Source organism: Eulemur rufifrons, chromosome 27, assembly GCF_041146395.1.
Source record: "Eulemur rufifrons isolate Redbay chromosome 27, OSU_ERuf_1, whole genome shotgun sequence".
Lineage (NCBI taxonomy): Eukaryota > Metazoa > Chordata > Mammalia > Primates > Lemuridae > Eulemur > Eulemur rufifrons.
This window is the reverse complement of record NC_091009.1, coordinates 7,664,881-7,736,969: the sequence shown is the minus strand read 5'-3', so window position 1 is coordinate 7,736,969 and position 72,089 is coordinate 7,664,881. Positions and strand designations below refer to the sequence as shown.

The following is a 72,089-nucleotide window of genomic DNA, read 5'->3' as shown; positions in this document are numbered from 1 at the left end:
TCAGTGTTGATTATAAGACTAGAGCAGGGTGAGAAAAAGAAACTAGATTCTTATCTTGCTCAGTTGCATTTACTGAGATCATTGAATTTCACTGAATTGCGGGTATTTGATCTTATTAAAACCCATCATATTTCTTCATTATATAATAGCAAATAAAATCCTAAGCAAGTCTAAAATGTTTAATCTTTTCATTTATAAATGATACAAAGTTCACACTAGCACTCTACATACATAGAGAAAAATCTTTCCAAACTCACCTTTGTTGAAGCTTTTTCAAGTAAACTCTGCAATCTAGCTGAAACACTGTTGGTAGTCCCACCTATGAGCCTTGAAGACCCTGGAGGCTGCAGGAGCCAAAAAAGACCCAGTAGTGAGGAGCCATAAAAGATCCAGGTACTCTTAATTCTCTGACCACAGAGTGGTTATGCTAATTCAACAAAGTTGTCCAGAGCCCCTTTTAAAGTTTGCAAAGCTTTGTGTTTACAGATAGGATCCATTCTTCCACCATCTTTGAACATGTATGAGGTGCCTACTTGTTGACCACCAGTTTCTCCACTGCAGCCTTTTGAACTTTCCAAGGGTGCTGAGTGCAAATGCAGAAAGAGGCAAAGAATAGATACATGTTGATTTTTCAGTAAATGCAGCAGCACTTTGCCCCCTTTCCCAAACTTGCAGAGTTAATCACTCCTTCTGTGTTCCTTCCTCGGCACATTCTTCTCTCATGGCACTTGGCACATACATCTGTCTGCCCTGCTATACTGTGAACCCTTTAGGACAGAGATTCATTCGTCTTTGTAGTTGTGGTACCTTATGTCTGATACATTGTAGGAATGCAATTAAAGTTTGTTGAATCAAGATATTTTGTTTCAGTGGGTCAAAATATCTGTTCACATCAAGGACTCTTCCAGTATAGATATATTTTTATTTTTAAGATACAATCTTATTATTGTCCCTTGTCCTATAATTATTAATATCCACAACAAAATTTTGACAATATACTAAAGGCTCAATCAACATCAGGTTTGATCAACATTAAGGTTGAAAATGTCATTCAGCAAAGCACTCCCCACCAGTACTCAGGTAGTTGGAGTAACTAGAACCAAAATAAAATCAGCTCTGCAGAAATGAAAAATTCCCTCATTTTTCCCATCAAAATTGATAGCCACAACCTGAAATGTTTTACCGAACCAAACTGAGTGGTATCTTAAAATATAACACTGGGATTTCTAGGGCAAGGAAACTATTCCGTTGATACTATAATAGTGGATACTTGTCATTATTCATTTGTCAAAACCCATAGAATGTACAGCACCAAGAGTGAACTCTAATGTAAACTATGAATTTTAGATGATAATGATGTGTCACCATAAGGTCATCAATTGTAACAAATACATCGCACTGATGAGGGATAGTGATGGTGGTGGAGGTTGGGGCAGGGTGAGAGGTGGAAAGTAGGTGAGAACTCTCTGTACTTTCCACTCAACTTTGCTATACGCCTAAAACAAAAAATAAAGTATATTTTGTTTTTTTTTTTTTAAAAAACACACTAAGACTACATGAAATATTACTTTTCTTAGGACTCCAATCTAGGTACTTAAGCACAATTTCACACAGGAAAAATAAAACCCAGATTGTTGTGAAAGCCACTGTTTCTTCTATTGGCTTTTTTGATGACCTCTGCAATTTCAGCCAAAGTCATTGATTCAATAAAGTTGCTACGTGACAGTTTGTCTTCTCTTAGTGAATGTTACAAAGAGAGGCCAGACAATGACATTCTGTGTGGGATTGATGGGAACTTTCAATGCCCTGCCATGGGCTCATCAGTCCTTGCTGCCATGCCTTGACTGAATTTCCCTTGCTCTGGCATACACGGAATTCGCATGGGCTAGCAGCAGCCTCTGGCTACATTGTTGTTCCACTTGGATGCTTCAACATCCGACTGTGATATAGGAATTCCAGAAGGACCCCCTTTCAGGAATTTATTTCTCTATCTGAGCTTGAAAGCATGCAATTGTAAATGCTTGAGCTTGAACATCTATATTAGGGTAGCAAAATGGGGAGGTTGGGAGGTTTAAAGCAATTTGTTAATACAAAAGAGGTAAAATTTATTTTTATCTCAGATTAGAGTTTCCTAATGTGGTGTCAAGAGAACATTATTTCAGAAAACTATTTCCCTATCTAAAGGTTTGGTTCTTTAACAAGTTAGGAACCCAACACTTTCCAGACTTACTTGATACATAACCTGCTGCTGCTGCTGTTCTTATGCTTATTAACATCCAAAGGAACTATTGTTGCAGAAACATACTTTGGAAATTGACAATATATTTGGGTGATAATAATAGTAGGCCGTTAAAAATAACCTTTTAATCTTTTTTCTCTAACATAACTTACTCAGAATCGCCTAAAGGAGTGAGAAGTTACTAAATAAACAAACATGAGCAATGCTGAAGATTTTAACAGGAAAATAAGTATGGACTGAACCACAGGAAGTGCACACATAAATATCTTCCTGTCATCAGTCTGTGTGCCCCATCAGTTTTGTTTGGGTCACTTCCAAAGTGGTGAGCTCATATCACTAGTTCTTTTTTTTTTTTTTTAAAGCATCATGTTATCTTTCTAACATAAGAAATTATGCTTATTACGTACAATATGATAAGCTCATTATCTTGACATTTATGACTGTGTGAAAGTGAATTTTGTAATATTGTAAATACGTTTCCTTCAAATATTCTTCATCTTGATGATAGAACCAGGACAGAAAAATTAATACTCTCTTCTCTTTTGTCAGCTTTATCTAACACCATCAGAAGCATCTCTAAGTAAAGGCTGTTGTCCTTTTGGGGGAAAAATCCAAAAGATGCTTCAGTTAAACTAGGCACTCTATAAATAAGCCATACTACATAAACTCTGTAAGAGCTTATATCACACTAAAGACCTCTACCCCAATAAGTGATCAGCCCTTTAGTTCCTTGGGTGTTTTGAAAACTTTAATCTTAATTAAACTAGACTACATCTCTCCAGAGATACTGACAACATTTGGAAGATCCTCACCTAAGGAGTATACATTATTGGTCTATCCAAATATACTTTTATTTTACCTTAAGCAGTTTTTCCTCTGATACTGTGTGATTTTAGTATCAATATACTTATATATTATGTCATATTTGTGTGTCAATTATGCTTTTATTTATGTATAGATTTATTTTGATTTAACTTTATTCTTTTCTTAAGCAGTAATATGCAGAAATTAATGTGATTATTAATTATGTTTCTAATAAATATTAAAACTATATTAAAAGCCATGTACCCCTTAAAATGATCATGTGTGTCACCAGTAGGATGTTTTGCACACACCTTGGAAAATACTAACATGGAAATTTCCTGCCATGGAAATAAAGGATGCAAGTCAGAGCAGGAAAACATGCAGGTAACCTCTCCTAATTCTCCTTCCTACCAGATAGCTGCAAAAATAATCAAACAAAAAATAATTGTTTACTTTGCACTGCTTCCTGGAAAAAAAAAAAAAAAAAAAAGAACTCTCTTAAGATACCGTCATCTGACGAATTCTATAGTCCAGAACTATCCAAAGCATTAAGGGGAATAGAACTCTAATGTTGAGCTTCTGTGTGACACAATAAACACATCAAATGAAACATTTTGCTTGAATGTGCAGTTTTTAAGAAGAAACAAGCATGCTCTGGAACCAAGGACTGATGCTGACGACGCTTTCCCAAGGCTCTGTGTGTGCCTCTGAATGTTTAATTCTCCTTTCTAATCAAGTGACCTGTTCTCATCTGGTTAAGTTTCAACCACAAGACATCACTGTATGTTTTTTTTTTTCTCTCTCTCTCTCAAGATACACGTCACAACACACCAAGAAAAGGGGAACTTCCAGTGTCTGTGGTAATATCACTTGATAAACAGACTCCTTTGAACAGCAAGCGCCTGTCTGCCCTCACTATATAAAGCAGCAGAGACGTCGACTAGCTGGCATTCGCGGGGAGAGGACCACGCGAGCAGCAGCCATCTCCGCGCCAGAGTCAGACGAAATGCCAGGAATGTTCTTCTCTGCTAACCCAAAAGAATTGAAAGGAACGGGACATCCACTTCTAGATGACAAAACGCAGAAAAGGAGGCCAAAGACTTTGTAAGTTCATTCAGTGTCTCACTTTGTGAATTTTAACCAGGTTATCTTTAATGGCAAAAGGATTTAGGAAGAATGCAAGAGAACATGAGCATTTAGTTTAGCCAGATCAGAACAAGTACCTACTGTGAGTTATAAGTAATATTCAATTGTGTTAAAATATAAACCATGATACAGCATTAAATTAGGTGGAAATTTTTTCTAGACATTCACTTATAAAAATGGGCTCTATCTTAATATAGCAAAATGTTGCATCAACTCTTTTTATTATTGTCTTATTCCTTAGAAAAGTCTATTCCATGCTCTTTTCTTCTTACAAATGAAATGAATTCTACTGAAGAAAAATGAATATTCATTTTTGTGTCTTTTGTAGTGGAATGGACGTGAAAGCATACCTGAGATCTATGATCCCACATCTGGAATCTGGAATGAAATCTTCCAAATCCAGGGACATGTACGTACAGTAATACCTTGAACTAGCCTCATCATTTACAAGAGTAGCCTATGCATTTAGCTCTATATCCTAGCAAGAGATTAATACTGCACATAATAGACTTCATTTCTTTTAAGTAATATGCCAAATATGATTAGACTCCATTAGCACAAATGTAAGTTAAATACAAATGTGTATACACATATATTTGCTATTTTTTCACACTGTCTGATTTTATGAATTTGGATTCTTTTCAAACTTTATCAACAGATTTTTTTCACAACTGTGGTAACTCTAAGGGAAATTTGTTTTTGTAGATACATTTGAATAAATTTATTATAATTATAGTGTTAGTCTGTGAAGTTATCAAAATGTAGCAGCCATTCTTATTTCATTTGTGCTTACACAAAAAGTATGTCACTAATTTACGTACATTTTCTCCCTGCAGACTTTCTGCTGATGAAGTGATGCAGTGGTCTCAGTCACTGGAAAAACTTCTTGCCAACCAAAGTGAGCACAGATTAATTATTGAAGGTTTCTGGGTCAGCTCAATGCCCTGATAGATTGAATGGCTTTATTAAAATATCATATTCTAGGTAGGATAGTGCACAAAAGTTGTATTCTAGTTTTTCTGTGGTCACTGATGACTTCAGCATAGTATGTGTGCCCCTTTGTAATATAACATTGGCCTAGCACTCAATTCTACTGCTTTTAGACAAGTTTAAAGGTTTTAAAAGTAAGCCAAATATCAGTATTTCAACACGTGAAATGTCATTTTGAAAGCTGCCTGAAAGATGCATTTTTGTACAGTTGGATTGTAAGAGTAGGATTTATTCATTTAATTAATTATCATTCATACATTCATTAACTCCCTCGTGCATCTCATATTTATGTGGTAGGCATTTTAGAGGAACTGAGGATTCAAAATCAAAGACATGACCCCTTCCTACCTTAAAGGCCATTGAGATACACAAGTAAATAATTGCAGTACATATAACATGATACATGTCGTAACATAGATATGGTAAAAGAATTTTTAAACACAAAAAGTCTTGTGAGGATTTCCTGATGAGAGAAGGTAAGGAGTGGAATCGGCTTGCCTCCCCATTGTCATGGGCATTGCAATTCTACTGGGAGGAGGACCCTGTCCAGAGTGTGGATAAGCAGCTTGGTCTCTGCCTAGAGGGTGAGATTCTCTGGAATAGAGAACCTCTTCTCCCCACAAACACTTTAAAAACCCTTGCTTGAGAATAAAGTAGCTCAACCTAGTTCTTCCATCTTACTATCTGACTTAATTTATAATTCAATCAAAGAAAAAAATGGCATAGAAATTGCCCCTATAAAAGTCTCAGCAAACATTAGCAAATATAATCAGTACATCAGGCACATAGGTAATATATAGGCCTAATATTTTCTAGCTAATATGAATTAGATGGAGAAATTATATTTGTTAGTTATTAACATGATGTTAATGCACTTTTCCAATGATTGCTTCCCTAAAATACTCCATCTTCTGGCTAAGAGTTAGCATATATAAGAAAAGAGATTGTTCCATAGCTACCACTACGCAGCTACGTCACTGTGGACAAGTTTGGCCCCAGATTCTTTTTCTATAAATGAAAGAAAGTCTAAGGCCTCCCCATCTCTAAAAATATAACAAAGCTATTTCAGCAGTATCCATCTCTTATTTTTGTAATAAAAGAATGCAGTTATATTTTTCTTATAAATTTCTTCTTCGATTTTTTCATTTATTGGCTCAAGTACCTTAATTATTTCAATCTACCCTTTTATTTTTAGCTGGTCAAGATGTCTTTGGAAATTTTCTAAAGTCAGAGTTCAGTGAGGAGAATATTGAGTTCTGGCTGGCTTGTGAAGACTATAAAAAAACAGAGTCTGATCTCCTGCACTGCAAAGCAGAGAAGATATACAAAGCATTTGTGCATTCAGACGCTGCTAAACAAGTGAGTATTATGTTCATGTCATCAATTTCTGTGTAAAAGAACTTAGACACAGAAATAACAGTCAACATACACAACCAGATGAAATCCTTTTTGGATATTATGATTTTACTTCTATATATTTAAGTCTATAAATATAGTTTAGTGCAACTAAAATCTACTTTTCTATATTTGTGAAGATTTCAGCACAGTACAATGAAAAGATTGATTTTGCAAAAGTAGCTAATATGATAGGGGCAGGGGAAGGAGTATGGGTGTTACTGGCCAGAATTGCATGTCAGGGAGTCCGTAATGAACTACCTCATCTTAGATAAGGATAAAATGAAGATTAGTGTAACATATACAACTACAGCAGCAAAAAAAAATATTTCCAGTTAGCAGTAGTACCACCTTCTAGATAAATAGTCTGGGTACAAGCAGAAAATAGCCACACAAAGAGGCTTCTCCTCCTGTAACTCTTAAATGCCCACATCACTCTTTGCAATATATGTAGTATCTAGTTTGAATATTTAAATTGTTCATGTTTGCCTCTTTTGCATCTCCCAACTATGCTATGAGCCTTGCAGAAGACCTTTTTGTGATAGTTCTTTCTATCTCTTCCACTCCTAGAATAGGGCAGATTTAGAAAAAGCATTCGAAAGATATTGCAACCGATTTAAATGAGGGCTTAAAACCACTTTTAGGTGGTTCAAAAGACATAGCAATGTCATAAAATTTGCAGTAAATAAGAAATGCATATCAACTAATGAGGATTTCTTTTTAGATCAATATTGACTTCCATACTCGAGAATCTACAGCCAAGAAGATTAAAGCAGCAACTCCTACATGTTTTGATGAAGCCCAAAAAGTCATATATACTCTTATGGAAAAGGACTCTTATCCCAGGTTCCTCAAATCAGATATTTACTTAAATCTTCTAAATGACCTTCAGGCTAATAGCCTAAAGTGACCTGTTCCTGGCTGGAGAGACTCGAAAGATGGTATCAAGTACAGAAGGAGTGTGACAGTTTGGCTCCCTGGGTGGACACATGGCCTTTTTGGGTGACGTGAGGGGCCCAGGGAAGAGCAAATGGCTGTGAATGGATTAACACGGCAGTTGTCCGGGCGTAGAGTTGAAGAAGCGCGTGCGAGACAAAGACTGACAGACTGGAGGGAGGCACTGTGGCGCTGTCACACAGAACAGGGACTCTGTGTTAGAGAACCCTCGGGACCGAGAGGCCGGGTTACTCTAGTTACACGGAAACTGTCAATAAAAGTCATGAAACTTATTTCAACAAGCTATAAGCTTCAAGGTCAACTGACATTTATGCTGCATATTATTGTACAGTTTGCATTGAGCTGCTGAACTTAGATAACTAGTTGAAAAGGACGTATTTTTGAAATCACCATTTATTGACAAAGATGTTAGGTGCTGTTTTGTTTGTTTTTGACTTGGAAGAAAACAGTGCATTTAACTTAAGCTATTGCTCTTAAAACCATAAAGTTAGAATATATTTGTAAATTAAATTATTGTACTAAAATGTGAGTTTTGTATTAAAAATATGTAGAAGCAATTTCTGTGTACATTTCCTTGCTATTTTAAAAACTGGCATTTATTCCTCAGATTAAAAAAAAAATCAAGGAAAGACCTTCTTTCTACCACCTCTTCAAGTTCTAAAGCTATTATTAAATGAATACTGTGCTTTATGTATTAGATTGGACAGAATTCACCAGTTTTCTCTCTGCTATCACAATGCATAAAAATCAAACAAATATGATTTTATGTAGTCGAGCTTGGATTCAATGAGAAATTGAAGAAGTCTTTAAAAAAAAGCAATAGAAAAGTTATTTCAAGAAGTAATCTAATTAACAATTTATACTTTATTGTGATTTAAAGTTTATAAATTCAGATGTATTTTCTCATTTAACGTTCATAGCAATCCTAGGAAAGCTGAGACTCAGAAAGATTAAGTCATTAGCTTCCAAATTTAGCTAACTATCGATATTGCCTAGAATGTTAAAATGGACACACGTTCCCCTATTTCAGGATCCCCTACCAGAATGACTGAATTAGAATCTCCAAGGGGAAGGATATAGGAATCTATATTTAAAAGGGAAGATGATCTAATGACCCAGGGTTGGGGACCTGGGGATTAAGGTGCAGTCACACGGCCAGGAATTGCTCACAAGTCCTCTGACTACACAATCCATGCTCCTACCTCTATGCAACAGTGCCACCCACTGACCAGAAGACTTAAAGTCAGCAACAGTCCCAAGTGTCACCTAAATAGGAAAATAAGATCCCTCTGTAGGGATAACCTATAGAGAGCCAAAAAATAATCAAGATGTGCATATTCCTGTAGATCCTGTGCGGCTGTGTCGCCCCATGCTCCTGTGCTCCATGTCTTATTCAATAATCAGTATCCACACACCATGATGAACCACTATGGATAATCTCACTGCGAGCTGGCCCAGCCATCAGGCACAGAACAATGGTAACGGGCAATATGTGGATCAGGTGCAAACAGCATTGTTCTTGAGTTTCTATGGGACAGAGTCCAAACGGGCTTTATCTTATGCTTTATTCCACGCTTTACAAAGTCATATTATAAGAGAAACTAAGGAAAGGAGTCCAGTTTCTTCTTCTTCTTCATCATCACCATCATCATCATCAGATATCTGTCTTCACTCATTCCATCACCAAATTCTCTCAATCCTTTTTCTACAATTAGTGTCAATTAATTACAACTGAAGCTGGTACATCGCTTGCTCATTTTATTACCCCTGTCCTACTGCAGGCGTTTGTGGCTTCCCAATACATGTGACATGTTCTCCCTTTTTCCAGCCTCTTTTCTTTAATCCATCCTCTGAACAGTTGTAGACATCATTTTCTGAAACACGGATTCGGCCATGTCATTTACAAGACTTATAAAATGAAGTTCAAACGTCTCCTTCTGGAGTTCAAAACCCTTCCGGTATGACTGACATAGCTCCCATTGCTCCCCTCTGGGTATTCTTCCTACTTTGAAGCCACACTGGATTATCCACCTTTTCTTTTCTTTTTTTTCCTTTTCTTTTTTTTTTTTTTTTGAGACAGAGTCTCGCTTTGTTGCCTGGGCTAGAGTGAGTGCCATGGCATCAGCCTAGCTCACAGCAACCTCAAACTCCTGGGCTTAAGCGATCCTCCTGCCTCAGCCTCCTGAGTAGCTGGGACTACAGGCATGCGTCACCATGCCCGGCTAATTTTTTCTATATATATTTTTAGTTGGCCAGATCATTTCTTTCTATTTTTAGTAGAGACGGGGTCTCGCTCTTACTCAGGCTGGTCTCGAACTCCTGACCTTGAGTGATCCACCCTCCTCGGCCTCCCAGAGTGCTAGGATTACAGGCGTGAGCCACCGCCACCGTGCCCGGCCAATTCACCTTTTCTTAAACAATCCAAGACCTTCACTATTTCCAGGGTTTTGGTTAATATCTACTCGCCATCTAAAACGCCTACCTCTTTCCAGTTTCCAAAGTCCAGGTAATTCTTCAAGGCCAGATAGAATAAAATAATTTTTCCACAAAGACTTTTTGTCACCTTACACCGTTACGCAGTTATTTTCAATGTCTAATGGAGATGAGCTACAGTGCCTATAAACACAGGACTATTTTCAGTACCACTGTCAGGCTAAACAGAGTCCAGGCCCTTGAGACTGTGAGGGGTGAGCCGGCCACTGCCCAACACACACACACACACACACACACCCCAGTTATACAATGAATACTACTGGTCTTTGTCTTGATAAAATGCCACATTAAAGACCCACCCAATTTTGATCAGATGGTCAAAACAAACGTATAAAATACTGCCTCATTTTGAAAAAAAAAAAAAAAAATGTCATCCTGGCTGTTTAGATTCAAGATAATATAAAATACTTGAAAAGATAATTTTCTTCTTCTTGGCATTTTTTGTTATTCTGTCATTGTTTGATAAGACCATTCACAGAAATATGATTCGTGTTAGTGACATTTACTATTTAAAGAAATCATTCCAGCTGCTCAGTCTGAGATTTTCACCTTATAGGCTAAGCTCGGTCGTGCTACCAAAGCTGCGACAGTAAACGACACACACAGTTCAAAACTCGTGCACTGGTGGGGGCCGGGGCGGGCAAGGTGGGGAACCGGAGGCACCTGCACAGGCCACTGTCACAGAGAGGACTGGAGGGGGCAAGTGGATCTCCGCTCCAGGTCTATCATCTAAGAGCCAGCACTGTGAGTCAACAGAGAGGCGAAAGGAGGCACCAAAGCGAAGGAGAAGGCAGCGAGGCGACCTGCTCTGCGGGTGGAGGCTCGCGGGGGAGAGAGCACACGTGCAGGGAAGGCACAGAGGCCAGAACACCGGGCTCCGCAGTCCCCTCACGATCACTGCTGTCCGAGCTGCGGGAGGACCCTCGGCTGCAGGAAGCCGCAGGACTGACGTAGGCTGGAGGCTGTGCAGCCGCGTTGCTTCTGGGAGAGGGCACAGCGGGGCGAAGCCTGGGCGCTGTGGCTGGCACCATTTTAAACCCTAGACCCAGAAAGCTGCCTCGACCCAGGGGTCAGATCCATTGCTGCTGCCTCCCCATCGCCCCTGCCAGTCTTGGGCAGTCCTGAGCGTCCTGCGGGCAGGAGCGCACACCCTCTCTGCTGCTGCGGGACCCGGGCTGGACAATGGCTGCAGCCTGAGGATCCGAACCAGACACCTCTCAAGCCGGAGCAGGCTGACAGTCACCGCTGCCAGAGGGAGTGGGCAGAGTTGCCCTCAAGCCAGCGCACAAGTGACAAACGCAGCCGCGGGAGGATCTGAATGGGGCAGCTCTCAAGCCGGAGCGGGCTGACAATCTCCACCGCCTACAGGTGTGCTCAGGGCCACGGTCAAGCCACAGGGGCCGACCAGCACCTGCCCACAGATCCACCCCGAACGCTCTCAAACCCACGCCAGCTGACAGTCACTGCTGCCTGCAGGCATGGGTAGAACTGCGCTCAAGCTGAAATCGGAATGAGAACTCTGGCAACATGAAATGACAAGTTGTTTTGACACCCTCAAAGGATCACAACAGGGCTCCAGCCACGAACCACAACCTAAAGGAAATTGTCAAAATGTCAGAGATGGAATTCAGAATATGGATGGTGAATAAGACGAATGGGATTGAAGAGAAAGTTGAAAACCAAAACAAAGAAGCCAAAAAATGTTTTAGGACATGAATGAAAAAATTAAAAACTTTCTAAAGAGATAGACAACATAAACTTAAATAAATGGAAGAGTCATTTGGGGAATTTCAAAATACAGCAAGCAGAAAGCTTCAACACCAGGCTAGACCAAGCAAAAGAATTTCAGAGCTTGAAGACAAGGCTTTCGAACTAACCCGGTCAATCAAAGATGCAGAAAAAAGAATAAAGAAGAATGAACACTCACTCAGAGAAGTATAGGACTATTCAAAGCAAGCCAATATAAAAATTATAGGTATCTCTGAGGGAGAAGAAGAAAAAGCAAAAAGCATGGAAAACCTATCTGAGGGAATTATTGAGATACAAGTTACAAGATGGTCATCAAACACAAGGAAGATTCATAGCAAATAGGACATCTCCAAAACACATAGTCATCAACCTGGCCAAAGTCAAAATGAAGGAGAAAATTCTACAAACTACAACACAAAAGCAACAGCTAATTTAAAAAGGAAAACCCATCAGGCTAACAGCAGTCTTCTCAGTGGAGACATTACAAGCCAGAAGAGATTGGGGCCCCATTTTTAGTCGTCTTAAACAGAACAACTGCCAGTCAAGAATTTTGTATCCTGTAAAACTAAGTTTCATAAATGATGGAGAAATAAATATTTTTCCAGACAAGCAAACACTAAGGGAATTTGAAACTAGGCCTGCCCTACACGAAATACCCCAAATTGCATTATATCATGGAACAGCACAATAAATACTCACCAGTGTAAAAAACCCCTGAAAGTTAAAGCTCACAGCTCTAATAAAACAATAGCACAAGAGAGAAAACAAAACAACAAGGTACATCTAACACGATGAACAGAACGGTATTCCAGTATTCCACATATCAACACTAACACTGAATGTGAACAGTATGAATGCTCCACTCAAAAGACACAGACTGGCTGAATGGATGAAAAAACATACTACAAGTATATGCTGTCTTCAAGAAACACATCTGACTTGCAAGGATTTGCACAGAGTCAAGGTAAAGGGATGGAAAAAAATATTCCATACAAATGGAACCCAAAAGTGAGCAGGTGTAGCCATTCTCATAACAGATAAAATAGATTTTAAATCAACAAATTGTAAAAAAAAAAAAAAAAAACAGAGAGACAAAGATGATCATTTTATAATCTTCTATGGATGTTTCTCTATAGTCTATATTTCATTGAGTATTCACTTCTCAGTGCCTCCTTGATCTTGAATTTGAAAATGGGACAAAAAGAAAAAGAAAGAGAGATTGAGAGAGGGAGAGGGAAAGGGAGACAGGAGGGAGGAAGAGAGTGAGGGAGGAGAAGAGAAGAGAAAAAGAGAAAATAATTGGCTGAGTGTCTTAAGTGTTTATATTCTCTTCTATCTCATTTGATAATTTGAAGGCCTCAACTGCCACACTTTCAATATTTTACCTTCTCAAATTGATATTTTAAGCCAAAAAGGATTTTGCTACAATTTAGAGTTATCTGCATAAAGTTACTCTAAAACTCCCATAACTGATAGTAGATTAGGCTAGGAATTTGAATCTAAGTCCAAAAGGCCAACATTTATAACCCCTTGGGGACCATGCTTTAATATGGAATATTTCCACTTATGAAAAATCTATGTGGTAGGTTTGATCATTAAAAAAAAATCAAGTTTGCAAGATTAAGGAGCTTGTTTATTTAAATAAGAAAAAAATGGTACATTATAACTACATTTTTAAATATGGAAGATGCTGTTAGTTACATCCATTACATTTTAGAATTTACTGTTCACATCCTCCTACCTTCCTCTCCTGCCAAACTTATAAGCAGTGTCAGATGTCTAGGGTCCACTCAGCTGAGTAAGACAACTTCAAATATTGTAGGGTATTTTTCTAAAGGACACTCTGTTACATCACCCAAAAGAAAAAACAACCTCCCCACTCCTCAAATGAAAGTCATATGACTTCAAAATGTTCTCTAACTGTAAGGTTTCGTACAGAAAAATAGTTATTCAAATAACACATTATAATAGACATTGGATTTTTTTCATCCAGAGAAAGTATTATGTTTGCTTTTGCCCTATATTTAATGCGTATTTTTACTTTTTATAGTGTTAGCTGACTAATTTTGTCCCCTTTTTTTAAGAGGGAAGGGATAATTAAGGGTGGATCTTGAAAAATAAGTACAACCCATTCAGGGGAGAAATGAGGTGAAAACATTCCACATGCAGAGAATAATCTGTGAAAAAGTCAGAAAATCAAGAAAAAAATACTCTGTGTTCAGCAATAGTGATTTATTTAGTTTGGCTGGAACATGTGGGGGAAGACAAAGCATAACAGGGAAAGCTAAAAAGGGGTTTAGGGTAGATTCTGAGAAGTCTATTCCAAAGACTGTTAGCTTTATCTTTTATATGATAGGTAACCACTGACGTTTTAAGCAAAGGAACAAAGTTATAAATGGTTTTGAGTGTCCAATTATGGGTCAGCCACTGTGCTGGTTATATGTATTACTTTGAGATAAGCACTCTTAGCCGCATTTTATTGATCAATACATTCAGAAACAGAGGGGAAAATAAAATCCAACAACACACAACCGGTGAATTGCAGACCCAAGATTTGAACCTAGCGTTGAATTTTTCCAAACCCTCTCCATTACCTCGTGCTTCTTCATGGAAGGGACATATTTCTTTGTGTTTTAAAAAGTTAATTCTAGATTTAGTGTGGAAAATACTTAAACAAAAAGACATAATTAAGGAAGGACAGCCAAATATGAGGCTACTTTTGTAACCCAGCAGGAAAGAATCAGAGCCTGGACTAACAGGGCAGTCAGTAATCAATGCGATGGAAGGAGAGGACAAATTGGTAATACTTGGTGAGTAATTTTCTGCAATGAATAATTGAGAAAGGGGAATATAGGACACATGTGAGATATCTATCCTGAGCCCCCAAAATTAAAGCAAAGTCCTTTGCTATAACATATTGTCTTTGAAGTCCTTCAGTTACAAATGTGCATGAAATGATTTGGAAGCAGAAGACAGGATCACTGGAGAAAGATTAAGACATGATTTTAAGAGGTTCCACCAGCAAAATAAATTATATTTATTATATCTACTTTCAGTAGATAATGGTTTATTTCCAACTATCCTGTACATGAACCATTCCATGTGTTTTTCTCTTGAGACTCACTTTTATCTTGGGCAAAAGCAGAGGCTTGCAAATTACCATGCTGAGAACTAAAACCAAGAACCAGGAGACTCGATAGATTTGCGGCAAGTAATTTCTCTAAGGTCAAAAGCACCTTTCAAAGTCAGGAAGCAAAACTGAAGTCTAGGACTCAGGACAAGAGATAGGCAAAACAGCTGTCAAAGATAAGCAGAAGCCATCACAGTGATCAGCGCACTAGATAACATGGAGGGTGGGGATGAAATCAGCGGTGAGGCAGGAACTCTGCCAGCTCACTGAAGGGCCTGCCACTAACTGGACGCTGGGTCTGAGCGGCTGATGGGTGTTCTGGGTTCACTTCTTGCCACAGAGACAAAAAGAGGACTGAAGACCTAACGCAGCCAGTCACTCCTTGGCACATGGATAATTTCAATCATCCTTACCTTAACTCCTCAAAATAGGTAAAGTCATTTTTTACCCTTTATTTCTGGAGAGAGAAAAAAACCCAGGAAGATAGTAAATTTCAGGTATTTTCCTATTCTCCCCCACAAAAATCTGCTGCTAGTTTAGTCAAACCTAGAAAGTGAAAGATTCAGTAGGCTTGGTTTAAGTTAGTAAGATCTACACATTCCACACTGGTTTCCTCTTTCATACTCTGCATTGAAACCCTCAGTTTTAATTAACCATAAAAACAGATTGTACTCCTAGTCTAGTGTTTTTTTTCTTAAATCTGTTAGTTAATTCAGGGTTTACAAATGACCCACTATGAATAAGTAATGGGTAGAACATGTTCCCATATGAAGAATTCAATAAAATACTTCCTAGAATTTTTATCTGGCATAATTTTGACTAGGATGATACAATTCATACTATTGGGGTAATAAGAAGTATCAAAGTTATGGGAAAAAAGCGCAAATATTTCTTGCTCAGAAATTTCTTAATTCATGCTTCAGAATACTTGGCTCAACTATATTCTCCTAAAAAAGAGTCTAGATCATTTTCTAGAGTCTAGTCTAGAAAAGAGTCTAATGATTAATTGATGAATTAATATATTCACCAATAATGACCGCTGCTATGTGCCATAAGCCCTGCTAGGTGCTAGGGACACTGAGATGAATGAGATACAGCCCTCAATACTTGAGAGGTTCATTGTGCTATGGAAAGAAAGGAGCAAATGAATTGCAATGAAATAGACTAAGCATGATAAGAGAAGTGTAGAAGAGAGGCAAATAGGATTGTCTGATAGATGATCCGCCTAGTGGCTCTCTCCAGGTCCCAGGAGAAAAGCCAGATGGGACCGGTGGCCCTTCCCCCGCCAATGGGAGAGACTGCAGTTCCAACGTCACATCAGCACATATGCAAACTCCCTGGGCATCAGGTCACATCCAGTTTGTCCACTCTTAGAAGTCATCTTTATTTGTTGTAAACTCAACTGGGTGCTATCTGCTCTCTTCCAGATATCCAATAAATTAAAAGGGAGCAGAGAAGGCAAGCCACACCTGCCTCTCCGTGGGATGCCACAAGGCTAAGGAATCATGGACAGCCTGCCCCGGCTCCTGTGGAGTGTGTCCTAGCCTCCCCTTGACAGACAGGAACAACGTGCCGTGAGACCTCAGAGGACAGGGTAGTGAATTAATTCTGTCCTGGAGGAAGATTACGGCTTCAGAGAAGTAAGAATTGCACAGCAAAGTGTGGACGGCATTCAAAGTAAAACAAATTACTTTTTGAACTTCTAGATCATTGGATGAATTGCAAACTCTGTAACTCACAAGTAAATGTAAACTCTAGTATTATTGGGCTCCAAAGGGCTGGACTAGGTCTGCCCTGCTAATTACTAATATTACTTTGCTTCACATTAATATCTTTTTACTTTAGCTATTGTTATTATCCAAAATAACAACACTCTTTCCTTTTCTCGTTTGTTTTAGGAGATTTCCGATCTGCTTACCAATCTCAGGCCCTCTCTCTGGCCCTAGGAAGACTACATTTTCCAGTGCCTGTTAAGGTAGGTGGTAAAAATAGAATCTTCTAGAGATGTTTCTATACAGTTGACATTTGACTGGATATTTACTTTCCAGTAGCTCTTTTACTTTGGCTACTTTACCTTGGATTATTAGGGACATAAAACTGAGTTCTATTTGGTGGAATGTGAACAGATGGAATAGCCACCAGTTCAGGCCTGGCAATAAAGCACTTTGTTGTTCTCTCTTCTCCATGCTCCTCCTAGAAGGAGCCTTCTAGAAGCAAAGGAACCTGACATTGCCAAGCCACATGAAGGAATTCTCATACCCAAAATATCTTGCCACCCAGAGTGGTATTTTTGTGAGTGCTAATTAAAAGTCACTAAAATTTTAGGATTATTTGTTGCAGTAACTAGGAAGTTTTTTCCTAATGAATATGAAGAAACTGATATAAATTTAAATTCCTTTCCCCAAAAACCGCAGTTTCTTATTTCATCTCTAGAGATATATGGAGCCACCTTGGAAAAACCCGGCAATTTCTTCATCATAACGCAGCCTTATTTAGTTCCCACATTAGGCAGAGGTTATCTCTCTCACCCTGCGATGTTCTTTGAGATAGAGCTGACGGGAAAAGAGGATGTGAGCTATGGATGAGAACAATATGTGAAAAGCTTATTTCAGACGCAACTGGGGATAGAAAATGCCAAAAACAACACAAAAAAGGGAGGTGAAGGCCAGCAAGGAGGAAGAGAATAAATGATGGATATTCTTGAAACTGATTTTTAAAAAACTAAGCGAAAGCAAGTCGGCCGAGCAACATGGATTTTCCATCACTTGCTCCGACTCAGTGTAGAGCTACACCCCCTACGGCCATAAGCACTGCGAGCTTACAACTGGCCAGTTACCAAGGACAAGTCAGAACCCCAAGTAAACACAGCGTGTGGCCCTGGAAAGCTACGGTTAACCTGGGGCTCAGACAGGAGGTGCGAATTCCGTGCGTGTCAGAAAAACTGGAGGTGTGAACTCGCCAGGGCCAGTTTCCCCCGAAAGACACAAGATAACTACACAGGAAGTAATTCATGCTATGAGAACAGAGTCTTGCATGAACAAATCTGAACTTCACATAGCTGCACAGAGCTGGAGGAAACGGGCTGCTCTGAGCGCAGCAGGTGCCTGACACTCAGGTACCCTTTGAAGCAGGCCCGGAACCTGAGCGGGGGAGAGAGCAGTAACAGAGTGATGAACAGCAAAGGCCAAACCCCCTGGGCATCCCACGGAGCTTTGAGAACTCGCAGGAACAGGGCATTGCTCAAGCGACGCTGGAGCACTCTCCGCGGGTTGAAAATCAGACCCCTCCGCACCTGGAAAGGAGAGACACGCGAAGAGGCGTTTTGCCGCCCTGGGCATCACCGGCGCTGTCAGCAAACACTGGTGGCCTAATTCCTTAGGGAGCTGGGGGGGATGGTCCTGTGGAATAACGGCCTGCTTCTCACCCAGGTTCTGATCATTTAAGAAATAAAATAAAAAGATTTAGGTGGAAGCCAAAATATTACTAACACGGATAGGTCAGAGAACATCGCGTCGGGAGAGAGTCGAAAGGGCTTGTTGGTTCAACGCAGAATCGGATCGACTTGCGGCCGGGTTGCAGTTCACGTCGGACTGGGCAGGGTTCCGCGCTCGGGGACCTGCCCATACGTGGGGGAAGCAAAGTGACATCACACCGTCTGTGGACGGGCTTCTCCTAGCAGGAAGACGTGGGCAGGGGCGGCTGGCTCAGGGTGAGAGGAATCCGGAATGGGTAACAGAAGAGAAAGATAATGAGCAACAGTTGCGGCCTCAAGACAAAATACAGTCGTGATGTTGGTGAAATACTTCAGCCCGTCCACCTTGCTCTGGTTACGTCTTTCCCAGAAAAAAGAGTCTTTCCAGAACTCTGCACCAGCTGTCTCCGGGTGCAGCTGGACTCACTACGGGAAGCAGCTACATCTGGGGAACGCAAAGGGCGGGCAGTGGTGGACACCGCCGAGCACAATCCCCCTTCAGAACGCAGGGTCTCTATGTCCCAGCACACGTGAGCTTCTGTCTGCTAACAAGTCACTGACGAGTAACACTCCGGGCACTGCCCTCGGGCCTAAGGAAGCCACCTCACCAGGTTTACGTCTCCTCTTTGGAAACAGCCTGCAGCCAGTGACCAGTCAGGGCAGGTCCAAAGAATCTGGCCACTTTGCCTCAACTGGATCAAATCTGAAGACTTATTTCAGCTCCAAATCACCTGCTAGGATTATCTGAGACCTCTGATGCAATACACCCAGTATTTGTTTAAGATTTGTAATCCATCTACTTCCCCCCCAAATGAGTGTTATAAGATTATAAACTTAGCACATTATATAATAGAATAAATTAAAATTAAATAAGGCAAAACTATTTAAAGGGAGCATTTGTTCATTATTTACAACAAATATATATTAAGGCTATTCTGCAAGCAGGGCACTGGATTTGGGACTGTGATCAACCAGGCACATATTCTGCCATCAGTGTGACTGCAGCTTGATCTGGAAGATGCCTGTGCACAGCTAGGCATCCGGCAGGCAGATGAGAAGCCCATGCTGTGTTCTTAACTCTGACACGTGTCCTTTCTTTGATTCCAGAACAGCACTACAAGGTGGATCTAACAGCCGTTACTATTTCTACGTTATAGATAGTAAATCAGGGCTGAGCAAGGTAAAGAAATTTACCCAAGTAGTGGAAAATTTATTTCTTACTTTAAATTGAATCGTTTATTCACTGCATTATGATAAACATTGTTTGGATGATGGCTTCATTCCAAATAGATGATACAATACCTTGGTTATCATCAAAAAGCCTTTGAGGGACATGCATTTTTATATGAGTTAACCATTTGGGGAATTTGCTTCATCTTGCTTGGTATCCTTAATTATCTTTTCAAACATTTCAAAAATATTCAATGTCCCTGGGTTATGCTGGATACTATCTGCTAAATGGATCTTTCAAGTGTCCTAGATTAGAATTACAACTGGGTTATCTGCTGACTCACTCTCTAAGTAGTTCCACTATTATAATAGGAAATTGCTACTCCACTGAAGAATGTCTGTTTAATAGTAATCAACTATAAAAATAGAGAACACTGAATGCTATTTTCAAAATATTAGATTCTAAGGTTGGGCTTTTGACAGCGAGCCCTGCTGTGGCAGGTGAATCATCAAATGGAGGTTTATTTGACTAGCCAAGAGAAGGAAAAAGAGCATAAAAAGAAAGTGTAAAACAAAGAAAGAAAAGGAATAGCAAGAGGACTGTTTAGTCTGGAGTCGGGCTAGAGACAAATAGAACTGATGCCAATTCCAGGTAAGGCAGAGTTACCGGAGAGCAGCTGACTGGTGAGTCACTACTGACAGGCGTGTAGCCCACTGCCCTTGGGCATTTGAGGTCAGGCTATGGATCGGCACCAGGAGAGTGAATGCAAAAGGGGAAAAAGGTAGACAAAGGATGTTAAAATTACCGATGAGCAAGACAGAGAGCTGGGCCAGAATCACAGGAACGCCAGGAAGGGGAAAGGTGGTGAGCTTGGAGAAGTGCAGGCTGCCACCGAGGAGCCACCTGGGATATACAGTTGTAGAAACAGAGCACTGGGTCTGTGGCCAGACCAGCCCGAGTGTGCCCAGTGTCATCTGACCTCAGATGCTCAGCAGCCTCGGCCCCGGTTACTACTGGGGCGGGAGAGCAGCGGGAACATCCTTTTCATTTTCTGCTCAGAGCTTCGTGGCAAAGTTGTCAAATCCTAAAACTGCCTCATCTTGAAGCTGATGGGATAAGAGTGAGGGAAAGCAGAGAGGATAGAAACTGAAACTGGGAATCAAGGAAGGAAAATAGAAAACAAAAAAGGGAGAAAAAAACAAAGCCCAGAAAATGCCCTTATCATGAGTGGTCTAAGGCAAGGACAAACTCAACCTGCTGGACAAAAATAGCACATACAAATAATTGTTTTCCTTTTCTCTGATTTTTCTATCTGTGAGTGCCTAGGCCACCTGGGCTTCATAAACCACTTTGCTTGGGGTGTGTGTGTGTGTGTGTGTGTGCATAAATTAACTTCATTTTTACTCATTTCTGTTTATAAATACACTCAATATATAGCATTTGTATTTATCATAAAAGGTCTCAAGTTTCAACTAAAAAAAAAGCTCAAAATGTATTCTTGACATTTTCTTTTGAAAAATTCAAGGTATATGGTCAAACTTTATACAAGAATTTATTAAATATGTATCAAGCAAGATAATTTATGAAACACATTAAGAGAAAAATAATAGAACATCTATTTTTGGCATCAAGTAGTCTCTTAGTTAAGGTAAATTCTACCTATATTAACAGAGGAAAAAGGCAAAATTTCAGTGCTTAAATGTAATAGAAATTTATTTCTCAGTACGTAATGTCCACTTTTTGTTGTTGTTTTTGTTTTTTGTTTTGGGGGGGTGAGGTAGAGAGATTTTGGTTTTGTTTTTTTTTTTTTTTTTTTGAGACAGAGTCTCACTCTGTTGCCCAGGCTAGAGTGAGTGCCGTGGCATCAGCCTAGCTCACAGCAACCTCAAATTCCTGAGCTCAAGGGATCCTCCTGTCTCAGCCTCCCGAGTAGCTGGGACTACAGGTATGCACCACCATGCCCGGCTAATTTTTTTCTATATATATTTTTAGCTGTCCATATAATTTCTTTCTATTTTTAGTAGAGATGGGGTCTCGCTCTTGCTCAGGCTGGTCGCGAACTCCTGAGCTCAAACGATCTGCCCACCTCGGCCTCCCAGAGTGCTAGGATTACAGGCGTGAGCCACCGCGCCCGGCCGAGATTTTGTTTTTAACCAGGCATTCCAGGACCGACCTGTTACCCTCAACACATGCTCACCTGGCCATCTTGGCCATCAACACCCTCCTTGCAGGTAGAGAAAGAGCATATGGACGACCACACGGAAGGTCTTCAGGGGCTGGGCCTAGAAGCGGTTTGATAACCTTAGTCCACATTCTCTTAGCCAGAAATAGTTACAGGGCTTCAGAAGTCCCCAAGGGAGCCTGGGAAATGTAACCACTGGTTGGATAACCACTTCCTGGCAATAAATTTACACTATAAAAGTGAAACAGAACTGTTTAAAGTGTAGGAGAGGCAAGTGATTCATAAATAGAAAATTTCAATACAGAATCCCTCTTGGACAAAGTGTCCAAGAGAACTTTTTGCATAAGAAAAAAATAGACTTACATCTATGCCACTATTTGCAGTTGCTAATAGCAGCAACTGTCTGTTTGACTCAGTTTACCCAATCTTTTCCTTATAAAAAGCCATTTGTGTTTGCAACATACCCAAATGGGCTAGGCGCTAGTCATCTAACTACTTGACTATCTCATTCCAGTCCAAAAAGATTACTAAATATGTCATCAGTAAGCCTTGTAATTTCTTACTCATGTGCTTTTACGCATTTAAAACACTTTATTAACGTGCCCGATTCCATGTTAGTCTCAAACATTGTCATAAGGGATTTGGGGGCAGCCTTTTTCCCTTAGATAGAATAATTTCAATCTCTCTACATGTCTTCCAAAACTTGCCATTCCTTGAAAATCTACCTCACATCATTCTTTCCCCTAAAGCCCTCTTGGAACAAACAAAATTGCTGTTAATCTGTCTGCTTTTGAATTTGTATACTACTTTCTGTCTTCATCCTTCCCTAGGTAACTAACTCTGTAGGGATTTGTTTGGTCTCCCTTCTGTTGTTGGCTTAAGCTGGTATTGTTTTTTCTCTGATTTCCATCTCTTATGGAAATTCTTAGAGGGAAGGGTCCATGTCCTACATTATTTTTCTTAATCCTCTAAGCACGTAGCATAACGTTTTCAATAATAACTGCTTACAAATATATTTGACTTTGAAAGTATTTGTGAGAAATGCCAGTTGTTTAATTGATATAACCAACCTTGCAGGGTAAAAGTAAGTATCCATTAGAGTGCTACGTGAACTGTAAGTTCCCTTTTTAAAAAAGGAAAGGATAAAACAATACTTGTGGTGGAGAACGTCGGAGATCCAGCAGAATCTGTTCTCTCCTCTTGACAGTCAGGTGTGGACATGCTCAGTGCTCTACAGCGGACTGTGAGTAGAAGTGATATTCCCACTGGTAAGGCAATGGATGGGCCTCCTCTGCCCTCGGTTCCTCCTCTGCCAGCTGGAACCCCGCGTTAGGCATCCAGACAATGACAACGCCCCGGAGGAGGGCAGAGTCGCCCTTCTAGCCCAGGTCTCTGGACGACTTTGGGAAGCAGAGAATCTCTACCTGCTCTAATACTTGTGAAGGTGTTTCACCACTGCCTTTGGAGTCTCTTTATTACAACCTTTACTCTAATTACCCAGTAACATATTTATTATTATTGTGTTTTCTCTGCATATTAGAAAGGAAAACAACTTTTATCCTAAGGACTAATCACAAGAAATAGCCACAAGGTGGAACATCATTAGAATACATGACAGTTAGTGATAAAAAAATTTGTCATCGAAACATGCAGAATGAGGCTCAATATTTTCAGATAATAATAATGCTAGTTGATTTGTTACTTGCTATTAATGAAAAAGCATCAAAAAGAGGTAGAAATAGAACCTATATTGATCACTTAATTTTTTAAAAATGCCAGTACTATTCTAGAAAAGTTTATAAAACATATTGAGAGCTATTGTTACACTTGGTATTTTTTAAGCAATGAAATGATTTCCGATATAATCTTAAGTCAGTCTAGGCAATCCATAATGGATGAGTTGGGAATGTTTGGAGTTTTAGATCTTATCCAGCAGAGTTCAGTTGGAAAGAAAGTAGAATTTGAAAGATCTTAATAAGAACAGAAAAAATTAGCAAACAGATACTGGATGTTTCCTGCGTGACAGACAACATGCCAGGTGCTGTCTCACACAAACTTAAACGTTTCAGTAACTTGCAGTGGGCAAACAGTCGGTAAGCGACCAAACTTAAGACTCCATGGTAGCTGCTTCTGCCCGAGTCCCTCGTTTCTCTGTTATTTCTACACTGGAGTCCACAGGCTTGTGATGCCACGGACCCCTTTGATAGTACAGTGAGGCCTGTGGGCCCCTTCTTGGAGAAATGGTTTTAAATGCATAAAATAAAAGAAATGGAATTATAATGGAAACCAATTATTTTGAAATTCAGCTAATAAAACACTTTTTAAAAACTGACTTAAGAAATAGCATTATTTTTTTAATTCTCATTTTTAATGTATTAAGCAATAAGATTAAGCAGCAGGTCCATCGTTAAAATTTTGAAATAGAAATGAACATAAATGATATTTTGAGATGTGGAATCAACTGTAACATGATATGAAAATATTTTTTTCTTATTATTAGTGGCAAATTTATGAGTTGTATTAATACTATAGTGATCATTGCATTCAAAACTGAAGGAAATGCAAATTTTCACTTAAATTCTAGTAAGATAAAGATAATATTTTTTTCTAGTCAAGGTTCACAGACTCACTGAGTTCTTTCCATAGATCCATAGACTTCAGGCTTAAGAACACCAGCAAAAATGAGCCTATTAAATCCATGTTCTGTGTATAAATATTAAGTGTGCTTAGAAGAAAGATACAATTCAAAAGGAAAGGATAGTCTCTGCCATGTGACAATTTGTGACTGTAATTTAGAAATAGAATACTAGAAGCAGTTAAGTAAGAATCCAATGTTGATTTGTTCCCAAAATAAATGAAAGAGATAGTAATAGCCAGAGCAGGTTCCGTAATAAGGAAATCACTATAGGTTAAAGTAATCTTAGAGGCCTTAAGAACGGGAAGGAACAAAACCCAAGGCAAGAGCAAAAACTGGAAATCCATGAATCTTAATCTGAAGAGTCTGGACTTTATACTGAAAGAAAACTGAAACAAAGAATTACCACAATGAAATCACAAATTGAACAATATTGATCTTATAAGGGGAAATAATATACATCAGAAACATTTTTTAAAAGATGGTGAGGAGACCACTAAAAAGTCTTTTGCACTGTTGCATAAGGACAGAATGCATGGATGGGTGGGTGGAGGAATGGATGGATGGAAGCGTGGATGGAATGAAAAGGAATGGATATAGAAATTGAAAAATTGTGGATAAAGCAAATAAATGAACATTAATTACCAATATTTTGAATTTAGAGACTTAGGAAATTGGTAAGTAACAATGGAATTGGGAGAGAGGGTTAATTTGGGAAAGGTATATGATGCGTTCAGTGGGACAGATTAGATTTTAGGACGTTATAGAATGGAAATTCTGCAGAAGCTTAGATTACAGTTCTCAGTGAGGCAGAGTTAGACAAAATTAGAAGTTCTCAACATATAGGTAATGCAATTTTATTACTATTGTTTTTATTACTAAAGGAAAATGCATGTACAGTTGATTCAAATGACAAATGTTGAGTTGTGCAAGTTCACTTCCATGCAATTTTCTTCCACTTCTGTCACCCCTGAAACAAACTAATCTCTTCTTTTCCTCCTCTTCCTCAGCCTATTCAACATGAAGACAATGAGGATGAAGACCTTTATGATAATCCACTTCCACTTAATAGTAAATATATTTTCTCTTCCTCAAGATTTTCTTAATAACACTTTCTTTTCTCTAGCTTATTTTATTTTTAGAATATAGTATATAATACATATGGCACACAAAATATGCATCAATTGACTATTTATGTTATCAGTAAGGCTTCCGGTCAGCAGTAGGCTATTAGTAATTAAGTTCTGGGGGAGTCAAAAGTTTTATGTGAACTTTCAACTGTGCGGGGGATTGGCACCCCTAACCCCCAAGTTATTCAAGAGTCACCTGTAAACAGATAACAGCTAAGGTATAGATAAACAAATTTCTGATATAGCTTCAGTTATCCAGAGTTGACTGAGTTTTCTGCTGGACAGAGAGTACCAGCTTTAGAAGGAACTTTAGGGATTTCATTCCAAACCCTTCGATCCAAAATAAAAATCAACAAAGAGTTCCAGAAGAAAGTTCAATACAATTTTCATGGAATTCTAGGATTCCAGATTTCTGCATTAAGTTCTACACAGTTTCACGTGCTTTATATATTTTAATCCATTCAGTTCTGACAACCACCTCAAACAGTAGCCCTCGTATTGTCTACATTTTACCAATAAAGAAAGCGAAACCCTGAGAGGACAAGAGTTGAGACTTTCCCCAGAGTTGAGAATTTTTAACAACTGCACTGTCAACTGGGATTATGAAATGGAACACGAGGTGAGGCAATGTTAAAGCAAAAATACAATCGACTTACAGTAGACTCTTAATATTTTGCTAAAAAAAAAAAAAGAAACAATGTGTGAATTAAAAATGTGGTCCTAAAGAGAGTAAAATTAATTCCGTGATTGATTCTTTTATAGACAAACCATTGCAATAAAAAAGTAAATCACAAAGTATACAAAAATGCCATGGGATGTTATCGATGTAGTTTCAAAATCATTACAATTTAATAAATTTATAATATTTGGCAATATTTTTCAGTGACATGAGAAATAGTACTAATAATCTTTCATACTACCCAGAAAGTGTAGTCTCTTTCTCCGTGCATGGCAGACTACCAAAAAGCATCAAATGGGTTGCAGGATTCATGGGTGTTTCAAAAACAAATTTCAGGTGAACCAAGAGATTTCATCCCTCAGCCCTTAGGTCTGCTCAGGTCAGGCATGGGTTGGCCAAAGTTGCAGGGCTGACCTATCACCCTTGACAGTATTTGCCACAATGATATGGACAAATTTTGTCTTCTTAAATTTTTTAATGTGAACTCTGATGTCAAAAGGGTAGAAGGATATTGACTGAGAGTTTTCTAAACATGTCCCCCAAATTCTTTCCCTTCTTCTTTGAGTGTTTCTCTTTTTACACTTGCTATCTCTACATCATCCATCATGCTCAGTGCCATACATGTGTCCTTATATCAGATAGTGTATATTTTTAAAATGAAAGTTATTTTTCACCTTTAAATGGCTCCCTCATTTTTACTTTGGTTTCACTTCTTTTCTGCATGGGCCATAATGCAACCGAACAGATTTCCCTTTTGACTAAAATTAGAAACGAAAAGCCCTTCCCCACTCATTTCCCTTTCAGACAAGCTCCTTGGAAACCACACAAAGGGAGATTTTTGTGACTCCTCCTGCGGTCAGAATTCGGCCCCTTTCTCTCACCTTCTTCCTGCTTCCTGCAGTTCAGAACCTTGTTCTATCGCCTGTGGTTTCGGTTTCTCTCATATGGGTATTGGTTCATCCAGTTTCTGAGGTGGATAGTATCGTATTTCCACTAGGCTCTTTTGCAAAGACTCATCTCCTTTGTTGCCTGTTTTACTGTACTTTTCCATCTATTAAAATGAAAATGAACCCATGTTCCAGCCTCCAGAACACAATTATGACAGAAAAAATTCTAATTACAGCAGTTGACATTCATTTCAGGAAAAGGCCTGACTCCAACTTTACTCACATAGCCCAAAAGCTAAAGCCATGCTTTTGGCCGTATCGTAAAAGGAATGTCATTGACAAAATGAAGCATTTTCCTTTAATGCCCTGAAGTCTAAATTGAGAATATTTGCAGAAGTCTACGAGGGCTCCTGACCAGACAGAAGGAACAATACTTAGTCAACAAGGACCTACTCAATGTCTTTTCTACTACTGCAGTAGTGGCTGAGAGGAAATCAGGAGATGGCAAAGAAATATTAGTGTCTTTCTGCCTAAACTAAGTGCTCTCTCATCAGTCTGTGAGAGGGAAACAAAATCGCACCCTGTTGTATTCCACTCTCTGGAATCATAGAATGTCAACTCTAGAGGGGAGTTAAGAAGTTGTCTAATCTAGTCTTCCTATTTGTTGATTATGAAATCCCAATGCAAAGACATTAAATGGTTCAAGGAGAGCCAAGTAATAAAGTCAGAGTTAAAAAACCATGAGTCGATAGAGCACAGAAGCAGATCTGAAAGTTTTATGAACTGTCCTATGCTGTCTCCCTGACTCTCTTAGGCCATTTATGCTGCTGTAACAAAATACATGAGCCTGGGTAATTTACAATGAACAGAAACTGATTTCTTACAGTTCTAAAGCCTGGGAAGTCCAAGACCTGGATGCTAACACCTGGTGAGAGCTTTCTTGCTGCATCCTCCCATGCCAGAAGGTGAACGGGACAAGAGAGGGGGAGAGTGAGGGCCAGAGGGAAAGAGAGAGAACAAAAGAGGGTCAGGCTTCCCCTTTTATAACAAACCTACTGCTGCAACAATTGCATTAATACATTCACTCAGCCTCATGGCCTAATTGCCTCTCATGAGACTCCAGCTTCCAACACTGTTGCACTTGGGACCAAGTTTCCAACACATGCGTTCAGGACACACTCCAACCACAGCGCTGACTAGGGCTGGTCCGTAAAATTATAATTGGTAATATTTCAGTAATACTTTAGCAGTACAAGACACTAGTAATACTCCAGTAATACAATGCTGCAGGCTGTTCCCTATTTCCTGGAACAAGGTAGTTTACTATTAAACATACACAGAATTATACATAGGTGTATAGAGACCATTTTTTGTTACTATTGCTAATAAAGTGAGAGCAGCCTAAGCTCATCCCATCGAGCTGCTAAGGACTAAGCCAAGCCTGTGAGGAAACAGGAAAAAGAAACTTGGGAAGCAGTGGAAGCCACCAAATACGAGCTCTCCAGTTCTCCCTCCCGCCACCCCCAGAATTCACAGAAAATTAGGTGTGGGTTTTGGTTGACATAGGCTATGACATTGAAGTTTCAGGGTCATTTTTACTTAGGACTTAGGGGAGAGGAAATCCCTAAGAGAAATGTGAGGTACACAGGGTTTCTGAGAACAAATTCCCTAATGGGAACTGAAATAAAATTATTAAAAGGTATTTCCAGAGAAACATATAGATCGATGCATAGAAATTTTACTAAACCGGACTCAGAACTAGTCTTAACTTTAGATATCAAACCTGTCTTTATCCTCACACAGAAAGGCACTTAGAAAATGTGTCTGAGAGAAATTGAAGATGTTTTTGGTTGGTTTACAGAAAACTGTCTCAAGTGATAAGTAACAGAGGCTAGACTTCAACTCTGTTTGTTACAAGAGGATTTGTTCTCTTCCTTCAATGAGTGATTGTGATGTGGTAGGAAGAATTGGGAATTAAATCTCAACAAAAATGGCTTTCTCAATTGTGTGCTATGAAGCAGGTTCCCTAGAAGTGTGTGTCATCCTCCTCCTTAGCAGGACACAATTTTGACCTCTTCACTGGAATCAAAGCATTGCTTTAGATCCCTCAGAACTCTATGCTTTTTGATAGGGAGTTCAGACCTCCAGAATTTAATTTGGAAGTTTAACGTAGCAGCCCATGAAAGGAGTCCTTTATACTTTGCAAAATATAAAAAACTATTCATTGTATTATTTGGCAACTTTCTTCATGTCCTAAGTGATGACTGTGATGTCTAGTTTTATGTCTCAGTTTACGAGACTATAGTTCACAGTTATCTAGTCAAACACTAATCTAGGTGTTGTTGCAAAAGGTATTTTGTAAATATGGTTAACATCTCCAGTCCATTGACTTTAAGTAAAGGACACCACCCTAAGTGACGTGGAGAGGCCTCATCCAATTGTTTGAAAGGCTTTACGAGCAAAAATGGAGGTTACCGAGAGGAGGATCCTGCTTGGACACAGGGGACTCAGCGCTGGCGGCCGAGTGTCCAGCGCACTTGCTTGTGCTTCAGACTTGGACCTGCCAGCCCCCCCCCACCATCACAGGGGCCAGTTCCTTGAAATATGTTACTTTATATTTAGTATATGTACTCTATATATAGAGAGAGTATATTTCCTCCTAATGGTTCTGTTTCTATGGGGAACTCTGACCAATACAGTGGACAAACAGATTGCACTGTGCTATTGGCAACAAATTTGCCCAAAACTAACAAAGATAGATATGAGAGAGATAATTAACTCTAGCAAAAGAATTTAATTGCTAAGTTTTTTAGATAATAGACAACTAAGAATATATTCTTGAGCCGAGAAATTAGATGAAAGTCAATTTAAAAAAGAAGTCAAGCAATATAAAAGGATTCTAAATATAATTTGATTATTCCCCAAGCCTACATTTTAGAGTTGAAGGGGATAATAATCATCTTGGAGAAAAATATGCTACATCATATAGTACGAAATACATGTCTTATTCTCCCCCCAAATTATAATCTCTTGGAAGGCAAGGAACTTGTCTTGGAATGCCTTGCTCATAGTAAGTACACATAACGGTTGCTAAATAAAAGAATGAATACATTCACGTTCTGAATGTGCGTTTTCAACACATATTGACTAGATGCCTTCTATGTTCCCAGGGTGCTAAGTGTGGGAGCATGGTGGGAAATACACATAGTCTTTCCCTCATGTCATTGTGCAACGTTTATCTGACTCAGTGACCGACAAAGGTGCCTAGGGATAGAGTGGGGAAAAAATACAAGTTATCTGGACTTACGTCAAACTCAGAAAGTTAGCAGTTTATTTTCCAGAATGCTTAATTTTCCTTCTTAATCATTATTTGCTTAAACTGGACAATATGGAGATAAGGGCATGGTTGGAGTTGTCAGACAGACCCAAGCCTATGTCCTGGCATCACGATCAGCCACATGGCCCTGGACAAGTTGTGAACATCTCAGAACCTCAGGGTTCCCAATTATAAAATGAGAATAATACCTAACCAGTAGCATGTACGTCTGCACGTGTGTGTGTGTGTGTGTGTGAGAGAGAGAGAGAGAGAGAGAGAAATAAAGTACTGTGCATAAAGCTACCGGCTCAGTACCTATTAATATCATTTGGAAAGCTGGCAATAAATGCTAACTAGATTTGATAGACCTTACATTTAAAAACTACACAATCTCTGGGATGACAAGTTCTTTTAGGAAAGTAACCAGCTCAGAGGCACTTCCCTTCCTTGTGACTTTCAAGATGTGTCCAAACCATTGGTTTATCCACGGGAAAATCACAGGATGGTCCAGATGAAAAAAATAAACCACCAGGGCAGCACGAGAGATGAGATCACAAGTCAGCACCCAAAACCTGACAACCATTAATCTTGTCATTAAATGACCTAACCACAAACACTATGACTCTTTTCCTTCCTTCTGTGGTTACTCAAAAGGTAAGAAAGCACCCACCTTTAAGACACCTCTGGAAAGAAGGAAAGAGAGACAAGATGAGACATTTTTTCCCTCAAGTTTATCCAAAACCCAAAGATGGTAATGAGCTTTTTAAGGGTGTTAATCACCCCTTTTTTCTTCTCAAACTCTTTCTTACATCCACCCACAGAACACTTTTTATAAAAGACTAGTCATTGAATAAAAGGAAATAACTAAGGCTCGTGGTTGCTTAATTATTTTCATGTGTTAAGAAAGTATTGAAATCTTACTATTGCACATAAATTCTTGGAGTTGGAAAATAACTTAAGAGATTCTGTCCTTCAATCTTGCACCTGAAGAAAACATTCTTTCTGTGAGATCCTGCACAGAAAGCCACCCAGCAGCTGCTGGAACCTGTGTGGTGACGAGGCACTCCTGACTGGGGGTGGGAACAGGAGTTAAGAAATCCACTTCATTTCTGTACAGTAGTAATTATTTAAAAATCTGACTCATAAGCTTCTACCATTTGGTCACACTGCTACCCACACCCACGGTATCACACATACCCCACCCACCCTCAGCATTTGCCTTGTTCCTTTGAGTGTTACAATCTCTGACTCTTTCAATGCAGGGACTGTGGCTGTTTTGTTCCTCCCTCTTTCCCCAGCACCTGCTAAACTGCCTAGCAATAGATTCTTAGCGCTTACTTTCTGATTTAGTGCTCAGCAGTTTGGGTACATTCCCTAGAGATTTGCAGAATAAATGAAATTATTTTTCCACATGGTACCTTTAAATATTTCAAGATATTTAGCAGATCTTCTCTTTTCCAGAATTAACAACCCCAAATCCTAGGGCCATTTTGACCTGACAGGTCCCAGAGCTTGCTCCTTTGGAGTCTCTGTCTCCAGAATGTGCCTTGGTTAGTCAAAATCCCCTAAAAAGTTTTACAAAGACCGAGAACAGAGGACTCCAGCAGAATAAAACGAAACTGTTGTCTCTCTTGATCCCACTTCATTGCTGACGGTGCTGTCTGTGCCCTTGCATATTTCATCTTGTGATATTTTTTGGACTCTGTTGCATTAAGGTCCTTTTCGCGTGAATTTATGTGAAGGAAGCTCTCCCCATTGTTTGACTCTAAATATAAGATTTGAATTTATTCCTGCTAACTTTTTCATTTCATGTTTCACGTTACTAAGAACGTTGTTTATTCTTTTCTTGTATTTGAGCAGTGTCTGGCTCAGGCTGGAGCGCGCTGGTGCGATCACAGCTCCCTGCAGCCTCCAGCGCCTGGGTCGAGATCTCCCCACCTCAGCTGGGACTACGAGCGGGAGCCACTGCACCTGGCTGATTTTAATAAAAACTTTTTTAGAGATAGCCGTCTCTCTGAGTTGCCCAGGCTGATCTCAAGGTCCCGGCCTCAAGCGGTCGTCCCGCCTCAGCCCCGAGCAGCCGGGATCGCAGTCGCGGGTCACCGACGTTCATTCCTGGGTCACCGACGTTCATTCCCGGTTCTCCCGTTTCACTCTTGAGCTGCCCCCGCCTTCCTGCTCGCTGTCCCCAGTGTTGGCGCCATATGCACCCGGAAAGGACTGGAATTAAAGGAAGTGGTCGTGCAGATAATATGGAACCAGAATTGTAAAAATTTACCTGCACTGTTAGAGAACACAGTCCTTGCCCGGGTACAGAGGGCTGTACCTCCGCGGTGGCGCCAGCAGGCGTGAACCTCCGCCCTCCTCCTTCTCTTTCACTCGAAACGCCCCTGTCCCTTCTGCACAAACTAAAACATGAGGAAGACAAGAGGTACCATCTGATATATTCAAAAAAATTAAGCTTTTTATATATAATAGTCAATTAAAGATTTTTTCCACTCTAAGCTAATTAGTTTCCATTTAATCTATGTTACTTTTTTTTTTTTTTTTTTAATACAGGGTCTCAATCTGTCCCCCCAGATATAGTGCAGTGGCATGATCATAGTTCACCGCAACCTCAAACTCCTGGGCTCAAGCGATCCTCCTGCTTCAGCCTCTCGAGCAGCTGGAACTACAGGTGCGCACCACCATGCCCGGCTAATTTTTTCTATTTTTGGTAGAAATGGAGTCTCACTCTTGCTCAGGCTGGTCTCAAACTCCTGAACTCAAGTGATCCTCCCGCCTCGGCCTCCCAGAGTGCTAGGATTACAGGTGTGAGCCACCGCGCCCGCCTATATGTCTTTTTTAATACCTGCTTTTGTTCCAGGCAGCCCCACAGGATTCCAGATTAGAACCAAGACCTACCTTTCACTAGTTCCTGTCCTCCTTGCCTTTATCCAATCTATTACTAAACACTGTAATAGAGGGTTAACTAGTAGTAACTAGTCATAACTAGTTAGTAGTAACTCCTACAAACAGTAAGATTTTTCTTTCTCTTCATATTCTTGGCTCAATTTATTTAACAAATACTACTTAAGATCTTACTATGTGCCAGGCAATGTTTGGTGTAGGGGTACTACTAATTTATTTATAGCCTCATCTCATTCCAGAAAGTAATATAAATGAGTATAAGGTTACAAAAGGAAAAAAGGAAGGGAGGAAGGAAGGAAGGACAGACATTAAAAATAGGAGCAAATGGGAGAACAATAAGATCAAGGGCCATAAAATAGAATCAGAAATGAGGTTTAAAGTCCAACCCATGAAGATCTATAAATTTCCTATGGTTGAATCAGAGTTAACGTTAAATATTTTTTATTTTTCAATTTATTTTATTTTTAATTGTTATGGGTACATGACAGTTGTATATATTTATAGGGTACATGTAATGTTTTGATACAGACATACGATGTGTAATAATCAAATCCAGGTAATTGGGGTACCCATCACTTCAAGCATTTATTTCTTTGTGCTAGAAACATTTTGACAGTCAAGGAAAAGTGGAAAAACTTGACCAATATCACAGTCAAAAGTGTTCCTAGCATAAAAACAGAATTGCTGAGAAGCATCATTCTTCTTGGTCCTAAAAGCAGTAAGTGTTTTTCCCCTAAGGGTTTGTGTGGAAACAGAAATGATCATGATCAAGTGATCCCCTCTTTAAAAAAAAAAAATTGATACCCTGAGTTTCTAACTGCTTTCCTATTTATTTTTCCTTTTGCCCAGAAATTCTCTTGAAAACGATAGTCCACCCTTGCTGATTCCATTTATTCACTTCCCACTCATTTTTCAACCCACTGCATTGAAACTTCTATCCTCACAACTTCTCTGAAACTGCCTGACAAATGAAGTCAATGTGCTCCATAACCTCACACTTACGTTTGTCACAAAGTGCTCTCTCATCTGCTCCACCTGTGTCCAATTTCTCTCTTTGTCAGACTATCTTGCCTGGTATGGGCAGAGTAGTTTGCATCAAGAACTGCCTTTATACGGTTGCTCCCTCGCTCAAGGACCTGCTGACTACCCACCACATGAGACCTGAACACTTCCTACTAGTTTCTAAGGCGTTCGTATCCAACTTTTTCCGCATATTCTATAACCCCAAATAGATAAATAGATAGAACATATTACATGATGTCAAAGATGTAGAAAAATTTTACTGAGAAATTTTCAGTCATCTTACAACATAAATTCAATTCTGCTATGGGTGTTTTTATAGACAATGTATGTACTAAGTAGACTAAAGACAAATTGGGAACAGACAAATATAAACCCTATAATGTAAGCAGATTTTAGATGAACTGCTTTAGGCATATTCTCTTTCAAGAAGTTATAATGCTTGTTCTAATATATGGTGTTATGACTTTCTTGTACATTTATTTTAAAAAAGTATAAAAGTATTTAGCATATGACCAAACTTGCTACAGACTATGTTTATTTAGTATTTTGATTAAAAATACAAACTGTTAAAATTTTGTTTTTGATGGATTAACAGAAAGGAACTATCATTACAACACCAAATAAAAGGAGATATGGTCAGACCGGATCTCTAGGATCTGTCTAGTTTTATAATCATAAAATTCTATGAAATTCTAAATTATCTCCTGGCAACAGAGTCTTGAGATAAATTTCATTTCAATAATGTGTAGAGTATAGGCAAAGAAATGGATCTGGATAAGGCTTTCTGATGGTTTTCAACTTTATTCCAAGGCTACAGTCTTTGTGATTAGAAAACTAAACTGAATCTGAGCTCCACCAATAAATAACTAAGTGACCTGGGACAAGTCATTTAAAATCTCTGAGTGTATTCATTCATTTATAAAATAAAGACAGTAACAATATATTTCCTCTTCCTCAAGATCATATTACAAAAAATGAATGAGATAACATACATTATAGTGTTTTACAAATGTTTTATATAAAATTTAATTATTTTATGAATAAATATCACCATCTAAAAACTAAATCTTTCAAGATTATATTCATTCAAATTGAAATAGCTAAATTTGTGTCTGAATATCAGATGACTTCTTCCTGCCTTGGTTACTAATCCATGGCCAAGCATGTTTCTGTAAATAAATGGGCACTAGGATGTTTTTTTAAAATACATGTGGCTCAAGATTAGACTTCTTCCGCTTTGCGGCATCACATGTCTAACCACAACAACTATTTTTAATTATGGACTATGCTTTTTAGTGACATCTAAGTGCACACATAAGAGTCATCATCCTTATCTAGACACAGAGATGTGTGACGTGTGTGATTGCAATTTGCTTTTTTTCTGTTTTGTTTTTTTCTTTATCATTTTATCTTGCATTTCTGCTTTGGTCATTTTTAAAACATTCAGATCACCTCACAATATTGAAACAGCAATAGACCACTGGTTCCTCAAAGCTATAAAGTTCTGATATGAAAATAGGCTAGCCAACAGTTCTTCACCTAACTTATTTAATACAAGTGTTTTCAAAGAAAGCTTATGGAATGAAAATGAATTGGCATTATTTTCAACTCTAACTGAATAAAAGGTAACACTAAATACTGAGCAATGGTATTTAATAACCACTTGGAATTCCTATCCAGGCTGTGTCTGTAAAGGTAATGCCTAGTGACTGCACGCTCCTTACCACTGCAGCTGCTTACAGTCTTGATGAAGAAAACATGGCAAAGACTCACGGATATGTGGTCAGTTGGATTGGCTGAAATATCGTTAACATGGTAGGTTTATGAGTGTTTGGTGCTAAGAGTGTACAAAAGGTTTAACACATGCAGCGTGTTGTCCTGGACAGAGGACCAACTTCGAGAGAAACAGAGCTACGTTCAAATCCCAATCATCCTACTTCCTAGCTCTGTAAACTTGGGCAACTTAATTATTTGTATTATCTTGGATAGGCAGATAATAAAAATAGAGAGAGGGAAGAAGAAAGAAAGAAGAATGAATGGAAATGGTTGGCAATGAGGACTAAAGTAAAAACAATAAGGGTTAAAGACACAGAGAACACGGGGGCAGAGAGGCTTACACAGTGTGTTCAGGGAAAGTCCCTCTGATGAAACAACCCTGGAACCTGAAGGAAATGAAGAAGTGAGCTTTTGTATTTAAGAGAAGAGAGTTTGAGGCAGAATGAAGAGCAAGTACAAAGTGCCCAACCTGCCAAGGGGGGTGATAGCAGGGGAGGAACATTATTAACATTAAATCAACAGGAAATTCTGGGATTCCGTGTGCTGATGGAAGGTGCTGGGTAGAGCCTGCAAAAGCAGCACATCCGCAGAGACTCTCCACACCCAGCAGGATGCAGGAGGAACAGAAGAAGAAGAACTAATGGGGTCTCTAGGCAGCTAGACGAGGGAAGCCTCAGAAGGTCTCCGTCCTTGAGTCATGGAAGAGCATGGAAATAGCTGGAGGGCTGGACTCAGAAAGATTTGCAGTCAGAGACAAGGAGAATTTAGCAGTGACCCACCGGGGCCAAGAACTGAGCATTAGACAGGATCAGAGACGACCAGGTCATCAGTGTAGTTCAACCACCAAGGACCAGACGTGGTGAGCAGGGGCCCCAGAACGATCAGAGGATGGCAACCCAGGACCAGGTAGTCTCTCCCTACCTTGGTTCCACAGTTCTATGGAAACCCCCAGAACAACCAGGTTTTGAAATTAAATAAGAAGAGAAAGGAAATTTCAATTTCTCAGATACATGAGTTAATGGATTAAAATTCATATTCCCTCAATTGTTGAGGGCAACAATAATGCAAATATATGTATATTTATGTACAAATATACATATGTCATGGAATATATACATTGCATGCTAACACATCTTTTTTTCTCCTACTCTTCTGTGCTTTGGGATTAAGGTTATCTAAACTCTGGATATAGCATCAATCTTGTGCAGACCAAATCCTTGCCATGCTAGCTAAGTAACATTCTACTGTAATTAAAGAAATAAATTACAGCTGCGGAAGTACTGTGACGAAGCAGAGCATGTCTGTCGTGCAGTACAGAGCAGGGCCATCTGGGCTGGCTGGAAGAGGAAGGAGGGTACTCCAGCTCTGTGTCCTGATAAGGGAGCCTCCCCACAAGCCTGTCAAGCAGGAACAATCACACCCATTTCACAGGAAGGGAAGAGGATGGCCATGTTTGCCTCTGGGGAACATCAGGCACCGGGGCACTAAAGAAGTGTCAAGGAGCTTTATCTGTAATTGTTTACTTTTCATAAAGAGAATAATTTTGGGTCTCACTTACATGATTAAAAATTCCTTCTTACATAAGTTGAAGTAACTCATGCCACAGGTCACCCAGCAAATAAATACCAACCCTGGATTTGAACTCAGATCTGCAGGCCCCAACGCTCTTAACCAAAATGCTCTAGACAGCACCTGCATTTCCAATAATAAGGCAAACGGTATGTACATCACAGTCAAAAGAATACGAAATGAGATATTTTAACTCAGGGTCTGAAGCTCAAGTGCTTTTGATGTGGCGACTTGGTGTCCGACAGATCTACTGGCGCTCGGGACTTAACTGCTGAAGGGCAGGTGTCCAGAACGTTCCTCCGACGTATTTGTGTTCACCTGCCGTTCTGCATACAAGCTGCGACGTTCCCCTGGCTGCAGACACTGTGGTTTGTGTGTGCTGTTCTGGGGGATGAAGAAAAGATACGGCACTTAAAGAAACCAATAAATAAATATGGCGGGCAGGACCTGGGTCCTTGGGCTCTACTGGCGGCCCTCGCCCCGCTGCCGGACACACACACTCACACGACCCCACACACCACACACTCCCTGCCCGCCGTCACCACCTGCGGTGCCGCAGCCACTGCTGTCGTTCTGTCCAGCTCACTGTTGGCAGCAAAGAGGAAATTTATGACACTTTGGTAAGTAAGCGAGGGAGATAGGCCTCATTTGTTACAATATAGGCATCAGTGGTTTTCTGCCTTGGAAACTGGAAGGAATAAGGTAGGAATTCTTTGTTGTTACAGCAAAAATAAAATAAAACAAAAACCTAAGCATTAAAGGAATTTATGTGTTAGCACGCGACTGGGTAGTTCTCATATCTCTAGCAGGCCCAGAAGTGGGAAACGTCATTGCAAAGCTGTCTCACAGACTGGCCATGGCCACCTGCCCTGGGCACGGGCACAGGGCGGACACTGCGGCCGCCACCTGCGGCGCTGGGCCCACCGCACGGCCGTGGCTGTGGCTGTCACTCCCTCCCCACTGTCGCTGGCCGGATTCTGCAGTTCCTCTTTGCCACGTCACTAACGTCTGACTCACACTGTGTGCGGACGCGTGCGACCGCCCGGGCTGTGGCCTGTGCCCGTGACCTGCTGCAACCGAGGCTGACAGACCTTGAACTTCATTTGTGTAACGGGAGACGGGCTCCGTCTTAGGAGGCAGGGGCTCTTCAAGGGTCCAGGTACTAAGAAAACAAACAGATGTCGAATGTCAACCAGAGTGCCGTGGGGACAGTTGAAAAGAACCCAAAGTGTCTTCTTCTGTCCTTGTTTTTTTTTCTGAGACAAGTGACTAAGAATTCACAGTCAGTGGTGAACATGACAGGTCCATTCTGAAAACCCATTAACACCTTCACTTTCAGCCAAGAGTAAATTAACGTTTTATTTGAAGAAAACAAACCTTTATATAAGGAAAGCGCAGCGCTAGGAACTGGCGCACAGGAGAAAATCGGGCCCAGGTGGCTTCCAGCCCCTAGCACCGAAGTTCCTGTCCCCGAAGAACCGTGGCCTCCGACAACCCTCCTCCTCCTCCCGAAACAGCCGGTCAGCGCAGACCCCCGGGCTTCGCCCAACCTTCTCCCCCTGCGACCCGGCAGCCTGGCGAGTAGGTCCCCAAACGCGACCCACGTTGCTGTTACTTAGCACTGATTGACCACGCTGTTTTAGTCGCTGAAATCCTCAGTGCTACAACTATGGTTCCTCGGTCATGGGCTACGACAATAACTATGTGAAATCAGTTTCTAATTAATCTTTCTACAGGGCTTAAATATGGAATCCCAGGTATGAAAAAAATAAAGCTGTGTATCTAGCTCTGTAAAAGGGTCACTTATGTCTCAGCAAAAATTTTGCTATTAACTGTTTCAACAAAATTATCATACTGGCTTTCGATTATTAGTGACTTATGATGACACCTAGTGGCTAATGGGCATATTTTGAAATCCCCGATTTCATTAATGTAATCAATTTTTAATTGCTTTTTCATAAATACAGTGACAATGTTTTCTTTTATGGATCTGGTACATTTAAAGAATAAAATGACTATATAAAATTTCTCTTTCCCATCACAAAGATGAAAATGCTCAGAAGAGTTACCTGTAATTAACAAAGGCCACCATATAAAAATTTTATTTAAGCCTGGGATGAATTGCTTTAATTTCTGTCCCCTTGCACATACAGTCTGATTATTTTGCAAGACTAAGACTGTGGGGAGACAAGGAAAAGAATAAAATGAAAAAAGAAGATGAAAAGGGAAAAAAGAAAAAAAAAATTTACTTAACTAAATCTTCAAATAACGTATGAGCTATCAGTCATAGTTAAACAGAGAGGCAGAAAATAAAATTATATTATGCAAGCTCAAAATATATGCATACCTTGTAATTAGTTAAACATCCAGAAGTAGAGGAATATGAAGCAGAACCATTTAACATAAAGTTATTGGGATAGAAGTCACAGATTTATAGTCCTGACTATGTTGCTAATTAGCTGTGTGACCTTGAGAAAATTATGTAACCTCTCTGTGCCTCAATTCTATAATTGGTAAGATAAGATGATTAGAATTTAGATAACTTTTGAGAGGGTTTTTACATGAGATGCTATAAATTGCTGTGTTGGTCACCTGGTCCTCCTCATGTAGGCACCTGTTCCTAACACAACAGCATATGAAAGTGCTCCATTCTGAGCTCAGAAATAAAGGTTTAATATATACAAGCTTTTCTAGCACATGAATTTTCTTTTAGGTCTTACATTCATAATCTGTCCCTAATATTTAGGTCATTTATAGTCTCAGCCTTGAATGAATGTTTCATAATTTCATTTGCTATTGAATAAAGTGCCAGCAGCTTTGAATGTTTCCTCAACTTGCTTCGCTAAAATGAAAAAAGAACCACTAGTATCCTGTACTTAATAATCAATAAACAGATCTTTTTTCACTTTATCCATGAAATTCATAATTTTGTGTAACTCCATCGAGTCTTCTGACAGCCTTCCACTTTCTACCTCTGAAAAGCTCTAGTCCTGTTTGAACTCATTTCATGGTTACCCTGCCGTCTCCCTGCTAGACACAGCCCCACCCCTTGTCTTAGCTTGCTTTCCTAAGATTTTTGTTTTCATTTTCCTCTTTCAAAAAAAATTATTATTAATATTTCAAGCATAAAGAAAATTGTAATAATATGTCAAAAACCTAACTTATTTTTTGTAATTTTAACATTTTGTTATATTTGATTTAGCGAAAATAGAACACTGCACAATTAAGACCCTGTGTACCTATCCCCTATCTCTACCCCTATCAAAAACCACTACCTAGATTTGGAGTTTATAATCCACCTGCAAATTTCTATATTTTTATCACATATAACCATAAGTAATATGTATATTGGTTTGTATGTTTTTAAACGCTATACACATTTTTATGTAAGTATATATCCTTTTTCCTATTTCCTTCTTTTCTAAGGCTTGATAATATTCCACGGTATGTATAATATTAGTGTATGCTACATTTTCTTTATTCTTTCATCCACTGATGGACGTTTAGGTTGTTTCCATATCTTGGCTATTGTTAATAATGCAGCAATGAACATGGAAGTGCTAAGATCTCTTCAAAATCCTGATTTCAATTCTTTTGCATAAATACCCAAAGGTGAGATTGCTAAATCTTATGACAGTTCTATTGTCAAATTTTTCAGGAACCTCCATACCATTTTGCACGGTGGCTGCATCATTTCACTCCTACCAACAGTGTACAAGAGTTCTTATTTCTCCACATCCTCACCAATACTTACTGTCTTTTGTTTTCTTGACAGTAGCCATCCTAACAGATGTGAGGTGATATCTCATTGTGGTTTTGTTTGCCTTTCCCTGATGATTAGTGACATCAACTATATTTTTTTATATGTCTGTTAGCCATTTTTATGTCTTCTTTAGTTAAATGTCTATGCAAGTCCTTAGCCATTTTTTACTTGGGTTTTTGGTCTATTGAGTTATAGAATTTCCTTGCCTTTAAAACCTATAAAACTGTGATATGAATACACAACTTAGTAAAGTATAAAGTTTATTTTAAAAACACATAGTTTCTTCCCACTACAAGGATGTCAGGACATTTTAACTCTGACCAGCCCCTCCCAACCTACTCACTATTGTTGGCAGCATTTTAGTTCCACTTTGTTTTTATACCACTGAAATTATTATTATTGTTCATACAGTCAATACTTGTGTATATAAAAACTCCACATGTTTACCATTTTCTTTGTTTATCATTTTTTTCTTACCTAAATCTTCTTCTAGGTGTAATTTCTTCTTTAAGTGTATCTATTTAAATGCTTTCATTGAAAATCAAATAGTATGTATAGCACTTTAACTGATTATAGAATGTATAGTTATTTTCTCTTAGCACTTAAATTTTTTCATTATCTTCCTATTTCTAGTTTTGTTACTGATATCTGTAATTATTCTTTAAAGGCGATCTGTCATTAAAATCTAATTACTATTAAGTTTTTCTCTTTTACCTTGATGAAATTCTACAGTTTTATCATGATAAATCAAACTGTGGTGATAAAGATATAGATAGATAGTTGCTACTCAGATTCAAACATGGTGAATCTAATGAATTTTGTATTAGTTCTGGAAAATTCTCAATGGACTTATCTTTCATGTTTTCCATCTCTTCATATCATTATGCTATCTTTTGAATAACATTGTTAAGTTCATCTTCAGGTACACAAATTCTCTCTTTAGCTATATCTAATCTGTTATTTAACCAGTTAACTAATTTTTTTAAATAAGTATATTTCTCCTCTATAGAAGTTGTTCTTGGTTCTTTTTCAAATCTGCCTCATCTTTTAAATGTTTGGGATACATGGGAATGGCAGGGTGTAGAAGGGTAAAGAAATTTACCCAGATCCTGCTTTCTCTGCTGACAATCCCTGTTCTTTTGTTTTGTTGCTTAACCACGATAAAAACAAAAACAAAAACCTATTCTTTACCAGGATGAGCCAAATATCAGTTTTTCCTGTAACCATTATGATTTTCAATTTTTTCTTTGTTTAGGAAATTAGAAGGTTTTCCTTTCTTACTATAAGAGCAGCCCTGAATTTAAAAGAATTTTTAAACTGTTTTAGCCCACAAATCTCTTTGTTTTATAATGGAAGGGTTTTCAGTTACATGATTCAAAGAATTGTTGGAAATAAAAACAGTCATTTTCTTCTTCAATTCAATTGTAATCTGCTTGTGTTGACAAGAACTGTGCACACAGTAAGCTAAGCAAAGCTAAGGATAGGATAGCACAGTTCCATTGTAAGGGAAAAGACTTCACAAATAACAGCCATGATCACTAACGTTTTAAAGGTATATATACTGCATTGGCATTATCATAGGAAAATGAGAACAACAAAATAATGATATTAATAAAATTTACCAATTATTAAGCACTTGGGGTGTATTCGTCATTACTAATCCTCTTAATAATTTTTTATTTATTCCTCAGGAAACTGCCATTTATGTTAAGTAACCTGTTGATAAGCATGCAGCTAGTGTGGTGACTCGGCTGGTGACCGAGATCCAGCTCTCTCTAACACCAGAGTTGATGATTTTCACATCACGGACTTCCGTTATGATCATCAGTGGGTCATAATTCGTAGTGTTTATTTTAGATTTGTTTACCTGGAAACTCTTTAACTCAAACTTGCCCCAAGTAAGACTCACATTACTTTTCTCTTATTCACTACGTTCACCCCCATCAGCTTGTATACTCAGAGCTTATTTTAAGTTGCCAGAAATAGAGATTAAAGTCATAAAAATATGAAAATGCAATTAAGGGTAGAGACTGTGTATTTATCTCCGTAATCCATTGCCTCACAGAGCACATGATTTTGTTAAATAAAGTCAAAGTGATCCAAAAATACTTTATTTCTCTAATAGCTGAAATATTTCTCTAAGTACTTCCTGAAGTACCCTACATTTTACAATAAAATATATTATACATATAATCTTTCTTCAAAATATCGAAACTTTAGCCTTTTAGCAACTATGTCTATAAAAATCTAGAGCATTTATTTAGGGTAAAAATAAAAAGAAAAGCTGAATTTTAGATTTAAAAATTCAAAATCATAATTCTCTTGTGGAACAATTATAAATGTCAGTCAGCAAATTCAAGTGTGCAAAAAAGTCTTTATTTTTCTAAAGTGAACTTAACTTCTATGTCAGTAAGTTTAGATCTACTATGAAATAAACCAATGAGATTTACGACCACAACATAACTTAAACCATGTGGTCCCTGGAGGACTATGGCATCTTGCTATTGTCCCTGGCACCAATCAAAAAGTAGGGCACATTTCTGCCACCCCCCACGCTCCACGCCTTCCAGGACTGGCCTGGGCAGGAAGGGGAATCGGCCCCGCTCAGTAACTCACTCTCATTTTCTCAGGAAAGAAGGTTCTTGCTGCTCATCAGACTTTTTTCCTTTCCTCTCTGGTACTGAGAACAGAGGTGGAAAAATATCTACTGGTTCTCAAAATCTATATTCTATATCCTAGTTTAAGCATTTGAACTTCAAAAGCCAATAATTATGCTTCGTTGCTGCTTGTTTTGCTCTCTGTATGTTGTGTGTTATCCTTCCCTGAAGCCGTGACCGTTGCGGGCTGGGCTGCCCAGATGTTTGGGATACATGGGAATGGCAGGGTGTAGAAGGGTAAAGAAATTTCCAAAGAAATGAGATGATTTGCCGATTTGACCTAGAAAGAAAAGACAAGTTTTGGAAGCCAACAAGAGTTGGCTTTAAACATGAGTAAAGATATTAGCTTGAACCACTAAAATTATCAATATGCTACCATTTTTTACCCTATAAAAAGATACTTACATAAGGTCCAACCTAATGTAAGTATATACATGCTATGAGTAGGTTCATCTTGCTTATTCTCTTTAACGAAAATCAAGGACCATTCTGGATCTATATTTCTTTGTCAAAGAGGAATATAATTTCCTTCATAATGCCATCCTAAGAGATTAGGGTTGTAAACTCTCCATTACCAATGAATTTTTGTATTTCATTATAATGTAAATGCCATTTGGACAGGTTGCGAGTGCCTAGGAGGTGGTACAGTGTACTTTGGGGTGTAAGAGCATGCACTCTGAGACAGGTGGCCTGTATTCTAATGCACAATGCACAATCCACTATGTACTAGCTGTGTGACCTTTCTCTGCCTCTGTTTTTCTTACCTATAAAGAAGGGATAACGGATTAGATAAATATTATAGGTTTGTCATGAGGATTAAGTGACTTAATATTTGCAAGGCTCACAGATCAGTACTTGGTATTCTATGCCAAGTGAATATTTATTTTTATTATTAGATATTATGGGTTGAATTGTGTCCCCTCCAAATTCATACAATGAAGGCAAATCTATAGAGACAGAAAATAGATTAGTGGTTGCCTGGGGCTCAAGTGGGTGGTGACTGGAAATGGGGACAGGGGATCTTTTGAGAGTGATGGGTATGTTCCAAAATTGGATTGTAGTGATGGTTGCATGATTGTATATATTTACTGAAATCATCAAATTTTATGATCAAAATTAGTTGAGTGAATTTTAAGGTATGCAAATAACTACTCAAAAAAGCTGCTAAAATAATAACTTATGGATCATTTTTACTAAAAAAACTATCTATATTATTTGTATTTTCATAGCCAACAACATGGAGATATAAATGTGAGGAACGGAGAAACTTAACATTGTGGAAAGAGCTATTGCCACAGTGCACCTAATTAACGTCCTTAACATCCCATTTTCTTTCTATTAGCAAAGGTACCTCTGTCCTCATCATGGAAACATTTCTAGTGTTTGATTATGTGTGTTACTTTATGACGTTTTATAATCTTCACCTAAGGAAGATCCCACAATGGGAATGATTGCCCAATATGCAGACAGCTCTCACTACATTTTACGTTCAGGATATTGCTATTTAAGAAAGCATCATTTACTGTGACAAATCGTAAATGGGAATTGAAGCAAAATTTAACTGGAAAAACATTTTTCTGTGCCAGAGTTGTATGTGCATTGCAGGAAGGAAAAACAAACTTCCCTTTAGTGTGGTTTCAATTATTCACAGTCTCTGACGTGATTTTAATATAATCCAACACAAATGCTGTCTGATTCTTCTTTGCCAATTTTGATGAGTATTACAACAATCTACTCTACCGTTCAGGGACAATCCCTTTCCAAATCTCGTAGATTTCTTACTCAAAGCATTCTGACTTCCCATGAAAACTGAGTCATAGAACTGGAATTTACATGAATTGAGGCGGTTTCCTATTAATCTCCGAAAGCCTATTTGTATCCTTTCTTGGAACAAACGTTGAAGGGCCAGATAAACACTGTCTCAATCCCCAGGCTCATGGGCTGCTGGCCACCCGTATTTAAAGTCTTTACTACTCCTTTACAACACAAAGTCCCCTATCACCTTCACAATATTATCTTGCATAATTATTTCTTAATTGCTTTCTCTAGTCTACTGTTCTCTGACCTATTAATACTCACTCAGTGTTTATTTTTACCAACAAGTCTTGGCTGTTCTTAAGGACAGAGACCATGTCTTTACTGACCTTCAAATGTCCAGCACATAAAACTGTTAAATCCTGCCCAATTTTCAAGGGCCTTCCCAGTGCTACTCCTTCCGTAATATATTTCTGACTTCACCAACCAGATATAATTTCTTATTCCTTTTTTATCCTTTATAGGTTGTACCATTTTTATTATATTTATTGTGTTCTCTTTTGCTATATAGCAATTTGATTATCCTTCTAATTCACCATTACACTGTAAGGTTGTGAAAATAACAGGTGTGTTACACTACCTTGCGTTCTCCATTCTGCCCCACCCCCAAGCCCACTCAAAATCATTCTCAGAATTAGAAGGTGCTCAGCAATGCCAATTAAATCAAATAGCAATGGTCATGCTGTCCTTACAGTTACAATATCCAAGTACAATATCAATTCAAACGGTAGAAACAATGGACAGCCTTTACCTGCTTTATTTGTTTAAGGAACAAGAAATATTTGTAGTCAATGAGAAGAACTTCTCTGTGAACATTTCGAAAGGGCTACATCCCTTTGCCAATATTCCTTATGCCAATATTTCTACAAACTTCCCCATCTCTCATATTTTATAAATTCCCATCAGCATTTGGGGTGATTTTTACATAACTCTACTTTCTGATATATTAAGCGGTATGGCATAGAAAATAAGAAATGTACTTTAAGGTCACCTAGCCCCAGTTCCAAATTCAGCAGCTCAGCTGAAGTTTAGTAAGCATGCTGCTTACCCCGTCTGAAGTTTAGATTTCTTGTGTCTATTATGAAAACCCAAACAAACAACCCCTTATGATGATTATGAAGATTAAATGTGTTTAAGGCACGCTTTGCAATACTTGGCATACTAAAGGTACTTAAAAATTATATTAAAGGTATTGATTCAATTACACAAATATTTATAGAGTGCCCACGCAGGACATGCACTAATTTGTTCTGAGGACCCCGTGATAAATAAGACAGACACAGGCCCCATTTCTCAAAGAGGGAAGGAGACAGACGATTCTACATGCAAATATAGTACCCTGTGATAAGCACAGTAATGCAGAAGTAATACAGAGTGCATTCAGGGCACTGGTGAGGGGTACCTATGAAATCAGAAGACTTTTTTGCTCTCTCGATAACTTCAAATCACAGCCTAAATTCTAAAACTTAGTACCTGCAAAGTATGGTCATTATAACAATAAAATCTATTTGATGGTCTGATGCTAAGCGCACCGTGCAAGGCAGCAGGTGCCGTATAACCGCACTGCAGACTTATCATGCCTTCTAGGCCAGGCCACATTCTAGAATTCAGCGCAGTCTCGTGGAGAAACGGAAACCAAATCTACACACAAATATCCCTCCATTGGATATTTAGAAGAGCCTCAAGATGAAAACCTAATCAATACACATGTCATGTATTTTCATATTTTCTCATTTTGGGTAATAACTTAAAACTTAATAGTTTTACGGGAAGAGACAGGGCCTGATGAGTAGCTTCTGCAAAACAGATGCCCTTGTTAATGCTTCTAAAGCCTGGGTTTTTTCTTAATTGTCTAAAATAGCATGCTAATTTTAAAAGGAAATAATAAAAGACATACAGGGTTTTGAATGGAAAAGTTTCAAAGCTCACAAGGCCAATTTCTCATTATAAGTGGCCCCTGGGGAGAGATGAGAAACTGCCACTCCACTCGTCAAACAGGAACCGGCGTGCTACTTTACACGCTGCTTTACTTACGGCAACCTTAGCGGAACTAGAACGATATAAGGTAGATGGAGTCTAATGGCTTCACTGCTTCACATGAATGACAGCAGTGATCGAAAGGCCTCGAGTTTATTTCAGGGGCCACACCCTGTTTCTCTGAATGTGGTTGGGAAAGAGCTGCAGGAGAAAAGGCACAAAGTCCACAAGACCTTCCCCAGACTGGCATCTCCCCACACTCCCTTTCATGACACTCTGCTCTTCTCTGCACCCAGCAGAGGGGTGAATATGCATGTTCTGACCTTGGCTTCCCGTCAGCCTAAATTCTAAACATCTTGGGCAAGTGCACCCTAGGAAAACCTTTTATTTTCCTTAGGGGTCCTTGCATTTCTAGTGAGCTCTACTGATGGTGATTTCAAATATTGTCCCTTCTTATAATCAAAATAATTGGCTTGAGTATGGTCTTCCGGGTGGTTGGCAAATATACATGTCACCATTATATTTCTATAAAAGTGGCACCCTCCAGCTCTTATTCATTCCCATTCTTCTCACTTGGCTTCTTTGTAAGAGTATGCTCTCCAACTGAGAGATTTGATCCTGAGGAGTAAATTAAGTTTCTATGTCGTCAACTGGAAAAAAATGAAATTAAATATCATTAATTAATACAAAGAAAAATACATCCATTTAGTTCACTCTTTCCTCTCCTTATTCACAACTAATAACATCATATATATAATTATAAATTTTTTATGGGGTCTCAACATAGGGCAAGCTATGACCCAGCTAAGAAGATAAAGACTAAATGCTGTAAGATTAATATCCTTGTAATGTGTGTTCTAGTTCTTGCTCAATGAGAATAAAATGGAAGCGCTCCCACTAACTCACTGGAGTCTGCTCAGAGATGAACAGTTGCCAAAAACTGCTGGGTGGTTGAAGAAGTGCCAAAGTCTGTCTAATTAAGAGCCATGTGATACTGAGTCTCAATTTCCTCTTCTGAAAAATGAAGATAACAGGATCTGCCTCTCAAGGTTGTTGAAATGATTAGGTGAAATCCCTAGGTCACTGTGCCCGTTGCACGCTCTATATAAATGATAATTATTATTTTATTATTGCTATTATAATAAATACTCCATAATAACCTTGGGGACATCTGTAACCACAAAAACAAACAGAACTCCTCAAATATACCCATAATGAACCTGTCTAGAAGACATGCGTGATATAAGGGCAAAGCTGTGACCGACTGCTGGTAGACCTGGGCGTGAGACATGGGTTTGCGCACTTGGCGGTGAGACCTGGCTATTCACTCTCCTTCTCTCTTTCAATTTTGTCTTTTGAAAATGTAAGGAGTCAACCAAAACTATTCGTCATGCCCTGAGAGCTCAGAGACTATCATTTTTATGAATCCTCTGGATTAAGCAGGACCCATCTGCAACGCCTGAGAGACCTAACGTCTTGTGTCTGATCCTGCACTTAACTGTGAGGAAATACAAGGCAACAGCCTGCAGCTTCTGCGGCAAGGCAGGGAGCCATGGCACATGCAACCCCAGATGTAAACCAGCACGCTGAACTCCCAAACTTCCTCAGCTCCAGTCCTCCCAGGCAGCTCTGCCAGACCCCAGATACATGTATTTCTTGTCAAAGGAACGGCCGCTGTCCTGACTGATAAGAGCCTGTCTCTTAGGAACCCAGAGCACTTCACAGATAGCATCGCGTTACAACTGTTAGTTGTTGGCATCTTGGATGAAAACTCATTTCGATAAGTATCGGAAACACTGAAAATCAAGTGACTTTCTCTTCAGCGCCCGTGAGTCAACGCAGCGTAACTATAAATTCTGCTCACTGGTCCAGCCTCCCAGCGGGGCCAACTGCGACCGCCGGGCAGCTGTGACGAGCCCTGCTGGGGTCCCCCGCGCGGCTCCCCTGGTGCTCCCGCACCGTCCGGACCTCGGCCGGCTCTGCCTACCCCCACTTGGCCTCTCCCGCCCGTGACCGCAGCACTGTCCCCCGGGACCCAGCAGCGCCACCGTCCGCACGACCGTCATCGCCCCTCACTGCAGCTTCTCGGCCAACGCCCTCCTGACCTTTCATCCAACCGCAGTATTAGGAGTATTATTTAAATCGGCGGTCCCCAACCTTTTCGGCACCAAGGACAGGTTTCATGGAAGACAGTTTTTCCATGCACAGGCCGTGGGGGTGGGGCATAGTTTCGGGATGATTCAAGCGCATTACGTTTATTGTGCAAACCTCTCTGCTCTGCTGACGATAATCTGCCTTTGCAGCCGCTCCCCAGCGCTGGCAGCACCGCCTGGGCTCCAACTCAGACCGTCAGGCGTTGGACTCTCATAAGGAGCCGCAACCTAGATCCCGCGCATGCAGTTTCCAGCAGGGTCCGATGAGAATCTCGTGCTGCCCGGATCTGGCGGGAGCTGATGGGCGACGTGAGGACGGTGAATACAGACGAAGCTGTGCTCGCTCGCCGCCGTTCGCCTCCTGCTGCGCCGGCTTGTCCTTACCCGGCCACAGGCCAGCCCTGGTCTGCACCTCGCGGGTGGGGACTGCGGTTTAGATGCCCCTCCTCTAAACCCTGCAGCAGAGAATAGAATTTTCCACAACCCAAAATTAACATGTACACAAAATTTGCCTTCTGCTGTCTATCTCTTAGATTTTTGTGACTCCTTCTAACAAGACCACCTGAATAATTTGTGAGCCTCAATGCAAAATGAAAATAAAGAGTCCTTTGTTGAAAAATTGAGACTTTTAAGATAGTGACACAGAGCACTAAAGCCGGACTCTGGGCCCGGTGTGACTGCGGGACAGGTCACAGGCACACAGTCAGTTCAAGGTTGCTGGAAGCATTAGGTGAAGTTCCTAGCTCACTGCGCCCACTGCATGCTCTACATAAATGATAATTATTATTTGTATTATTACTCTGAATAATAAAAATGTCTCTTATTCCTCAGTTCCAAGCACCTCTAAAGATCTATGGCCTGGTGTCTTCGTGGAAGTGTTTCTCTGTCTCCACAGCAGCCTCCAGCGATGTTGCTGCCAAGCCTTTGACTCCACAGGTTCACATCATGGGCTGTCAACACTGGCTAGTTTTCCATCTCAGCCCCCAGAGACCAAGCTGTCGACCAGTTAGTTCACTAGACTGATTGTGCCATTTGTCACCTGGGAGCTCTTCTAATCCTCAAGTTCCCATTTCTAGTATGGCCTCCAAAATCTCGGCTGCATTTTTATTGACTAATCCACCACTAATTGGCCAGAGGAAATGCTTTGTGTGTGAACAGTGTGATCTAGTATCTGTCAAACAACCTTGCGCGGGGTCCACCTACGAATAGAGCAGGACCTGGGATCGAGTCTCCTCGGGAGAGTGATCATTTCTCTTCTCCAGGATGACGGACAAAATGTTTAATTTCTCATTCTATAGAACCAGTAAAACATCTGCGGGCTAAGAGCAGCCCTGCCACTTAGCAGAGGCTACAGCCTGAACCAATAAACTGCAGCCTAAAAATAAAGCCACGCAGTCCCTTTGGAATATGCTTGACTTAAAGCAGACTTAAGTGGAATATTCCTTAATTACCACTGTTTTCGTAATACTTTTCTGACCCCCTTTCTCAGGCATGTTTAATTCTCCAGGCTATTTCTAGGCGTTGCACTTAAGCAATTGAAATGTTTTCAATCTACAGATAGTATCATTCATCCTACCAAACAACCCTGGGCCTTGGCAAAAAGTAAAAATAGAATAATAGGTATATTATTGTTTATATTATTAAAGATAACTAGTGCTTTGAGCTTCTAGAGTTTTTTTAGAAAAGTTTAGATGCTTTTCACTTGTCATCAAATTCAAACGAATTTTGCTTCACATCATATTATTGAAATACTAGGCATACACTAAATTTCAGAAATTTAAGCTGGAAGAATTAACTAAGGGAATCTTTATGGAATTCTTTTGTAAAATAAATCATTATTTTCAATAATAATCACCCCTCAATCTATATTTTTCTGTCAGATATTTTATTATATTCTGATAGTAGGCAGCATATATTGTGTTTCTTTAAAGAATGATGCCCAAATTGCATCATTTGAGGCAGACAGATTCAGAAGCATAACATTCCATTCGTGCAACTGAATAGAAACCATGTTAATAACACTCAAGGGAGAGACTATAGTCTCAACATGGAATTAATTAGTTACGATAAATGTATCAAGAATGGAGGGGAATTCGTTTAACCACAGCATCTGTGCCATGTGGCTTTCTGGTACAGAAAGAAGGGAGGAAGGTAAATATATAAACACACGTGTCTAAAAACTCTAGGCTATTACCTAAATGGAGAGGAGAATGTAAGATATATATGATTCTTCCATTTTTAACCAGAATTAAACCAGAGAGGGAATGAGAGCCCTTCTATTTATAGTAAAAGGTATACAGAACTTGGCAGTTAGGTCTGGGCTTTAGCCTCAGCTATATCACAGCCACTATGTGAGTCAGTGCAATGAACAAGAGATCAATTTCTTTTTTCAATTAAATGAAAGCTTTGAACTAGATTATCTAAATTTCCTTTAAATTCTAAATTTCTGTGATAGAAGAACTACTTTAAAATGGAGTTGCAAAAGCAGCCTCTCATATAAGCTTTTCCACTCCCTACCTAGGCAGCCAACATTTAAATATAAAAATACCTCTCTTTTTGTAAAAGTTGCCTTCACAAAGCTATTTGGCAAAGGTTATAAGGAAAGTAAACAATTGATATAAATTTCCCGTTTCTATTTACCTTGCTACTCACACAGAAAAGCAATAAGATGGTATAAATGCTCATTGACCCTAGGGAAAAAAAACAACCAAAATGCCATTTCTCCTAAATTACTGTATTTGGAATTTTTCAATAGCATTAAAACAAGTTTCAGTGTTTTATTAGATACTATTTTCTACAATGCTTGAAAATGTGTTTGGGAAAGATGGATGCTTGTTTTTAATTTTCTGAAATTTGTGTTCCTTTGCTCAGCTTCATCTATAAAAATCACTCAGATAATCTCTATTAGCCTGATACTGTACATTCAGAATAACTTAACATGGTTCTAGGCTTCCAGGATTGTATTTTTTATAACAGTCATTACTCTTCATTTTCCTTTGGATATAATTTTCTTTGGACAAAATTACCTTTTCTTCGTGTAATAATGTTTCAAGTGTACATTTTCTGTATCTTAAAAAAAGCACTTATTTGCTGCATGAGTTTTAGAGTTCTTAAAGCAACTTCCCAAATATTCAAACTTGAGGGGGAAAAAAATGCAATTATTTATGGGGAAAAGTATATCAAAGTAGGTTTCTGAAGCTTCTGGGATTGCAATTTCTTTTAATTCTTTGCCTTTCCTAAAACATTAAACTTGTTTTATCCAACTTTATTTGCACTATCATGTCCTTAAAACCTTTCAAGGTTTTAATATATAGTTTCATAATGCTATTTTTGAATCCTAAAGACAAACGTTTGCTTTGTGTTGCATTCTAGTTCCTCATTTGCCAGAGTCACAAAGACTCCACTATTCAAATTTGCAGGTTTCATAAAAACATGTATTTGTGTAAATTATACTTACAAAGCTTGGCATTTCTACATATATCTCATTAATCATTACACTAATTATAGGTTACAAGAAGGTTACAGCAGAGGCAGGACTGCCGTTTAAGAAGCGATGAGACGTGGGAAAACTTACACGATCTAATCCCTCCCAAACTCCACTCCACAATTTTTATCTAAGTGAAAATTAGTTAAAACAAACACTAAAGGATAGTTTTCGTTTTGGATGAACTTGTTGAGAATATACTCATTCATTCTTGAAGTGTTTACGGAACAGCTGCTGCTCCAGTCTCAATGACAAGTCCACAGACGCAGGGGAAGCATAAAGGAGAAGAGTGGGGGATTCCTTCAGCAAAGGAGGGAGAAAGCGAGCAGGGTAATCCTGAGCCCTGAATTTTCTTAGGTCCCACCTTTCAGGTGATGGAGGTATCTTTTTCTTTTCCAGTTACCCCCGCTTCTGGTAACTACCGAGCCGCCTACTTCCTGAGTCACTGGACACCACGCAAGCTTCGGTGGGGTGGGGCATTTATCATCATTCACCCTTGTCCTGGGGACAGATCTGTTTCAAGATTAGCTCGTTAAGTTTATAAGTGGCGATCTGCAGAAAAACCATTTTAATTTCTGTGATGGGGAGAAAACAGGCAATGTGGCACAAGTATGTTTGTTCTGCTCTTCTATGGCAGAAAATGTATATACTTTGCACATGGCAGAAAGGGACAGGCTTATACTACAAACAAGGACAGGGAGTTGATTAGGTGATTAGAAACAGACTAGGCAAAGCTTCCCAGATACACACGGGTGGGCCCCTGTGTGTTCAAGGCGTGCCTCATTTAAAGAGGCAAACAATGGTGCTTTCATCTGTGATAACGAGGAAATGCTAAAGTTCCATTTTCCTTGATATTTCATTGCATTCAGTTTTGTCTAAAAATGAATATATTACATTATTTCATAAAAAGGAAAATATGGAGCATAGTATGTTTCAGGATATGTTTCAGGACATATCATGAAAGATCTTCTCTCCACCAGACACTTAGAAATGCTAGCAAAAAATATAACAAATATCCCCCATTTAAATACATAGCCAAGCTTGCAAAAAGTAAGGGAAATCAAAGGGAAAAAACAGAGGAAATCCTAAACCAGAATCATAAATTAGCATTTAAAGTATAGCTGAGTTCAGCATTTGCTAATCTCAGTTACCTAGAGATTTGGCTTTTAGGAGCCCTTTGAAAGCCAGAAAATGAAATCCAAGGCTGTCCGACATTGAGCCAGGGACTCGCAGACTGCTGCAGCTTCTGTGAAAGACAGAAAAAAATAGTCACCTGCAAAGACTGATGGGAAGGAAACCAGGTCTGTCATACCAGGTCTGTAATTTAAATTTACCCTACCTGTGTGGTCCAGGAAGCCCAAGCCAAGAAAATAACACAGCAGTCCTGGGTTGGCAATACCTGGGCTGCCTGACAGAGCCAATGCAAATCTTCTTCAAAGGGAGGCACCCTCAGCCCAGTCCTTGGAAAATTCCACAGACTAAACAACGCGAATATACAAAAATGCAAATAGACACATCTCAGTCCACATTAAACAACCGTGGACAGCCTTATTCATTTCCAGGAAAAGAATATCACTTTTTTAGCTATGTTAACATTGCCTTAATTACAGTGGAGGAAACACGATGATCCACTAACTGTTCAGGGGAAAACAGAAACCAAGTAGGGTCCACACAAACCAGAAGCCAAAGTTAGGTTTGTTTCTGGTTGGCAGGAAGTCAGAGGGGACAAGACCAGGACGGGTCAAGTGTCCGGGCTGCAGAGTTTTGGGCCACACTCTCAGCGATGGACACTGAGTCTGCGAAGACAGAGGACGCCGTGCAGAGCGGAGAGGTGGGAAGGAAACAGGCAGAGGGGACACACGGGGAGGGCTCGGAGGGCCAGGTGCGGCGTCCAAGGAACGCAGGAGCAGACTCCGGTCTTCCTCCAAACACCGGCCCACACTTCCCCCTGCTGGATACATTTCCCTGAAGAATCCACCGGTGTCTAAGAGTTCATCTTGCTTCTAGAATATATTGAAAAGTACCACCCTATGAACAAATGGCAGAAACTATATAAATAGGACGCACTGTGAGTAGTAGCTTGTGGCTTATTTCTTAAAACCATCACCACTGGCATTAACCAAGTTGCTATATTTCTCCCTTTTTTGCAGAATATATAAATGGCAAATCCTAATATTTATAATTTCTAATATTTCATTACTCTGTCGTGAAGTTCATTCTGGGTTTTAAACATACAAAAATACTAAATATTCTTGAATTGAACACATTTGAACTTGTGTTACTTTGGACTTAATTCGGCTGCAATAGGAATAGATTAGAAGTGCTCTAGAGTAAGCGGATTGCAGCTGTCGGGAAGACTCAGCCTTGCAAAGGAAAGGGCATTCCCACGCTGCACCCACGAAAGCGCTGTGACCCCGTTAGCTGCCCTGACAGCTCTGAACCACTGTGATCCACCTAAGTTCCACGGACTGCATTGCTCTCACTCCATCAGTTGAACCTGCCCTACCCTTCTTCAGGGAACTAAACATGCTTAGAAATCTGCCGCAAGCATCTACACCTTGCTCTGGAATTCCTCCAGGACCACCTCCTACCTCCTCATTCTGTGACTGTCCATCCCACAACTTCTCTACTTCTCAGTCTCTATCGATGCCCAATTTTCACTGTGTAGGAAGATGCTTATGTCTGACCCCGTTAAGCAGGGTTTGAAAGTGGCACTCCTACAGAATAAGAGGGTAAAAGTGCCTTACAGGGTAGTCCTTCCAGAATCTTCCAGCCAGCTCCCTGTATCCAAACCATGAGAAAGAGGAAACATTCTTGAATCCCCGAAAATGAATTATTCGGGGAAGAAAAGATTTGACTATGACACTGCATTTCCTGGAGAGATCTGGCATTGCAAATGTCCTGAGGGAGGGAAGGAAACCAGAACCACTAGCGGCCAGTGAAAGCGGGTGCTATCAGCAAACCTGGATCCTTCCCAACCAATGCAAACGCTGCACCTCCTGTATCATTGCTACATCTACTCCGCTTCTGACATTCTGAAGTTTGTTTGCCTATTCTAGTCCCAAACTTATCCTTCAGGTTTGATAAATTAAATTTCTTTGGGTTTGAATCTCAAAATCATTAAATGCAGGTAAAGATACTCTTCTACCTTACTGGACTCCTCAATATTTTAAGAAGCAATCCATCAGCTGCATTCTGATCTTCTGTTTTGCTATTTTATTACAGCAGTTCTCAACTCCCACCTCTCTGTCTCTCTCTCTCTCTCTCTCTCTCTCTCACACACACACACACAGTTGAATTAGATCCAGGACAAGGACACTAATAATCTCATCTTATTCTGCATTCATTAGACCTTATTTTAAGCATTGCATTCAATCTAAATTTTAACAGGCATATTAACAAACTGGAAAATGATGGAGAGTTCAGAACTGCCCTAGAGGACCAGTTGAAGAAACTAGACAGGTTTGACTATAAAAGAGTCCTTTTTAGATCCTTCAATTGTGATAAGTCCCTAATAATTTGGCTATTCCAAACAGATCAATGTTATTAGTTCTCAACAATTTGATGACATGTGTGCAGTGGTGGCCTACTTATTTGTTACTCAATTCTCTGTCTTTTTTAAAAGGGATTTTGCTTTAGGCTATACATTTTTTTAAAACCAGAAAAATGAATTATTTTGGAGAAAAGGTTTGACTATTACATTGAAGATTTCATGGAGCTACTGTTTCCAATTATCTGATTGCTTCAGATGGTTTGCTAACGTTAGATAAAACCTCCTTATCAGCAATGCATTGGAATCCCACAGCACTACTTTCCATATTCAACAAAACCTCTCTTTGCATAGATACTTGGTGTGTAAAAACAGAACATTCGCACTGAGGCCAGAGTGCCATAGAAGGTAATTATAGAGACAGCAAAATCATTTTATGCTGGGAAAAATAAAATGCTGGGTGTCTCATGAAATTTCAGAACCTGATTTCAAAAGGCTCATAATAAAGAGGAGATAAAATTTAGCATGGTGGACTGCTCTACAGGATATATTTGTAAGTATGAGATTCTATAAAATAGTTGATAAAAACAAGAATGTTGGCTTGATATGAACGACTAGTGGATGCTGATTTCAACAGCAGGACTGCTGGGAGTGTTGGCAGGGTTTCTTCTACGGAAAAAACAAACAAACACATATTCTTATGCCCAGCTTTCTATACTTAAAACAAAAATTTACAGTCACCCCAGATATAAACAAATCTTCTAAATTGGGTAATAGAAGATAATGCTTTTAAAGTATATTGTTTCATTTTATGTGTTGTGTGTGTGTGTACATGTATGCATATGTTTAGATAAGGATATATTATAAAATCAGACGTCTTGGAATTCTTTGTTTCAAAAATTATGCATTACCAAGTCATTTGTCCCATCAGTTTATTAGTTGTACTGACTCCAGATTTGATTGTTACAAGGTTTACCTGAAACATTGTTAATACTGATTTGATGGAATTTCTTTATTTCTTCACGTTATGCCTAAGCACAGCTACAGGCAAATTACTTGCTTTTTTAATGAGCAAGAATTTTGTGTGTTATGGCAAATAAAATCTCACTACAATGTAATTTGCTTCAGATTTTTCTAAATTTTATGTAGCATGCTACATTATAAAATAAAGAAATATATTTAAATACAGATATTATATATGAACAGAAAGAATTACTGATTTCCTATTAGGACAATAAAAATATTTAAATATGTGAAAATATTTGCTTTAAAAAGTTCATTATTTTCATATCACTTTAAGATTTCATTTAAATACTACAGGAAACTTGACTCTATTTCTGGCATAATATATATCGAATTCAATTCATCACTAATGTATTTATAAACACTTTAAGAGTTAGATTCTATCAATGAGATGTATCCTTTCTCTTAAATAATTATCAGGAGAAAACACTGGAAGCAAAATCATTATGGAGACTTAAACTTGTTCTAAATAACCTTAGATTGTAAAAGTACACATTACTTTCACCAACAACTTATTGAAAAATAAAAAAGATAAGCAAATTGATATGTAATATTAAGATAAATATAAAATATTTAAAGAAAAATCAATGGAAAAATACCAACAAAACAGTATAGGAATTTTTATAACAATTCATTAAATTAACAAAATTCTAGATAAGGAGTTAACAGATCAAAAATAAGGATAACCATAATCCGGCATTTATGAGGTGGAAAAAGTATTTACTTAAAACTTAAGGCAGATTATTTATAGAAATCCTTGCCAAATATGCATTCTCCAGGAAGCACACAGTAATCTTTTTGTTTTTGTTTTGCTTTGTTATCATTTTATTTTTAGGTCAGTGGAATGTTTTCACGTATCATACCACCAACATGAAAAAAAATGATTATTGTTGATTTGAAGCTTGGTGAGTTTATCTACAATTTAAATCAGTTCTATATTATATCAATTTAGGTCATTCTTTCTTTCATGGAAACTCTTTTTTTTTGTGCCAAAATAGATTTGTAGTTCTATGGAATATTTGAGGTTGATTTTTATTTTTACCAGTAATTGACTACTTGCACTCTACTTTGAAGGGTATAATTTAACTAAAAATATTCTTAGATTTAACTAATAAACAAAATAAATTTGTTTATCAATAGGAAATTTTAATCAAATTCTTATCCTAAAGAACTATACTTTTTTAAAAAAAATAGAATTTACCCTTTTGGGAATTACCAAAAATATTTCTCAGGTGTTCTCAATTATAAATGTGAGAGGGTTTCATATGTCACTCTATATTTTGATGTATTTAACTGTCAATTGAGATGTATTAATTAATGATAAATATTGTTGAATGCAGGATTGCAGATACTTCTTTTTGAACCAGTAGTAATTTTGCAAATTCTTTGTGGATTATATTTTCTCATTTTGTCAGATGAAATTTCAAAGGCTGTCTTTTCTCTTCTCATTTTAGGAGTATGAGAATTTTAACTTCTACTCCTTCATCTACTTTCCATCTTCCAAAATAACCTTGAAATATTTTGTCATTTTCCTTTTCGTTGTTTAATCCCCTTTTTCCTTCATGTTTAACACATTAACTGCCATGTGAGTTGTATTTAACTCACACTAATTTTGAGCCCAGGGCCTCGTGAAGCAAAACCTTACAGTTGGTTCATGAAAATCTTATTTGTCGATGTTCTTATTATTACAATTAATGTTGACAATTTAATTCTAAAAATGTGCATTGTGTTGCATTTAACTGATGCACAGAAAACAATACAAAATAACAAGTTAGAAAGGATCATTTTGTTTTAATGAAACGCCATGGCCTCAGGGAAAAAAAATTTTTTTCTAGTGTGGTAGTCAATGTGTTAAGCCTTTCATTTTCCTTTACTATAATTTTACCAGTGTTTGGTTCAAAAAGGTAATAAATTCGGGTGATCAGGCTGACCTTTTTACCCAAGACTGGGTTAAATATTTGTGAATTCACCTCTTTGTTTCAATGTGAACGGGATTATGAGGGCACAGGGAATGTTCTGTGATATTCCTGCAAAGTAGTGGCTCATGGCGATTGTGAATCAATAGAAGCACAGAAGTGCAGACGTGGGTGGATGCTGGATCCCAGAAATCTCAGAATACAGGCGGCAGGGCAGCGGGTGCCGGGCAGGGGCGCAGGAGAAGAGCTCCAGTCACCGCAACAGTGTCCGACCTCCAGTCCCATTTCAGAAGGGACTGGAAAACCAGAGAACTTCATAAAACTCAATTCTTTGGTGGTCTATTTATTCTACGCATACTACATCTTGTGCATAATTCTGTCACTAAATATTTTCTGCAATTTAATTATTGATACTTTTATGACATACTCTATGTGTATTCCATAATTTAATAAATCAGTGAATGTTTGACTTAGAATACTAAACAACATATAAACAACTTGCACACACACGATTACCAAATAATATTCGAACAAACACTTCAGGGAACTTCTAGTCTAGTAGAAGTAGATAAGTCAGAAATAGAAATAATATTATTTATATGTATTTTTACAGATATATTTATATTTTTCTCCTTTTTCAATGTCCCCCAGCCGAGTGGCTTAGACCAGAGAACCTCCTCTGAGTCAGTCACACAGCTGAGCACAGGGCTGCTGCCGGTCTACGTGAGCCTTTGCTAGAACTAGGAAAAGGCAGCCTTCGCTTCACATGGGGTAAAGCCCCACTCGGGGTTCCGAAGCTCGGCAAGGGGAGGCTGGGTGGATGTCAGCCTCCTCTCTTCCTTTGGACCAGGCATCTCTGTAGAGGGGTAACCTGCATCGTCTCACCTAAGGGAACGCTCTGGCCGGGCTGTCCTCCAGTCTTTTCTCCCCCCAGCTCACAAGCATGCCCGAGCTCTTCTGACCAAACAAGCATCCCTCCTGAGGGCTCTGACTACTCAGTACGATGCACAAACCCAGATACCTCTGAATCCCTGATACAGACCCAGCTAGTTCTAAAGCTGGGACCCAGCCACTAATCTGATGTGTGAACGATAGAAATATAGGAACAACAAACATGAAGAGAAGAAGGATTTTCAGAGACTTGTTGACGTGTTGAAGAATGGATAAGGTTAACGGGAAAAACTTGCAAGATCTGAGCTGAAATGTGAAAAGAGGAAGGAATGTGGTCTGACAGAATGTGCGCTTCCTGTACACAAAAAAACAGTTTTGGAAACATTTTCTGAGTGACAGTGCCAGAAGCTGAAGAAAGATCAGATAAACTGGAACAGAAAGCTTTTGCATACAGGCAGCTTTTTCTCATTTTGACAGTTCCATTTTAGAAAAAAAGGAAATTGAGAATCTGAGGCTTACTTAACATGCCCAATATCACACAGCTAATAAGAGCCTGATCTCAAGTACGTGTCTGTCTGGCTTCAGGGCCAAGAATTATTTGAGTGTACTCCCCCGTCTCAGCAGCTGTCCGAAGCCCCTAAACTCTAGTGCATCTGGAAATTACTATACCTTCACTGTGCTTCTGACGTCAGCGAGTGCTGCATACTGAGACTGTTCTGCTTTTGCCAAGCAATTCCATTAAAGTTATAAAAGAAAATATAACCCAAATAGACATACAGTTGGGTTACAGAAATGACCACCAAAAAATGGTATGAAAATGTGTACACATAGCTCCAGCAGATCAAGAGGGAAGACAGTGAGATCAGGAACTGTTAAAGGTGGGTGGCAGGGGAGAGGCCACGTCCCAGAAGGCAGGGATGACAAATTTTACTGACAGAGACGACATATGAAGGAAGTGAGTTCTTAACCATCCTCCTACTTGGATAAGCAGCGTCCCTGGGTAACTACATTTTATAGGTGATCACAGAGATAAGGAATCTTAAAACTTGAGCTACACTAATGTAGTTCAGGGTCCAGTTATACACAGGACCAGTTATGGACAGCCAGTCAATTTAACAGTTTTCTTAGTCTCCATTATTTCAGTGTTAATCATATTCAGTCAGATTTATCTATCCTGAAGAAGGTTTTTGTTTTCATCACACTGCTATTTAAAGACTTAAATGAGTTTACTACTACCAAACAAAATAAAGTCCAACATCTTTAGTCTTGCATTTAAGGTCATCTAGAATCTAACTGCACACACAAACATATCCCTATAATAAACTTTCCCTTTTGCTTAAGCCACTTTGAGTCTATATTTGCAATCAAAAGAGTGCTAATTAATGAATTGACCTATGCCCCTTCCACCTTGCTCCTTTCTACATTTAACCTCCTTGCTGCCTGGTCCTCCTCACGGACAGTGGAGACCACACAGAAAATAGAGTCCATCAGACATGCCCCCCACACGTCCCTATCTTCAAATCTGCCAATGTACTTGAATCTGCACCTCTACTTTCCTACCCTTCCAGTGACAAGGGAGCAGTAACTTCTTACAGTGCCGCTTCTCCGAAGGACGTCCCAGCCCCCGCATTCTGAATTCTAGCCCTCCTTCTTTCTCAGGAACCTGAAATTCTAATGATTTTTTCTCTTTCTCCTGCGTCTTCAACCACTGTCCATGGCCAACTTCAGGGTGTGTCACTGACACTGTAGACCCTGGGATGATGCCCCTAGAGACACGCAGGCAGCCCAGAACGGGCACATGACAAGAGTCCTGCCTCTGTGCCTATTCTACCTTTCTGCCAACAGCTTCAAAAAAGGCAAGGAAGAAAGAAAGAGTGCGAGGAAGGAAGGACGAACAAATTACACGTAGCTCTGTGCCAGTAGCCCTCCATGTGTCCTGGGCTTCATTTCCTGTTGCTTTCCTCCCTCTTGTGTCTGTCCTCCTCCCTGCGCCACTGAAACCAGCCTCGCCAAGGTCATTAATGACGGGTCATTAATGACCTTGTTAACAAATCTGATGGCATTTTTCAGTCCTTTGCTCTGTTAATCTCTTCCCACCTTTTTACACTCCATTGGCCACTCTTTCCTTTTCGATAAACTCATCCCTTAGGGCACAGTGGCTCACACCACTAATCCCAGTGACCAGGAGGCTAAGGCAGGAGGATTACTTGAGGCCAAGAGTTCAAGACCAGCCTGGGCAACATAGCGTGACCCACATCTCTAAAAACATGAAAAAAAAAAAAAAAAAAAAAAAAAACCAACACCACAACCTCATTCCTCGGTTTCTGTGATATCATATTATTCTGATTTTCTTCCTGCAAGCTCCTTTTCCACAGTCTTTCTCTTAAATGTTTCTGTTCTTCAGTCACTCATCTGGGGCTCTCTGTTCTCAGTTCACACTCTCTCCCTGCATCTCATCATTTTTATTTATTTAGTTTTTTGCCCAACTTTATCTTGAAATCAAATATCTCGCCTAAATTTGTTGGCTTTCTTCCTCTCACTTTCCGTATCCGACACATCAACAGGCTCAGATAGTTCTTCCTCCAGAACGTCTGAGACCCTCTCCCCGTCCTGCTCCAACGCTTCCCCACGTCACGCCTCACCCCCCTCCTGCAGCTTCCCAGCAGGCCTCCTTGTCCACGCTTGCCACACGACGACCCGTGCTGCTCACAAAACCAGCTTGAAATGTCAACAAGTCTATTCCAAATTTTAAAACTTTTCATGATTTTCCAACTCCTGCCATGAAATCTACACCCTAAATGGCCTCACGTGCTCAGCCCCTGCCTGTCCTTGAAATGTCTTCTCCACCACCTCCTCCCTGCAGTGGACATGATTATTGGCCCAGTCTTAACCTTTTTTCTCAGCTCGCTCTCTCTCTCTCTCTCTCTGCCACACTCTAGAGACATGTGATCACTAAATTCCTTTTATTTTCTCAACTAACCTTTGCTCAACCTGGTCCCTCCTTCAGGCAGCACATTCCTGCACACGCTGCTGCCCCCAGCTGAGACATTACCTGACCGCTGCCTTCACCAACCACCCCGAGTCCGGTTAGGTCTCCTCCTGTGTGTGCTCGTGGCCCTTGTACTTCCTGTATCAAGTCCCCATCAAATGTATTTTCCTTGCGTCTCAGTGAGGGCAGGAGGAGGAGAGGCGAGATCCGTGGAGATCACAGGCAGCCAGAACTGGGCACACAGCAAGTGCTCAGCATACTTTGAATGAATCAATGAAGACTGATACAAAAACTCACCATTTATTCTCAATAATTCACTGTATGTAAGTGTGTATTTATGTTTAGCAAACTATTTCCATCTTTCATCATAAAGTGTGGACTTAAATAACTTAAAAATTTGTGAGTTGTTTTCTCAAAGTCCCGAGTTAAAAACCCTTTACGACATGTACTGTGACGTAAAGGTGTCTGGGCTGAGGGAACTTTATTTAAGTATTAAATTCAAAGTTACAATGACCAGAATGGATAAAACAGGTAAGCAACACCCCTCCTAGAATTCACTCTTAAGGAGATTTATTTTTATTTGGATATTTACACTTTGGCTAATTAGAAAGAGGCAAATTCTTATTCACTATATTGAGAGAGCTTTCTAAAAATAAGAATTGTCCCAAAAAGGAAGCCTTGGAAGTTGGTGGGTTCTAAAGGAAAACATCTTTCAGAGATTGGTATTTTTGAAACCTCATAATTTGACGACTAGGGAGACAAGAGGTGTTTGAAGTCACTCAGCGATCCAAGCACCCACGTTCCTGTAAAATTGTAGGAGAGATGAGTCATTGCACTCCCCGCCCGCCCTCCCCCGCCAAGGATTGCACTTTCTTAACTTCAAGAACCCATCCTTATTTTTTTTTTTTATTTCATCTTATTATTATGGGGGATACAGAATTTCAGGTTACATACGTTGCTCCTGTTCCGCCCTTCCCCCCAAGCCAGAGCTCCAGACGTGTCTGTTCCCCAGGTCGTGCGCATTGCACCCATCATGTAGGTATATATCCCTCCCTTCCCCACCCCCCCTTCCCGAGTCAGCACCTTCAAGTGTTACCACTCCCCAAACGGTGCACAATGCACTCATTGTGTAGGCATACCCCCATCCCCTCCCCCACCCCCCACCTCAGTCTGACATCCAATTGGTGTTGTTCCCAGATGTGTATTTAGGTGATGATCAGGGGAACCAATTTTCTGGTGAGTACATGTGATGCTTGTTTTTCCAATCTTGGGATACTTCACTTAATATAATGGGTTCCAATTCTCTCCAGGAGAACCATAGAGATGTCGTATCTTCATCATTCCTTATAGCTGAGTAATATTCCATGGTATACATATACCACAGCTTACTAATCCAATCATGTATTGATGGGCATTTGGGTTGCTTCCACATCTTTGCTATTGTGAATTGTGCTGCTATAAACATTCGGGTACATGTGTCTTTGTTAAAGAATGACCTCTTTTCCTTTGGGTATATGCCCAGTAATGGGATTGCTGGGTCAAATGGCAGGTCTGCTTGAATCTGTTTAAGATACCTCCATAATGCTTTCCACAGGGGTTGCACTAGTTTGCAGTCCCACCAGCAGTGTATGAGTGTTCCTGTCTCTCCACACCCACGCCAACATGTGTTGTTTTGGGTTTTTTTGATAAAGGCCATTCTCACTGGGGTTAAGTGATATCTCATTGTGGTTTTGATTTGCATTTCTCTGATGATTAGGGATGTTGAGCATTTTTTCATATGTTTGTTAGCCATTCTTATATCTTCTTTCAAGAAGTTTCTATTCATGTCATTTGCCCACTTTTTGATAGGGTTGTTTGATTTTTTCTTGTTGATTTTCCTGAGTTCTAAATAGATTCTTGTTATCAGTCCTTTATCTGATGTGTAGTATGCAAAAATTTTTTCCCATTCTGTAGGTGGTCTGTTTATTCTCGTGACTGTTTCTTTGGCTGTGCAGAAGCTTTTTAATTTAATCATGTCCCATTCATTTATTTTGGTTGTTGCTGTGATTGCCTTAGGGGTCTTCTTCATAAATTCTTTGCCTAGGCCAATGTCTCTAAGAGTCTTTCCTACATTTTCTTCTAGAATTCTAATCGTTTCATGCCTAAGGTTTAAGTCTGTTATCCACCGTGAGTTGATTTTTGTGAGAGGTGAAAGCTGTGGGTCCTGTTTCAGTCTTCTACATGTGGCTAACCAATTCTCCCAGCACCATTTATTGAATAGGGATTCTTGTCCCCAGAGTATGTTCTTGCCTGCTTTGTCAAAGATTAGGTGTCTATATGAGGATGGTTTTATATTTGGATTTTCTGTTGTGTTCCACTGGTCTGTGTCCCTGCACTTGTGCCAGTACTAGGCTGTTTTAAGAACCACGGCCTTGTAGTATAGTTTGAAGTCTGGCAAATTAATACCTCCCATTTTGTTTTTATTGCTTAAAATTGCTTTTGCTATACAGGGTCGTCTCTGATTCCATACAAAGTGTATAATTATTTTCTCTACGTCTGTGAAGAATGATGTTGGTAGTTTTATAGGGATTGCATTGAATCTGTAAATCACTTTGGGTAGTATAGACATTTTAACAATGTTGATTCTTCTGATCCACGAGCATGGTATAGTTTTCCATCTATTTGCAAGTTCTGCTATTTCTTTTCTCAGTGTTTCATAGTTTTCCTTATAGAGGTCCTTTACCTCTTTAGTTAGGTATATTCCTAGATATTTTATTTTCTTTGTTGCTATTCTGAAGGGTATTGAGTCTTTAAGCCATCCTTATTTTTCCATAATTTATAATTCTGTATGCTCTTTAAAAATTGAGTCTAACATATAATTATTTTAAATGACTAAATTATACAGATATATTCTGCGTGTCTTTAGAAAAATGAGCAGGCGAAATTGTTGGATTTGTAAGATGTGCAGAGATGAATCTAAGAGGCTCCCTTCAAAGTAAGTAAAGTTTAAATTCTGTAGCCATTTTAAAGCGTATTCAACGTCCGCCCGGCTAGCTTAGTCGGTAGAGCATGAGACTCTTAAAAGCATATTCGTCACATGCTGAATAAGTGCATATTTATTCAACTGCTGTCCTAATAATGTATTTTGCTCAGAAAGTAAAATTTGCATTGACACATGAGTGATTCCACCGGATGGGCATTCACGTATGACACTAAAATTCCGTTTTCATTATTCATGGTTTACACTTGCGACTTCAACAAGTTAAATGTTTTTAAAGAATCTATTATGAAGATTCTTCATTCTTCTTAGAAGTTTTATAGTGTTTAGGTTAAAATGAGATCTTTGATCCAGAATATTTTCACAGTTCAAACTCTCCACGTACAAAATGCCAGAAAGCTTCGCCCCCAGATGAGGAGGTGAGAGGAGGAGCAATCAATGCCCACGGAGACTCCAAGTCTCTTCCCTTACACGCTTTGCCATAGCTAAAAATGTACCCTTTTGGACGGGAAGAGTGGCTGAATTGAAATGGAAGGTACAATGCCTGGGAAGGGGAACAAGCCGTTCTACTGGACTGGCTCACCTCAAAGAATTCCTAGGCTGAGGATCCCCATTAGGGCTCCTCATTCATGGTCAGGAACCGTGGACGCCTAACCTAGTCCACACTGAGACCTCGGTTCTGGCCACATCTTGCTGTGTGTGCTCCTCTCCTGACGTACTGAAATGTCCAAAAATGCTTCCAAGCCACTGTGTGACGGGGAGGAGGCAGGTGAAGGAGACAGTACGACCTAAAGCTCAGCATTTCCAATGACCAGCTGAGGCTGCTGAACTGCCCAGGTGCAGCCAAGGAAAAAGATGTAACCGGCTGATGATTTCCACAGAGCATCCTGCCAGAGCTGCATTTCTTGCTGCCTGCCTTGTAGACTCAGCAGGAGGGAAGAGGAGGCCAAAAAAAGAAAGAGAGAATTCACATTCACGGAAGGCTCACAGATAATAGTTATTTGATAGGTGCTTTGCATTCATGATCGAATTTAATTTTCATTATAGCTTTGTGAAGTAGACATTATTATTCTCATTTTATACATGATAAAACTGGGGTTTTGAGAATTTACGTAAGACCAAAACTATTAAGCATTGCACTGGGATTAGAACCTGGGGCTATCAGATTCCAAACACTCTTCATGCCTCTGTCTTCATGACATCCCAAAATGCTCCCCTATCTATTTGGTAGCCACTGCCTCTCTGCCCAGAGAAAAGGAGGGGACACAAAACTGGAGAACTGGTATCAGGAAATCCGGTGGGTAAAGAGACAAATGTATTTTGAATAATTCTAGTAAAGGCACCTGGATAACCATGGGCCAGCATGAAATTGTAAGATACTCAGAAAAAAGATTATAAGCAAAAGTGGGGTTCAACCAAAACCAAATTTTATTTCACAACTTTACCCCCTCACCATAATTACTCCAATCACAGTTTTTTGCCATAAATCTCATGAATCTTAGAGGCAAAGGAATTCTCTTACCAACAATTGTCAACACTTAATTTTAAGCTAATGCCACCCCTTGATGGCATCTGCATTCGTGTTGTGGGTTTTCTTTCCTACACAATGGGAGTGAGTGGAACAGACAGGCATGCAGTGAACCCTGCGGAGCACTTTCCATTTTACTGGATTGAAAAGGTTATTTTAGGTAACTCTTTCTAAAGTTCTAATAAGAGAAAAGAACTCTGAGTCAGATACCATTTCATGGAAATGTTTTTTGAAAGCAATCTTAACACAGTACACTGTTAAGCCTCAGTACTGATGCAAACAGTCTGTCCAAAACTGGCAGGATCCATTTGAATTTTTAGAAAACAAAAGATATTTGACCTTTTTAGGATTTGCAATACTTTTCCATGTTCTAAGTTAATTTTTAACCTCTTTGACTAATCTTCCTTCACTGTGTTAAGAGCCTGCTAATCCCAACGGCTGTCCCTGCAGCACAGATACAGCCCACGCAGTGCCTGCTCGTGTCTGTGCCCATCGTTGACTGTATCTAGTTGTTTCAAGCTGAAAAATGAAGCATTTACCATAAACGGAATGGCAGCAAACACACTATTTTTAAAGAGAAAACGTAAAATTATTTGTATGTGAAAATACACAGTCTCTTGCCAGTTCACCTCATGAAGTGCACCAAATGGACAGAGATGAATGATCAAATCCAGTATCTTTCACAGATCTTGTCTAAGTGGTAAATGGCTTTGGTTATACTGTTTAGGTCAAATGTTACTTGACATGTTATACCTTAATAAAAATTAAAACCCTGAAAATGAAAAAAAATACATAGCAAATAAGAGATGGAGAAAACAATAGATACAGGGTTACCAACTTTATTATGCGGGTGCACGCAAACAGGTTTTGAGGATAAACTCTGCGAGTCTAACGGAGAAACACTGCCGGTGGCGGCAGCGCACAGCACACAACCTTTTTAAAAGCAATTTGTCGTTGTACCAAGGACCTTACCAATGTGCACTTCTGCGCCCACTCTCATTCTACTTCTGCTCATCTGCTTGAACCCCTAACACTGTGGGCACGGCACGCTTGACACACAGCGCTGCTGCCTTTGGCTTTCAATGGTGAAAAACGAGACAAAATCAAAATGCTCTTTGAGAATAATTATATAAACTATGGACTTCCCCCTTGTAGAATATTCTACAGTCACTATAAATGACCTATCAATGATTATAAATGTATAATTATAAATTATAACACTGTAAATGATTAAGACAATTGTGATAAGTAAGCACATAAAATGCTTACTAAGCATATATGTACACACATAAAGTGTGCATACACATAGAGTATGATTACTTTGTGGTTAACAAACACACAAATATACACATAAAAAGACTAAAAAAAACTACATCAAAATACCAATAGTGGTAATTTGTGAATAGGGAGATTATAAGACTATGGTTCTTTATCTTCATAAAATTTACTTTATCATATTTTCAAGTATATGCTACCTTCATAATTTGTATAATTTAAAAAACTTACATAGTAAAAATGAAATGTAAAAGATCAAAGAAAGATAAACTTCCTCCACAACCACACACAAATGGAAATTAATTATATTTTGGTGTCATTTTCAAGATAATATAGTTCCAGGTAGTTCAGCAAAACTTTGAGAATATTTTAGCCCAATGAGCACTTTTTGTGTTTCTTTTCAAAGCCTTACTTTGGAGGAAGTGTTGCAGTGGGCCCAGTCTTTTGACAATTTGATGGCTACAAAATGTGAGTATTGTGTGCATATGTTGTCTTTGGATAACTAGCCGGTTAGGGTCTTAGGAGAAGGGGCAGGGCTCGGGGCACTAGATGAACGCATGCTCTCCTCTCACAACTGCCACAGCTAAATAAAGGAAACCTGAAAATAGCTTGTCATGTCAACTGCTATTATTTTCTCTGGTGTTAATTAAACCACGATTAGTCACTGCGAATATTTATTCTTCACAAGTATATGTGTAAGATCCCTTGGAAAATATGCTTACGTAGTAACACATACTGAAATATACTGCCTTTCCATAGCCTTCAAAGGGTAATATTAAATTTTAAAAAAACTTGCTGTTCTCAGTGCTTTCAAAAGTAAGAATAAATTTGAGTCTTGATGGTCTAAGATTCCTCCTCAAAGTTTGTATCTCGCTTTATCAGTCTGATTTAAGTGGGACTATCTATGAGTCCACGTAGAGTCGTATATTAGCATCAACGTTCAGATGGTACAAATGAAAGATAACAGCAATGCACGTGAGGAAGAGAAAGCCCAAGGCTCAAGGCAGAAAATCTGAAGGAGGCTGTGTGTTCAAGAGAACAGTCCATTGTATTTGGTGCAGGAAAAACTGGTGGGTTGTAAAAACTGATAAAACCAGGAGACAGGTACAGAACATAAGGTAGTGGGCACTCACAGAAAGTTCTTCTGTTGAATTTGGTATTTTTTAATGGAGTTGATTCCCCTCCAGTGTTTGTTAATCTCTGCCTGTAGATCCATTTTTGTATTGAAGATGCTGTTTTAGCCTCTCTGGGGATGTTTAACCTGTTCAGAGATCTGGGCTGTGGAGAAGGGTCAGTTGTGCTACTTAGATGCTTTACGTGGCAGGGCGGACCGGAGCTCACCCAGACAGGTGCCTCCTGCTCCTCCTGGGCATCGCCGTGTTCCTGGGGCATGACCTGCCCTTTCTGACTCCAGAGGCCCCAGTAGTATGGACTCGGTTGTCACTGCCTGGCCCAGAGGGCAGTCGTGGGTGGTATGAACCCTGCTGAAACAATTTAACCAACCACCCCAGGACTTACTTCCTGGCCCCTCCTTAGAGCTGGGGTTCACCTTTCCAGGCCTGGTCTCCCCCTGAGCTCCTGCCTTTCGTAGCAGGCCTTTCCAATGACCACTGAGGCCAGAGTTTCTTTATCTGATGTAGTCACCGCTGCTTTTCACTTTTTATGTATTCCTCCTAGTTTGTGGTCCAATATGCCAGCATGACTGTGAATTTTTTTTAAACATACCCTTTGGGTAAATTTTAGGACATTGAAATGGGAGGAAGAATTGAAAGCATATAATAGGTCAGCTATATTGATTAATCCTCTGCTAATAGCTTGGATTTTCATCACAACTCTCTGTAATCCATGTTTTGCAGCATTGCCAGATTAATCTCTTTCTTAAAGTTTCAAATGCTTCATCTGTAAAATGGGAATCATGTCACCTATCTTTTCAGCCTTATTATGCAGGTTAGATATAAAACAACTAGCTTGATGCCAATACAGATTAGGCACACAATTATAGGTAGTTCTTTTTATTACCAACAAAGTACATGTCTCTGAATATCATTCATCTTTCTCTGCTGCCTAGAAAAAGTCCAAAATCTTGGTATTTAGGACTCTCTCTATAACCTAACACATTTTCTAAAATTTATCTCTGGCTATGCCCCTTTGAGTAACATGCCCTCCGCCAGTGTGACTATCACTCCAGTGTCTACTTGCACATTTATGACTCTTCTGCTCCAGGTTTTGCTCAAAGTCCTTTGCATCTCCTCTACCTACTCTGTCCATCCTTAAAGTCAAATTCAAGTTTCACCTTTTCAATGAAATCTCTTGGAAATATTTTTCCTCTCTCTTCCATTTTGTTAGTAAAATTATTCTGCTTTTAATTGTAGGCAGTTTGTGTATTGGTTTTTTTTCCACAATGGCTTTCCTTACTAGATTGCAAATTCCTCAAGAGTGTGGATTGCTCCTCATTCACCTTTCATCCCCCTGAGAGACTAAAAACATGCTTTGCACCT

At 39.4% G+C, this 72,089-nt stretch overlaps 2 protein-coding genes and 1 non-coding gene across 3 annotated transcripts in view; all 3 read left to right on the top strand.

Annotated features, from left to right (window-relative positions):
* Positions 1 to 4,019: 4,019 nt before the first annotated feature.
* RGS1 (regulator of G protein signaling 1) lies at positions 4,020 to 8,053 on the top strand. Its single transcript, XM_069459486.1, has 5 exons — positions 4,020 to 4,147; positions 4,518 to 4,598; positions 5,026 to 5,087; positions 6,375 to 6,538; positions 7,299 to 8,053. The coding sequence occupies exons 1-5, from the start codon at positions 4,050 to 4,052 to the stop codon at positions 7,482 to 7,484; spliced, it is 591 nt and encodes a 196-aa protein (XP_069315587.1). The 5' UTR covers positions 4,020 to 4,049; the 3' UTR covers positions 7,485 to 8,053.
* A 31,708-nt stretch (positions 8,054 to 39,761) lies between these two features.
* Positions 39,762 to 39,833, top strand: LOC138375889 (small nucleolar RNA SNORD60). Its single transcript, XR_011231591.1, has one exon. It is a non-coding gene; the product is annotated as a small nucleolar RNA SNORD60 (small nucleolar RNA).
* Positions 39,834 to 66,720: 26,887 nt separating this feature from the next.
* The window catches only part of RGS13 (regulator of G protein signaling 13), an 18,115-nt gene continuing 12,746 nt past the window's right edge, over positions 66,721 to 72,089 (top strand). The window contains exons 1-2 of the mRNA XM_069459223.1: positions 66,721 to 66,785; positions 69,998 to 70,059. Coding sequence (XP_069315324.1) covers positions 66,721 to 66,785; positions 69,998 to 70,059 — 127 coding nt within the window. The remainder of the gene's footprint in view (positions 66,786 to 69,997; positions 70,060 to 72,089) is intronic.

Bases quoted from the DNA above. Each gene is read 5' to 3' on its own strand.
- RGS1 (XM_069459486.1), top strand. From the start codon at position 4,050: ATGCCAGGAATGTTCTTCTCTGCTAACCCAAAAGAATTGAAAGGAACG. The intron at 4,599-5,025 runs GTACGTACAGTA...TTCTCCCTGCAG, and splicing joins TCTTCCAAATCCAGGGACAT to ACTTTCTGCTGATGAAGTGA. The intron at 6,539-7,298 runs GTGAGTATTATG...ATTTCTTTTTAG, and splicing joins ATTCAGACGCTGCTAAACAA to ATCAATATTGACTTCCATAC.